Genomic DNA, 72,089 nt, shown 5'->3' with positions numbered 1-72,089 from the left:
GAATAATAAACCATACGTCAAAAGGAAACTTGAAGTAAACGATAGGGTTGGGATTAGACCCAATAAAATTTGAATTCCTTTGTAGTAGAAGCTGGTGGTCCTCAGAATTTGCCTTCTACAGAAAGATTGTAGAAACTACATTGAAAAATTTAGGAGGCTACGACTTGGTGTTGGATGCTTCTGCAATTCAAAAATTTTTTGAAAATGCAAAATGAGAATTCAAATTTCTTCTACATAATGGATTTAGATGAAGAGGGTTGATTAAAGAAGTTCTATGTGGGATGCAAGAAGTAGGGTTGCATTTAAAGAATTCGGTGACGTTGTGACATTCGACACTACATATTTGACCAATAAGTATGATATGCTATTTGCGCTTTTGTTGGTGTTGATCATCATGGATATTCAACATTGTTTGGTTGTGGGTTAATCTTTAACGAGGACACAAAGACATTTATGGCTTTTTTCAATCTTGGCTTGTATTTATGATGAATTGTGCTCCAAAGGCAATAATCACTGATCAAGATAAGACATGCAAATAAGATTGAGATTGTGTTCCTGAGTACACGACATAGGTGTATTTGTGGCATATAATGAAGAAATTGCCTGAAAAGTTAAAAGGTTATACCCATATGATTCTATCAAGTTTTCTTTAAAAAATCAGTGTATATTCATGACACATGAGGAGTTTGAAGAACGCTGGAATAGGTTCATTGAAGAACACAACCTTCAGGCCAATGAATGGTTACTTGGATTGTATAATGAAAGACGATGTTGGGTGCCAGCATTTGTAAAGATACTTTATGGGCAGTATGTCTACCACTCAATGGGTGAAGTATGCATGCATTCTTTGATGGATATGTTAATTCAAAAACCACCTTAAAACGTTTGTGGAACAGTATGAGAATGCATTGCGTGATAAGTGGAGAAAGAAACGGAGGCTAATTTAAATCTTTCAAATCATGGATCCCTTGCATAAGCAGTATAGTAGTGAGAAACAATTTCAAGATGCATATACCATTGCGAAATTCAAAGAGTTTCAACAAGAGCTTACTACAAGCTCTATTGTGAAATATCTTCTTTCAAAGAGAATGATTCCTATAGGAATTTATAATAAAGAATGTTAGGGTTGGAGAGACTCATCGCCATGTCCTTTTTGGTATATGTTTTAACGAAGCAACTTGTGATGTTCGTTGCGATTGTCAGTTGTTTGAGTTTAAAGGAATCTTATATCAACATGCAATTGTGGTGTTGATTCACAGGAAATTTCTCATGTACCAGAAAGTACATTTAGGCGATGTAGGAAAAATATAAACAGATGTCACACAGGGTTAAAATAAGTAATAATATGGTGCACAATCTTGAAGGACAACGATTTGATCACTTGTCTAATTTATTTTCTACTATAACTACTAGCATCAAACAGTGAGGATGATTGTAATATGGTGATAGAAGTGAACATGATCTTAAAAAATTGATGTCGAATGAAGGTGTTGGCAGGAATGGTAAAAGAGAAAACATGTCAACTAATAGTAGAATGAATTGTGAAAGTGTTGATGGTACTTCCAAAGAAGGGAATTGTAATATTCTTAGTCCACGGGCTGTCCGCAGCAAAGGCGTCCCTCCATTAAAGGAAGCAGTCAAAGGTTGAACAAATTCTTTGTAAAATAAAAAACAAGAAATTGCGAAAACAAGAAAGGATAAAAAAGTTGAAGGTAAAAATTTAGTAATTATCAATTTTGTTGATTATTTTCTTATTTTTATTCTATTTATTGATAGATAACATGGCTTTTGTATATAATTGCAACATTGTTGGATGCCAAAGCATGTGGGATTTCAATACGTGATTAGTGTCCTTTGATATCTATTTTGCTGCAACTTGAATACTGCACCTTTTTCTGATGTGCATGTTTTGTAAAGAAGTTTGGTTTTGGAGATTTGATGATTTATAGCTTGTAAGCTGCATTTTTTGTTCTGCTGTTATGAAGCTCGGGCCTGTTATATGTGGTTTAGTTGGCTCATTTCTGTACAGGTTTTCAGGGGAGGTTTTGGAACTGTTGCAACGTAGTAGCAATTGTAGCATACTGAAGGGGTCTAGATGCAACACCTCTGTGTTTTGTTTGTGTGTTACTGCAAGGATATTTGTACTAGTGATGAGGCTTTTCCAGAGGAGGTTGGTTTTTGGCAGTTTCTCTGTTATGCAGCTTGGTTGCTGCATTTTCTATAGTGTTTGCAGGTCTTTATGGTGTGATCAGTGCCACTTATCATAGTGGTGTCTTGCTAGTTGTGTAGAAGGATTTAAAGATAATATATTCACAAGTAGTCAGATTAATTATTTTTGACTGTCAGAATAGTTAGCATTAATTGTGACTCACATGATAATTTCCCACAGCAGTTACATATATCAGTTTAAGGCGCTTCTTTTGGAACTGCATATTAGGATTTCCTTTGGTCCTAAACTTGCATGTCATTGCTGACGATTTCATTCCTCTTCTTTCTAACAATTGGATTCTTTTGTATTACTATTCTGATTCAATTTTAACAAAACTCTAATGCTTAAGTTTCGGTTGTCTTCTTGTCTTACAGGTATATTGGCAGCCTGGTTGGTGACTTCCATCGGACCCTTCTCTATAGCGGCATTTACGGGTACCCTAGAGACAAGAAGAGCAAGAATGGGAAGCTGAGGCTCTTGTATGAGTGTGCACCGATGAGCTTCATTGTGGAACAAGCTGGAAGAAAATGATCAGACGGCCATCAAAGAGTACTTGACATTCAACCAACTGAGGTGAGAACATTCTTATGAGTTTATGCACTTTTCTTGCTAAACTTAGGTACTAAGATGCTTTGGTTGTTTCCTTTCAATAGATACATCAGCGTGTTCCGCTCTACATTGGAAGTCAGGAAGAAGTGGAGAAATTGGAGAAGTATTTAGCTTAACCGAAATGTAAAACAAGGAGTAATTTTGTTCATGAAGATAATTCTTTCATGGAAGTTTCTCAAGAAATATGCTAAATTGAAATTAAAAAAGAAGCAATTACTTTCCTTTACCTGTATGAATTACTTTTGTTTCGAGGCAAAAAATTGCCAGGTCTGCATGGGACTTCAGCTGTGTGTAAGATTCAATCTAGAAATTAGATCAAATTTTCAAAGGAAATAGATTATCAGAAATGGAAACGCATAATGATAAAGTAAAACATCTTTAGAGAGGTTAATTGTCTACTTTTCATGTCGGAGAGAAGTGAAATTTCTTAGGGATTCTTCATGGTGATCAATCACACAATTTATGAAACTTGTATCAAACCAATGCTATAATCAGAACCTGTGCCTCAAATAGCCGTGAGATATTTACTTTTTTGGTAGATATACCATAAACCAATTTTAATTGGAAGCCTGGATAAATAAATAACAAAGATTTTGTGCAAGAAGTTTCTACTTCATTATCAAATGTTATCAGTAACCTTCATCAGAAATTTACAATCACCACTAAATCAATATAGGCAAAATACAAGTGGACAAAGATAAGTATTTGATTAGCAAGCTGAAGGGTACTTTGCTTTGCCCAATCTTTCAACTAAAATTCTGTGGGAATACTAAAGAGATGTTAAGTAACATGTAACAAAGAAATAGTTAATAGGCGGATGCTTAAGAATTAAGATCACAGTCAAGCATCTTTGCTGTAAGTACTATACTGGTCCCGTGTCAGCATTAAGTCATCTTAATCTTAAAAAAGAATTAGTTTCTTGCTGAAAAAAATTTCTAATCCAAAGAACTCCTGCGACCTATTGCTGCATTTCATAATAAAAACATCAATTTTAGAACTCCGAACTAAATTTTGCTATACAGAACAATGAAAATACAAGTTTATCCCCAGTATAGAAAAGAGAGGAAAGCAAAACTTAAAAGTAAGAAGCAATAAATTACTAGGACTTAAAATTCTTATGCATTTTGTTATTGATTTTACTACAGTTAGGGTTTCAGAGCCTGCAAAATGAAAATTTACAAGATAAATACATAACTTGAAATGATTAAAATCAAATCAAATAGGTAAGTCTAAATCACCTTCAACATTCATGTCTTTTCCTGAAAAAACTTCTGTTAGTGTTGATGAATATTCTGCATTCTGAAAAAAGGAAACATAAAGACCAAAAAACAATGTAATAAATGAGCTAATGTTTCATGCTCATAGCAAGGCCCAAAATTCAAATTACATATCTGCATTTTTACTTCTTTATGTAGACACATAGTGAAATTCACTTTTAACTTTAACAATCACATTGAGATACAATAGATCTCACCAAACAACTAGAATACAACTGAAAGCAACTAATCTTGTACCTAAAGGTCTTCCAGGAATCTGTAATGAACCAAAATTGCAGAATCATGAAGGAAAATGGAGACCATTTCTTGGTTACACACCACTTTACTTGAATGCTCCTCAACTTTCCAATAGGACCCTGTAAACATAGAACCAGAGGCATAAATCCACTTATTGATCAAACAGTCATGGTAAATGATTCGAGTCATTAAGAGGTAAATAACATCATATTTCCCAATGCAGAAATCATTTTCGGACCACATTAATAGAATTCCTATTTCCTACCGCGGAGTGGGTACTCTAATCATTCAATTCTAAACCCTTTTCTTTTTTGTGGATTGAAATTCCACTACAAAAGTCTCTTTCTTGGCCTAGTTTGTGGGATTTGAACTCTTTCTCTTTTTCTTTTCTTACCTATCTAGTGTAATTAAAAAACCCCTTTGTTCATAGGAATTACAGAAAGTTTTTTAGGATTGTTCCTAGGATGTAGAATCCTCTTCTTTTTGTTTTCTCCTAGGTTTCCTTTTCTCTCCTCAAATCTATCAATCAGAAGTTGGAGAGGAGAGATGGCATATAAGAAATGGAACTCACTCGATTAGAGAGAGTGTAGGCTCACTCACAGGTCAGGGGCTAGTATAGCAAACAGGGGTTTCAATTCCCACAGAGCAAGTGGGAAATCAAAAAGACCTGCGAACTAAAAACTTTCCGTGAGCATCAAACTCCTATATGGTCTTTACCGCTTGGGAACCTCAACCTCACCTATCCCCTCGACTTACTTCAGGTATTACACTCGCTGGAGTTAAATCAAGCTTTAGAATATCTTGCACAACTACATTATTCCAAATAATGGCACAGCACTGCCTTAGGTCTAAATCAAATGTTATTTCAACCAAGGGCAAAAGACCACTTACCGTGCTCAATGCAACAAAGAATCTTTCTCCATATCAACGTCCAAGTTCCAACCTCTGAGTAGGTAGGATTAAGAAATAAGTTAGCTCCAAACCAAAAAATGTCCAAAACATTTTATTGTAGGAAAATGAAGATTACCTCTCAACAGCTTCTAGAGAACAAGGCGATGGAGAAGAGTGCGAAGATGAAGAGAGCAATAGAGATGGAGAAGAGCGCGAAGATGAAGTCAGCGATGGAGATGGAGAAGAGCAATGAAGATGAAGAGAGGAGATGGAGAAGAGCGCGAAGATGAAGACAACGATGAAGATGGAGAAGAGCGTGAAGATGAAGACAGCGATGGAGATGGAGAAGAACGATGAAGATGAAGAGAGTGATGGAGATGGAGATGGAGATGGAGATGGAGAAGAGCAGTTAGCAGAGCAGCCAAAAACAGTGATGGAGAAGAGCACGAAAGAGAAAGCGTGGAGAAGAAGATTGACATATTGAAATGGATGACATGGCAAGTGATGACGTGTCAGATGATGTGGCATTGCCACGTCACCTGCCGTGTCACTTTGTAAAATCTTCTTTGTATTGGCCTTTGTAAGAGTGGTGTTATTGCTTTTGATTTGCATTGATTTTCCCGGTAATTTTTGGGACCCTTCAACTCAACCAAAACGTCAGTGCTCAAATAATCAAAATATGCACAGAGGGACTTGCTATAACTGAAGATGATGGTTATGGCTGACATTACATTCGAAAGTAGGGCCACCTGATTCTGCCATAAAATTCATATTATTAATTTACTGATTTACATACAACACTTCCGCATAACCATCCACAAAAGAACATTTACATCGATGATGTTTTGAGAATTCTAATAGTCTTGAGTCTCTTGTGATTCATCATTTCCTTGAGAAAAATCAACACTTGTATAAGTCCGAATTCCAGGACCATGTCCTCCACAATCCCATTCCCTTCCCTGTTGTGCTCGTCTTACCTCCTTTTGATGTTCAGTGAGTGTCAACCTCTTTCTTTTTGGACTAGGGCACAGTTGACCCCTGTGGTCAGTTATATTTATCATTTCCTCTATTAATTCTACCCTTTTCGAGCTCCTGTTATGTGTTGCAGTCACCTTGTATTTCTGTGGAGTTGTAGTGTCTTCTATTCCAGAATGGCATCTCTTTAGCAATGGTTGGTTTCTTGTGTAGAGGTTTATTCTTCCACTTCTTGAGAGCTTGTCTAAGACGTGAAGCAAGTTTTGAGGGTAATCCAACTCCACTTGTTTACCATATGTGGAGTTCCAAAAGGAAACAGTGGGTTCTGAAATGGAATATCTTGGGTGATCAAGTGCTTTCTCAAGGAGGCATGCCTGGAGTTTGAGGAAGGCAGAATTGAAGATTATTGGTGGCCTACTCTTCTGTAAAGAATTCAAGGTTTCAGCCCATAGTCTTTGAAGTTGCTCATTGGTGGCTTGATCCTGTACTTCGATACCTGACAACCAGTGAAGCAGCGGACAGGAAATTATCTGCAGGACAATGAACTTCATTAAATAAAAGAGAGACAACAAACTTCTTGCAATGGGACACTGGAAAGGAAGAAAACAACCAAAATATAATTCCTCAGAAAGAAAATCCGAAATAATTATTGTTGGTCCTGTTCTCCAATAGATCAATGTCTAATGACCAATCAATTTTGTTTTTAGTTGCACATCTTTTCTTTTGCAGAATTTCTTCACCCTGTTTAAATCAATGGAGCCTATTCTTTTTCATATAACTCACAAATTGGGTTTTCAGTATCCTTGTTTTAGTAACTAGCACCATCTATAATTCTACAAATCATTATAAAAGGTTGGTATTACCTCCAAACTTAGTTGAATAGGATTCAATTACTAAAGAAATGCATAATCTAGACCTAAAAGCTTAACAGAAAAGATTCTTTCACAGAATTCTTCCAAACACACTCAAGTAACCTAGACCTAAAAGCTTAACAGAAAAGATTCTTTCACAGAATTCTTCCAAACACACTCAAGTTGGTTACATGGTATACCCAGTAAATACAATCGAGAAACAAACCTTGAAAAATGAAACAATATTTTCCTGGAACACTAGGCAATTAACGAAGCTTGCCAATGCGGAAAACACCCTGCAAAAGAGATGTGAGAAATAGAAATAAATTAAATAATTTAAATGGACAAAGACATAACTTAAAGCATAAGTGGATAGTTCTATAAGACATACCTTGAAGTCCGGGGACCATTTAACGATTTGGATCCTATCTTCATCCTCGACAACTTCAAGAACCTATAAAATTCCACATGAAACATGAGCAATAGCAGTTGGGGGAGTTAAGGAACAGCTGGGGAAAAGAACCATACCCTTGAAATAAAAAAATTTTAAGTAAACCTATATCTTTCTAATAACAACCAATGAGGTAATATTTGAGTTTAGAATGTTTGAAACAAGATCCTATTGAATATTCAATGAAAGCAATCTATTGCTAACATTAGTTGTCAATATATTGATGTCCCACTTCAAAATGCAATATGGATCCACCAAACTGTTTCATCTTTTATTAAAACAATCCTCATATGAAACAACTGCTTAAGCAAAGTGCACCCAAGTGAAGAACTGAAGATAACTGCATCAGGATAGGGTCACCAGGATCTGGTCTGATAAAAAAGTTAGGAGCCCCATGACTTTAGAACTTCTAAGATCATAAAACTTGCCCAAGTTCTCATATTCTTATTGATCAATCATATATTTGGGCCAAAAAAAAGGGGTTCTAGACTTCCCTTGTCCAAGACTCCACCGATCTCATCTTCATACTAATCAACTATGGGTTTAGCCAAAATTTTCAAAGTTTTGGCACTTAACAAACAATAGTTAAAAAATTGTCTGTTTCTAGGACCCCACCCAATTTAGGAAAAGATAGTAGCTAGGCCACTTTTGCCAGGCAGCTGCATTTATTATTATTATTATTATTATTTAAAAATATAAGAAAAATGAAAAAAAAAAAAAAAAACTAAAGGTGAACAGAAAAAATAACTCAAAAGGATGTCCAAAGATTCTAAAGGTAGCATCTCCCAACTGGCAACTCCAATCGATTGATGCTTTAACACCGTACCATTAATTCATGAGGCTTTGGCTAGATTATGATAAGCAGCCTCTGCATTTACCTGGCAGCAAGTCCCAAGATATTGTTGATTTCACCAGAGATTTTACAGCCACCATCAAGTTCAGTTTTGGCCGACCTTGAACTTATTTCCGAAGTCGTGATATGCTCCAGGATAAAGATCACAACATCACCAGATAAACATAAAAGATTAAGATCCAGATCCTCATTACTTGAATTGATCCCAGTACTAGACACAAGCATGCTAGTACTATCATCAAGACACCCATTTATTACTGAACACAGGTCCTCAGGGAAACTGCTCCTCGTGGAATATTCAATTTTTGAGGTACTAACAGAAGCATAAAGTGACTTCCACACTTCAATAACCAGTTCAAGCTCAAGACTTCTCTCTGATGAAACAGGAGTTTCTTCTAAGGAGCTTCTGACTTCGACTGGGGTTGAGGTCGGTAGAAGACAACGGTATATAAAAAATGGGTAGGACAAGAGATGGCAAATGGCAAGACAATATGTACTGTCAGATTCCTTATTTAAGAATGAGAGATCTTTCACACTATCTATCCACTCTTTTAGCTCTTCAGTTATTGCAACCCATATCTGCAAGCGGCCATATCTTGTGTGTTCATACAATAAACCATTAGTAGCTAGAAGAACTTCCAGAGGATCACAAGAAGAAAATAAAAATTTTAAGAACTTGTGAGATTTTTGCATAATAAACTCCATTTTGGGTTTATTCAAAGTTAAACCAACCAACTCATAGATGTAGATGACCATTAAGTAAACCAAGGGTGAAACCATATCCATGTAAGTGACAAAACTCATACCTAGAACTTTTGCATGTTTAATGTCATTACCAGATAATTGGTTTTCAATGCACTTGAGGTCTATTGCCACCTTGTATAAAGGGGATCCAAGGATTGAAGGTTCTAACTCCTCAATAACAGCCTCAATAAATGACAGAGAAGCATGATGCATGCCATTACTTCGTTTTCCTTCTGAAGATAAATCTTCACATATCTTAGCTGTGAACCTTAATATGGAGTTCAAACACAACATTATATCCTTGTAATCAATAGCCAAATTTTTTAACTCCATTTGGACTGCTTTTATAACAGATCTAAATATCTTCAAAACAGCACCACATGCTGAATTTCTGTCTTCACAGGAGACTTTTTCCATTGACAGGTGACAAGTGATAATACTAATCATATTTATAAAGAAGTCCACCTGACTAAGATCCCATGGCAACCATTTAATCGGATACAGCTTCCAGTAGTATTTACCTGATGTTGAAGGTCCAAGCACAGAGGTTCTAGCCGATAAATTATCAGTTATCAGGCCGTTTGTGCCACAGTTCACATCTTTGAACTTGGCAAGTATAAAATAATCAAGCAGTTCTAGGCAGAGATTCCATGACCAAATATTCTTACCATGAGGTCCATTTTGAAAAACTGCTTCCAGGAAAGGATCCAACACCAATTTTATCACTGATGGGCGGTTAATACAGGTATCGAGTTTATGTAGCAGATAACACCACGTATTCATGCAGGATGAGCTAACAGATACTTCGCATTTACTTGAAATGATGCCTATTAGAGGTGTCATTATTAGCTTTATGCTTTTGAGAACTGCATTTTCTTGGATGTCATGAATATTTCCTCTAGGTGTTCTCAAATTTTGATAGCCATTCTCGACATCTCTGTTTGTCGCACAAGGTAGTGTTGGCAGGTGAATAAGAGTATCAATAAGACCTTCCCAGGCAACCTGCAAAACCAAGCCACAATTTGTTTAATAGGCCAATTAATACCCAGCATATCAACATTCAATATTTCTGAAATATGTGATGTGAAGATATATCACGAGTTAATTATTAACACTACATTGTAGATCGGTCTCTGACTGACCCAAATCTGGGACAAGCTTTAAGAAGCCATGTTTTTGAGAACCAAATTGAACATAAAATTCTAGAGTTCGATGCAACAGGCACAAAATATGCCTAACAACTGAATCATAGATCAGCATTACAAGCACACATGTTATGACCACGCCCATGACTTTACACTTATGGTCCAAAAGGCACCACATGAAGTGCACAGCCAAAAGAGGATAGAGATTGAACATAAATTTCATCTAAGATTCTGTATTTTCGTTGGTAAGCATTCTAAAAAGATAACAGATATTGTGGAAGAAATTACAAATAGTGATTGATTACAGCAATCCATTTTCACAAACAAAAATGAAAAAACTCTTTTTAAGTAATACCAGTGAAGCAATCTGGACTTGTGGGTTGTGATCTGGAAATGTCAGCTCAGGAACTTTTAGCATGTCATTCATTAAATGTCTATTTTTCTTCATAGCATGAGACCCTAGTAGGCAGATGAACCATCCCCATGCTTGGATAGTTTGAATCTTCACGTCTTGGTTTATAAGATCTTTCATCCTACTCAGTAAATTTTGCTTCATCTCTTCAGCAAGTGCCTGTTTAAAACAGATGGAAATATTCCGTTAGAAATATGATCACCAATTGAAACAATTGACAAACAACCAGGCACTCAATTGAAAAAATAAAAAAATATAAGTAAAATTTAAACAATTTATCAAAATAATATGATACACCCAATTTCTGACATTTAATGGTAGTTGTTCGCATAAAGTATTTGAACATACATATTTCAAAACTCAATCATAATTATAAAAGTTACAATTGTCATAAAGGTGACAGTCCACTTTATGTACAAGAGCAAGCTTCCCAGAACATAATTGAGTTTATCCTGGACAAATTTTGCTAGAAAACAAAATTCATTTTAAATTTAGCTAAAAGAATAAAAGTCATTTGCAGATTTTAACAAGTACTGATGAAAATAAACTTGGTTACTTTAACTCTGGTGATGTTGTCCAAAGGATCTGCTATGCAAACAGAGACAACTAAAATGTTCTTGTAAAATACTACATGAGAGGGTTCTACCTCTTCCCACTGAGCAAAGGATGCCAAAAAAACAATATAACTATTCAGGTATTCATCTCTTCAATTAAAATAAGATGGTTAATAGCAGGACAGTTATATAGGTAGCACAATTATAGAGACTATCATTGAGTTACACATACACCAAACTGTGGATATTGCACCTTGTTGAGCATACGTGGTACAAGATGCAGAAAATAAATTTTAAGCTAGAGAGAGGGGGAAAAAAAAATTGTTAATAATGTACCTTAGACAGAGCCAGTGTAGGAGGAAACATTGTGGACTTAATCTTCAACAAACATCTTTCTGACATGTCCCTTTCTTTCTTATCACTGTTAAGAAGTCTTCTACATATTGGAAGAACCCAGATATGTGACAATTCTCTCATATTTTCACTTAATTGAGCAGCTAACTTCATCACAGCCTATTACATCAGAATCAGAGATTTAGTATGGAAGACAAAGCTGGCATTTTCTCACTGTAAACACAACTCAGATGTTAAAAACTCATCATCTTACAAGAATTACTGGAATAAATTACATATAAATATCATGCTTAAGATTTAATAAAAAATTGATGTCAAGAACTAATCTATGCATACCATGCATGTCTAAAGCGGGATTCACAGTTTGCTAATTTGAAAAAACTTGGAATTTTTTACTATTGTAAATAAGGTTCGGATCTGTTAGAGCATGTATGCATTTATTCACTGCCAAGATATGTGATTGCCAAATTTAGCAATAAAAGAACAAATTGGTGAAGTTTAACTCTGTTGGTATTGCTACATGCTTAAATTTAACACAATGATTCACATATTAAGATAGCAACATAATCATCTCATTCCATGTATAAGATTCCTTCATTTGCAGATATGCAAATGCTGAAACATGTGACATTTACGATCACTTATTGTTATTTTCTCCTATTTTCTGCACAAGGAAGAATCTGCAACAACTTGCTATAAAAATGTTTTCTAAACTTATGAAATGACTGGATTTGTCAATTCATACACATTTCATTTCCTACCAGAAGTAGTTTAAGCCATGAACCCCAAATCCTTTCCTGGGCCACCAGCAGAAAATACAGACTTAGACGATATCCTAAACCCCTTTTGACCCGCATGGGCACCAAACATTCCAAAAAAATTAGCACCTCACTTAAATCTATGGACAAATGGTCATACCTGTAAAGCCTCAAATGTTGTTGACAAAGAACCAATAGGATTGTCAAGGGCATAAACAACAGCTCGCAACAGTGAATGGAAATGGGCAGCAAGAAATGACGCATTCAATTGTTGGATAGATATACACCACACACCTAAATTACAAACTGACTGCAATTAAGAGGTGAACAAGTCAAATTTTTTTAATCAAAGTGGACCAAATGGAAAAAGTCAGCACCACTATTCGGTAATTTGAAGTTACCTTCAATTTCGTGGCCATTATAAGTTTGGTCAATGACTGTAAAACAAAACTGGCATCGTCCACTGCACAACAACAAAACGAAGAACATAACACTTTGTCAGTGACAGACAAGAAAAAGCAAGTAATAAAGACATACAAGAGTTTGCGGTTTAAGTCCTCACACAGTTGCAAAATGTATATTCAAGTACTAGAATTAGTCAAACTCACTACTCATAAAGAATTCAAGCAAAAGTAACAAGAAATCCAAAAAAAAAAAAAAAAAACTTAGCAATCAGTCATTACTGAAAGAATTTAAGCAACACTTACCCAAAACTGTGGCGACAAGAGATGGATGGTAAATCATAAATCCCAAGCACTTCAAAGCCTGTGCTGCACTGAAAATAAAATAAAATATCACCTAAGGATTCATTTCAATAAAAGACGAATCAATAGACGTATAGGGAAAAAAAATGAAAAAAAAAAAAAAAAAAAAAAAACTATATACAAATCACGTTCAAATTAAGATAAACATTGAAATTCAAAATACAGATTTGCCTACTCGTTTCTTACGTTTCTTCATTATCATCAGAGATATCGCAGACGATTGAAGCGATTAGAGAGCGGACATTTTGAGCAACAGCTTGAACTGCGGACGGAATACTAGTGGACTGTTCTTGAAAGTGCAAGAGAGAAGAGTAACCGAATGATTTGTTTTGCTTGGAGTTTGAAGATATCAGAGTTTTGATTTCTTCCAGCTGATCAAAGGCATTTGACATTGTTGACAGGAATTTTTAGAGTGAATTGATAGGAAAGTAAAACCCTAATTTGTGAGTACTGAGTTTGGGTGCAATTTTCGCGCCAAACGGTGGCGGGTGTTACTCAAGCGCTGTTTGACTAAGTGGATATACATGCTCTAGCCGGGAATAAAGTTTGACTCCATTTCTAAATAAACCTTTTAGAAAAATTTTACATTTAATTTTATTCTAATTTTTTGAAAATATTTCTTTCCATTTCAACATTGCTTTTGAAATTAAGAACAAAATAAAAACCAATTTGATTACAAAATAAATTTATGCTAATAAACTGTACCTTTTAAATAATATCATTGTTCTATTTCTATATCCTGATTAAGAAAAATGGTTATGNCTTGGAGTTTGAAGATATCAGAGTTTTGATTTCTTCCAGCTGATCAAAGGCATTTGACATTGTTGACAGGAATTTTTAGAGTGAATTGATAGGAAAGTAAAACCCTAATTTGTGAGTACTGAGTTTGGGTGCAATTTTCGCGCCAAACGGTGGCGGGTGTTACTCAAGCGCTGTTCGACAAAGTGGATATACATGCTCTAGCCGGGAATAAAATTTGACTCCATTTCTAAATAAACCATTTAGAAAAATTTTACATTTAATTTTATTCTAATTTTTTGAAAATATTTCTTTCCATTTCAACATTGCTTTTGAAATTAAGAACAAATAAAAACCAATTTGATTACAAAATAAATTTATGCTAATAAACTGTACCTTTTAAATAATATCATTGTTCTATTTCTATATCCTGATTAAGAAAAATGGTTATGAAATTCTTTGTTTGGTAACCTATAACGATTGAGAAATGGTCATTTTTCATTGTTAATTGACTTCTTTGCATCCTCAATATTATTTTATTACTTACCCTATTATTTTAAAAGCATTTAACAAAGGTATAACATAGGTTATGGATACAGCTAATTGATATCAAAAAATAAGAAGTTATAAATTAACCGCCAATTTTATAAAAAAAATTTTATACTTAAGTTTAGGAAAAAAAAAATGATATTTTTACTTTTAAAGAAGGTTATTATGGACATTTCATCTTTTCTATATAACAATAGAAGATTTTCTCGAGATCCATCAACTGCCTAGAAGCCGAATCTAGCCTTTGTTGACACTTGACACTAGTATTGAATCCAGCCCTTATCAATGCCAAGAGGCTGGATATAGCCTTTATATTGTCGTAAGGTTAGATCTCGTCTCTAAACACCATTCGAGGTCTCATCTGACCTTAATCGACGGCACTGCAAAACCTCCATGGCTTCTATAGTTGTCGCAAGGCCTTGGAGGTATCGATTTCAACATTTTTGGTGATGGAAGGTGTTCTAAAATTTCTCGACAAGGGCTATTACGGAAGCATCAACCAACAATTGAAGTGATTTTGGAAACAAATGAAGAAGTTGATGGAAGTACTTCAATGAGCTCAGATAAGTCCATTGATTTTCATATAAATGTGGCCTAGGAAAAGATTACAAAGTTAGTTTTAAAGCATAAACTAGCCTTGAAATTTGTTGAATATGAAGCATTTTGTGATATTGTGGATCCTAGTTTTACACAAGAAATGAAACGGTTTTAAAATTTATAAAAACAGAAAAGAGTTTTCAAAAATTAACACAATTAGAATTCGATATTGTGGTGGACTCAATATAGGGTGTTTCAATGGAACAAAAAAAAGTATGAATCGGGAAATTGCAGAATCCAAATTTATCGTGGTTATTCAAGAATTTTACCCTTTGAATTAAGGGTTCATTCATATTGTAAGACTCATTCGAACTTATCAATTGGTAAATTTGAATTATTTATGTATACAATATCCAAAAGTATCGATTATCTAAAGGAACTTAACACAGAGATTTGAATTGGATTGTTGTATGCATTTTGAATTGACAAAGCTATATATGACGGGTCTCAATTGCTCCTTGATGGCTTGAAATTCTCCTGCTCAAAAGTTTCTCTACATGTTGTTCATTCTCTAGTTAATAAAATTAAGTTCTTTGATTAGTTTAACTACCTTACTTTAGTGCACAAATCTATTAAAGTATTTGATTTAGTGGTATAAGAGATCATAACGATTATTAATTGCTAAAAGTTTTGATTAACTAAACTAAATCTACTACTGACCTAGTTGTAAATACATTTACATTCCAATGTTCACATAAAAGTTCATAATACAATCAATTGTAAACATCTAAAAACTCATGGAATATATGCAGAAGAAATTTACAAACCTCAAGCCATAGCAATTGTTGTTTAGTCTTGTTGTTTCTTCAGAATACAGAGTCTCCCACTGACTGCAATTTTTAGAGCGATGGTTTTAGGAATCAAAAATGAAAATTGCATCAAATGGGGACCTATAAAATCTCCTTTATAAATGCAGTTGTCTTTCCATCAAAGACATCTGCCCAAGAGACACAACCGTATACATTTCTTTTATTATAATCCACATCAGCATAAAAGTATAGGACCATAATATAATTATATTAAAAGTGTAGGACCATAACATAAAAAGTCTAACATTCTCCCACTTGATCCAAACTTTTATAATATAATCCAGAACATAGAAGATGTATATGTTGTATGTTTAATTAGAAAGAGAAAAATTACATGAATCATAGCGGTAAGTCCTTTTAAACAAGTATTGTCTTCCATGTATTACTATGCAATTTTTCTCTTTCTAAATAAACGCTTAAATGTGGAATATCACTTCNCGGAAGCATCAACCAACAATTGAAGTGATTTTGGAAACAAATGAAGAAGTTGATGGAAGTACTTCAATGAGCTCAGATAAGTCCATTGATTTTCATATAAATGTGGCCTAGGAAAAGATTACAAAGTTAGTTTTAAAGCATAAACTAGCCTTGAAATTTGTTGAATATGAAGCATTTTGTGATATTGTGGATCCTAGTTTTACACAAGAAATGAAACGGTTTTAAAATTTATAAAAACAGAAAAGAGTTTTCAAAAATTAACACAATTAGAATTCGATATTGTGGTGGACTCAATATAGGGTGTTTCAATGGAACAAAAAAAAGTATGAATCGGGAAATTGCAGAATCCAAATTTATCTTGGTTACTCAAGAATTTTACCTTTTGAATTGAGGGTTCATTCATATTGTAAGACTCATTCGAACTTATCAATTGGTAAATTTGAATTATTTATGTATACAATATGCAAAAGTATCGATTATGTAAAGTAAGGAACTTAACACACAGATTTGAATTGGATTGTTGTATGCATTTTGAATTGACAAAGCTATATATGACGTGTCTCAATTGCTCCTTGATGGCTTGAAATTCTCCTGCTCAAAAGTTTCTCTACATGTTGTTCATTCTCTAGTTAATAAAATTAAGTTCTTTGATTAGTTTAACTACCTTACTTTAGTGCACAAATCTATTAAAGTATTTGATTTAGTGGTATAAGAGATCATAACGATTATTAATTGCTAAAAGTTTTGATTAACTAAACTAAATCTACTACTGACCTAGTTGTAAATACATTTACATTCCAATGTTCACATAAAAGTTCATAATACAATCAATTGTAAACATCTAAAAACTCATGGAATATATGCAGAAGAAATTTACAAACCTCAAGCCATAGCAATTGTTGTTTAGTCTTGTTGTTTCTTCAGAATACAGAGTCTCCCACTGACTGCAATTTTTAGAGCGATGGTTTTAGGAATCAAAAATGAAAATTGCATCAAATGGGGACCTATAAAATCTCCTTTATAAATGCAGTTGTCTTTCCATCAAAGACATCTGCCCAAGAGACACAACCGTATACATTTCTTTTATTATAATCCACATCAGCATAAAAGTATAGGACCATAATATAATTATATTAAAAGTGTAGGACCATAACATAAAAAGTCTAACATTCTCCCACTTGATCCAAACTTTTATAATATAATCCAGAACATAGAAGATGTATATGTTGTATGTTTAATTAGAAAGAGAAAAATTACATGAATCATAGCGGTAAGTCCTTTTAAACAAGTATTGTCTTCCATGTATTACTATGCAATTTTTCTCTTTCTAAATAAACGCTTAAATGTGGAATATCACTTCATTATCAAACCTCAAATGTTTGTTCCAGATCTTCCATAATGTTTGTTTGTCTCCAACCAAAATGTATACAATTTAAAAGAGAAAACAAACTAAATTACAAAGTTTCAGAGAATGAACGTATTACCTCTCATAGTGACAAAGCGGGACAAAGTCCCATTTGAACAACATGATCCTTGAACGTCTTTGGTGGCATGTCTTTTTTTAGAGGATCAGCAATCATCTGCTTGGTATGTATGTGTTCAATGAGCACTTCTTTGGCTTTAACATGCTTCGTTATTGCTAAGTACTTAATGTCGATGTATTTACTTCGACTTCCACTCTTATAATTCTTAGCAAAGAATACAGCAGCTGAATTGTCACAATATAACTTTACTGGCTTAGAGATAGACTTAACAACTCCAAGCTCATAAATGAAACTTCTCAACCAAATACACTGTGTAGTGGCCTTAAAACAAGAAACAAACTCAGCTTCCATGGTAAAGGTGGCAACTAAAGATTGCTTGGCACTTCTCTAAGATACAACACCTCCGGCGAGCATAAAAACATATCCGGATGTTGATTTCCGAGAATCAACACAGCCAACGAAGTCTGAGTCTGAATATCCGACGACTTCTAAAATGTCAGACCGTCTATAAGTAAGCATGAAACCTTTAGTTCCTTGAAGATACCTCATGACCTTCTTTGCAGCTCTCCAATGATCCAAACCTGGATTACTTTGATATCTTCCTAACATGCCAACTACAAAAGTAATGTCAGGTCTAGTACAAACCTGAGCATACATTAGACTTCCAACAGCTGAAGCATAAGGAATAGTTTTCATTTGTTCTTTTTTAATCTTAAGTGTAGGACATTAGTTCAGATTGAACTTGTCACCCTTAACAATGGGTGCAACACTGGGTGAACAATCTTTCATCCAAAATCTCTCAAGAATTTTATTAATATAGGCTTCCTGAGATAGTCCCAAAACATGTTAAGACCTATCCCTATAAATCTTAATGTCAATGATATAAGACGCCTCACCCATATCCTTCATACTAAAATGTTGAGAGAGAAATTGTTTCACCTCATGTAGCAAACCCAAATCATTGGTTGCAAGTAGAATATCATCTACATATAACACAAGAAAGATGATTTTTCTCCCACTGACCTTGTGGTATATACACTGATCCATGACATTCTCTACAAAACCAAATGAAGAGATAACATTGTGAAATCTTAAATACCATTGTCGGGAGGCTTGTTTAAGTCCATAAATGGACTTCTTAAGCTTGAAAAACAAATGCTCACCATCGCTTGAAATGAACTCATCATGTTGTTTCATATGAACCTCTTCCTCTAAATCTCTATTGAGGAAAGCTGTTTTCACATCCATTTGATGTAAATCTAAATCGAAATAGGCAACTAATGCCATTATGATACGAAAGGAATCCTTTTTATAAACTGGAGAAAATGTTTCTTTATAATCTATCCCTTCCCTTTGCGTGAACCCTTTGGCAACAAGTCTAGCCTTGTATCTCTCAATGTTGCCTAATGAGCCCCTTTTGGTTTTAAATACCCATTTACGACCAATAGGTTTCTTTCTAGTAGGCAACTCAACAAGGTCCCAAACTTTATTATCTGTCATAGAATTCATCTCGTCAATCATGGCATTATACCACAAGTTAGATTTACTATTGTCCATAGCTTGTAAAAACATATCTGGATCATCCTCAATACCTATGTCACAGTCAAACTCTTGCATATACACTTCATAATCAGTAGGAATTGCTGATTTCTTTGTTCTAGTAGATCTCCTTAATGTTGTATCAATAGTCTCTTGTTGAGACTGTTGCACAACTGGTTGTTCCTCCTATAGCGGAGGTTGTTCAAAATAATCTTCTAAAACAATCTCATCAGAATATGGACTTTGACTGAATGGTTCCTCATTATTCACCCTGTTTGGATGAACAACTAGTCTTTTACTTGATGTAGGAGCATTGTTTGAAACATCAATTTTCTCAAGGACTAAGTCTCTGATTTGATCACTCCCACTGACCATATCGTTTTCAAGAAATTTGGCATTTCTTGATTCAACAATTCTACTGGAATGGTTCGGACAATAAAACTTATATCCCTTGGATTTTTCCACATATCCAATAAAATATGCACTAAACTCTAACTTCAATTGGGCAACCCCAGACGTGTAAATGACTTAAACTTGGTTTTCAACCTTTCCATAATTCGAATGGCGTTTTGGGAACTGCCTTAGTTGTAACTCGGTTTAATATACACGTTGCAGTTTTGAGAGCTTCAATCCACAAAGAGTGAGGAAGTTTGGAAATACTTAGCATACTCCGTACCATATCCATTAATGTTCTATTTCTCCGTTCTGCTACACCATTCAGAGATGGTGTGCCAGGCAAGGTGTATTGAGCCACAATACCTAGCTCTTGAAGAAATTTAGCAAATGGACCAAGTGCTTGTCCTGTACCAGTGTATCTACCATAATATTTACCACCTCTATCAAATCTCACAATCTTAATTTGTTTTCCACATTGTTTCTCTACTTCTACTTTATATATTTTGAAAGCATCCAACGCTTCATCCTTGTGATAAAGCAAATAGAGATACATATATCGTGAGTAATCATCAATAAAGGTGATGAAATATTTCTGACTACTAGAGCTCATGTCAGGGCAACAAATTTTTGTGTGTATGATTTCTAAAAGTTCAGAACTCTTCCTAGCACCCTTCTTGGATTTGTTAGTCTGCTTTCCCTTAATACAGTCTACACAAGTATCAAAGTCAGTAAAGTCAAGAGTTTCAAGAACTCCAACATTTACCAACCTTGTAATCCTATCAATGGAGATGTGCCCTAATCTCCTATGCCACAAAAAAGAAGAGTTTTCATACATAACAGTACGTTTCATACCAGTACTGGCATGTGAAGTCATAAGACTATAAGGAACAACATCATTTAAATGAATTTTAAACAAACCATCAACCAAAGTACCATTTCCAATAATAGATGAGTTCTTAATTAAATTAAAAGAACTACCATAAAAGTTGAAAGAGTATCCACAAGGTACAAGTTTAGAAACTGAAATTAAATTCCTAGAAAAACTAGGAATATAAAAGGTTTGTTCCAAATCCAAAACATAATTAGTGCTTAAAATAAGTCTAAATATTCTAACAGCTTCAACACGTGAAGGCATCATGTTTCCCGAATAGATGATGCATTCACTTCCCAATGGCTTCCTTTGATCCAGAAAACCCTGTATGGTATTAGAAATATGGATTGTAGAACCAGAATCAATCCATCAATCATTATATGAAACACAAATCATATTAGATTCATAACACATAAGAGATGTGAGGTTACCTTTCTTGTCAAGTCAGGCCTTCCTTTTAGGACAATCCTTCTTCATGTGTCCCTTCTTTTTACAGAAGAAACACTTGATATTGTCCTTATTTCCTTTGCTCGTAACCTTATGCAGCTTGCCTTTTTCCTTCCACTTTTTATTCTTGTTTGAAGTGTACTTGACATTTCCTGTCACCAGATGTGCAGTTTCATTCACTTCCTGAAGCAGTCTCGCCTCTTTCTGAACACACATGGTCAAAAGCTCATTGATTGACTATTTATCCTTTTGTGTGTTATAAGATATCTTGAAACGAGTATAATGAGACGAGAGAGAATTCAAGACATAATGCACTAAGAAATCATCATTAATCACCATATGAAGGGATCTTAACTGAGCAGCGATGTCCCTCATTTTCATAATATGCTCACGAACTCCTTTAATACCATTGAACTTCATGGATGTCAATCTACTCATTAGGGTGCTACCTAATGCCTTGTCTGGTGTTTCAAACTGTACATGAATTGCATCCATTAGATCCTTGACCTTTTTACACTCCGGTATCGACCCACAGATACTACTCGTAATGTGAGATTTGATAAACATCATGCTTAAACGGTTTGATCGCTCCCATTGTTCATACAAAGCAATCTCAGCTTGAGAACTAGTATTCGTAGGTATAGGTGGCTCTTCCTTATGAAGAGCATAGTCAAGATCAATGCACCCTTAATGAAGAAGGACAGCCTCTCTCCAGGATTTGTAGTTATCACCATTTAAATTAGGAACCCTTATCCTCAACCATCATCAAAGTTTGATCAACTGTAGGTATATCAATAGACATGCTTACTAAATAAATTATGAAGCACAAACCATCAATAACAATTATAAGTTTACCAATGTAAAACAAATAATAAATCATAAATGAATCGACATATCATAAAAATCTCCCTGTGGATAAAGACATTACATATTATGATTCATTATCCTTTAATGATGAAACTAGAAATGATTAATATTTCATAATACCTGTGGGCTAATTAAGAAATAAGAATAATTTCTGTTTCATCCCTAATTAATCATGAAAATATAACATTCCCTATGGGTAAAATGATTATATTAATATGATTAACTACAAAACGATGTTATTAACCTTAATATGATCACAACTAATATTACTTAATGCATATATTATCATAATTTAGATGTTGTGGCTACTCTAAATTAATCAAATATATACGATCATAAAACATCAAATAATTATAACATGAATTATTGCATATAATATAACATAACACAAATCAATACAAGAATAACACATTATTTATGCATAACAAAGTAATACATGACATAAAAATCATCATACGTGCTGTCACCGACTCCCACGCACCACCGTGACTAAATCACGCTCAGCCACGTACCCCCACGCGCCTTCACACGCCTCCAGAAGGCAACATATACTTCCACGCGCGTTCACGCGCCTCCATAGCCTACCACGCGCTTGTACGGGCCTAAACACACATCTCCACGTGCCGAACCGTGCCATAAGTCAACTCGGGTTAGTTTGACCCGTTCGTTGATCCTTTTACCCGCTTCGCTGACCCTATTTGGCCCATTTGATCCGGTCTGACCCGTTTGACTGGTTGACTTGTTGATCGGTTCATTGACCGGTCTAACTCGTTGATTGGGTAGGGTTGACCCGTTGTGTTTCGGGGCTGGTTTGACCAAGTTGTTTTGACCCGTTTTATCATTGACTTTGACCTGGTCGATTTGACCCGTTCACCCGATTGGATCGGTTCTTCTTGACCCATTTTCTGCAACTTTTGACCCATTTTTTTTGCAGATTTTAACAGCCCATTTCCGGCCATTTTTCCAGCGTTTTAGAGTGGAAACTTGAATGTGGACGTATGACTTATATCGGTGACATCCCAAATGAAAATTTCGTCCCAAATCGGTGTCGTAAATGGCTACCAAAGACACCCAAACGACAATTTCTAACCAAAACTTTAAACTAGCATAACTTTGCAACCATAACTCCATTTTTGACAAATAATATATCGTTGGAAAGCTTTTTCAACAAGGATTCTAATGACACCAAAATTGAAAATAGATTCTATTTATAATAAAAGTTATGCTTGATATATAGTACGAGTTTTAATCGAAAAAAATCTGAATTTTATGCAATATTCTCCAAATTTGCAACAAACAATTTCATGCTAGGCAGAGATTCAAACAATACTCTGATACCAAATGTAAATACATTTACATTCCAATGTTCGTATAAAAGTTCATAATACAATCAATTATAAACATTTAAAAACTCATGGAATATATGCGGAAGAAATTTACAAACCTCCAGCCATAGCAATTGTTGTTTAGTCTTCTTGCTTCTTCAGAATATAGAGTCTTCCACTGACTGTAATTTTTAGAGCGATGGTTTTGGGAATCAAAAATGAAAATTGCATCAAATGGGGACCTGTAAAATCTCCTTTATAAATGCAGTTGTCTTTTCATCAAAGACAACTGCCCAAGAGACACAACCGTATATATTTCTTTTATTATAATCCACATCAGCATAAAAGCATAGGACCATAATGTAATTACATTAAAAGTGTAGGACCATAACCATAAATAGTCTAACACTAGTTACTAAAAATAATTAAATAAATTAAATTTAATCTACAAAGTAAAATTAAAAAAACTAAAATAATTAGAAGCTAAAACACAAATCAAAGATTTGATTAAGCTACTAAATCCACATATATTTAACTCTAATTTTTTTAACTATCATTTAATTCTCAAATTTTATTAACGAACTATCAATAAGTCAATTCACTGTCTTGGTGTCTTGTATGGATTTTCAATCAACCACAATTTAATAAATCTAATTTAGTTTTTTTGTAGCCTAAAGTATAATTTATACGCATTCATCGTAAAAAAAAAATATATATATATATATATAAAAAAATATATATATATATATACAAATAAATTGAATTTAACATGCCTCAACAGAGCTCAATTAATTACTGTTGTTACAAAAATTCGCAACAACCAATGAGACTCGATTGATCTTGTTGGAATCGAATCAGATGGGTGTGTGGTTGTGATCAACCAGTAAAGTGAGATGAATAGGTCAAAAATGAAAGATGAACGGATAAAAAATAAGTAGAAACAAAAGAAGATTTAATGAAAGATGAACGGATAAAAAATAAGTAGAAACAAAAGAAGATTTTTAAGGAGGTTCAACATGTTAACTTCCAAGCCTACGTCCTCTATTATTTTATTGCTCAGTACTAGCTTTACATTCAAGACATTGTGTCGAGTATGATTGATGCCGTTTGAGTTGACTGAGTTGGAGAAGTTGACTCAACATGTTTTGTCAATCGAGGTGTAGGACCCTATCAAGTGGAGGATGTATGCACTCCACCTCGATGAATGTCGTGTTGAATTAAATGTTGGAGTTCCACTCAACATGTCATGTCGACTAGAGTGTGGAGACCAATGAGTTGCGATCTTAGCCTTGAAGCTTGTTAAACTCGTCTTGACACGATGTTGAGTTGATATGTCGTCCGAGGACTAGACCTCACTCAACTCTAAGTAGAGTGGAGTTGCTTGCAACTGAGATGTAGCAGCCCTACAACGTTGCCTGATGTAGTAATGTCTAAGTTGTTCATACCAAGTCGACTCAACTTTTCAACAAAGCGTTCATAGAGTTGAAGAAATTCTGAATTTTTCATCAACCATCCTAAAGCATTTTCCCCCATTGAATTTTGGAACCTCCAACCAGATTGATCTCATCTGAGGTTGGGTCTCCTATTGTACGTGAATTGAATTCTGAAATTGATGCTCTTGAGGACAAATTGGTGGTTCTTACGGTCTAAATCTCTCTTCCAATGTCATCGTTCTTCTAGAAACATCCTGAAGAGTTTCCAATAATGCTGAGATATGTTGAGTCTAATAGACAATCTATGTTATCCGTTGATCTTGAAATTCATTGTGAACTCCAAAATCATGACGTAAATTCGCAACTAAATCTTCCAATTTGGCGACACAAGCTGCTCTGGTTTCATCCGCAATTGAATCAACAAAAGCACCAAACAGGTTGACGAAAGATAGTGACTTGGTTCACGATAGTCAATCTCCAGAAAGATGAATAGAGAGAAATTGAGGAAGGAATTTATTTATTTTTTATTCGATGCCCTGTAATTACAATTACAATGAATCATATTCACTACATGAAACTAACTTTAGTTAGCTATAACTGAATTTTGGTAATCTATTTGAGCTATGACTAACAAACTAAATTCTAAGGTTTTCTTTATCTCGACTTGCATGTCGTATTCGTATGAGACTACACGTAGTCCTCCAATGCTTTGAGCTTCTTACTTAGCCTTCTAGGCTGACATTCCACAAGCCCCTTGACTCTACCATATATGGTTATTGTTGGTAAATGAAAAATCATTATTGATTAAGACATTTTTGTATTAAGATAAAAGCCAAATATTTTGGTTTTTTTACTTATATTTGATTATCAGATAAAAGCTAAATAACAAACAAACATAAATCATCTTAGTTTATTAAAATTGGTTGAAAACAAACCACACTAACTCCGAAATGTAATTGTTGAGCCCTTATATGTTTTGACGTGCCAAAACTAACCAAACAATTAATTGGTTATCTAACTAAAATGCTAAGGTATGACAAGAAGTTGTAACCAAAAGCCAAATGCCTTTTCCCAATTGGTATGACCATGCAAGACATAGGTTTGACTGTTCCTTACATTAAAAAGGTTCCCAAATGCATGTTCCTCTCAACACAACAACCCCATGTGATCGTGCATGCTTCTGTCCAAAATGGAGTTTAGTGGCTCACACCAGCACGACCAAGCAACACGCCTATTCCATCCATGTCAAAAGTCAAAGTCCTCATAGTTCAAACAGTTCGCGCCTTTGACAAATCTTGGAAGACAAACCTTGAAGATCAAGTTGAAGTTCAAGTATCAAAAGTGGAACGACCATTCTCCGTGGTGGAACGACCATTCACACTAAAAGATTGTTCTTGATTGAATGTCAATTTTCTAGGAAGTCGTGCATGCTTTTGAAATTTTTATGGATTTTAAGGAGCCAATGGACTAACCGTTCCTCATGGTGGAATGACCATTCACGGTGGTGGAATGACCATTCCTCATGGTGGTATGACCATTCTAGAAACTCTAAAGCTATACGAATTGACCATTGGTGTCAAGAACGATCGTTCGCTATGGTGGAATGCCCGTTCCTCTGTGTCTACAAGCTTTTGAGACATGCATTAAATGTAGCAATGACTCTTTGAATCCAAAGGAGAAGACAAGCAATAAATAGAGCATCTTATTACTTAGAAAAACAAAGAGAATATCATAGATTCAAAGTCATATAAAATCATTCTCACATAATCCCTTGAGCTAAAAATCCAAATCAAAGTATCACTCTCTTGCACTCATTTGTAAACATTTGAGAATATTGTTCTTATTGTGTGTTCAAGCCTAGGTTAAAAGGCAATCTTTCTCACACTTTTAATCAAACACTTTGTGGGCGAAATCCTATAAATCTAGAGGTGAAACCTGTCAAACTATTGTAAGGGGTGAAATCCTATCAAACTAGTGTATTTGGCGCAATCCAATTCTAGTGGAACTTCAAGGAAGTTGCCTTGAAGAAATGGATGTAGGAGGCTTGTGGATAGAGCTCTGAACCACCATAAATCTTTGATCATTTCTTATCTCTCAACTCATTTATTATTCATTGCATATATACTTGAAGCATCATTATCATTTGCACTTACTCATTGCTTCATTTTTAACTCTCTCATTTTTATTGCTTAATATTGTTCATCCTTACTGCTTACAATAATGCTACAGACACCGATTGTTGCCACCGAATTTTTGTACCGACGTATGTGGCATCTGAATCAGACGTAGCCACGTTGGACACTAACATGTCTTACGTGAATGAACGGTCATCCATCAAATATGGATGAGCATCCATGATTGTTGAACGGTCGTTCATTTCAAATGGACTCTCGTCTATCAATCTCATACGAAAATAACAATGAACTCCCATCTATATTATATGGACGGGAGTCCATTTACTATTGAGGTGGATGCCCATCCAAAATTTTTTGAAGGAACAAGAATGGATGCCCGTCTATATTATATGGACAGGCATCACATTTTTAAATATGAGGAAAGTTGTATATTATATTATTCAGCCAGCTTGCAATGTGATGTTCTTGCTGATTGTTTTCTGCCTTGTTTCTTTTACTATGTTTTCATTGACTGAAGTTATTAGGTGAAGTAATGATTAAGAACTCCGTTATTATACTGATTTGGTTGTTGGCTATATTGATTCATTTGGAGGCTAATTCTAGTTTTAATTAGAGAGTCAATTGCCAAAAGTTAGCTTCACAAAATTTTTGGACATCATCTTGTCCAAAAGTGAATATTAGAGTTTTTGTTTCCTTGGCTTACACCTTCAATAATGGTTGGATACTCCATATTTACCAAGAAAAAAACCAAGTACTTTGCCTTGGTCATCAAAGAAGGCCATGCCATTGGATATGAAGGTAGTTTAAATTAAGAGACCAAATCTTTTACAACAAAAATTATGGAAGACATGGACTTAAACCAACCAGCACTTATAGGACTAGAAGAAATCTAGTCTGAAATCTCAAATGTTAGTGAATCAGAGAAGGAAAAAAGAAGCATATTTTCTTTACTGGCATCTGAACTTGAGAAGAAATATCAAAATAGGCTCAAACATTTAAACATGGAAAACCTGAGTAGTACCAGTTATAAAGCAGTTTCTGTGGACGGGCGTTCATTATAACTTTTAAAAATTTGTGGTCCGGCATCCATTCGGTGGGACGCCCGTCATAATAAATGGATCTCGTCCATATATATGGACGGGAGTCCATTTGAAATGAACGACAGTCCACCAATCATGGACGCTTGTCCATATTTGATAGATGGTTGTTCATTCATGAAATACATGTTACTATCCACATGGCTGCGTCTGAATCGGATGCCACGTTGTTGGTACAAAAATTCAGTGGCAACAATCGGTGTCCATAGCATTAATGTATTGCTTAGCATCATTCTCATTATTATCAATCTCTGTTGGTGTTGTAGTTCATAACTTGTCCCATCCCCCCCCCCCACCCCCCCCCCCCCCCCCCCCCCCGCCCCCGGCCGGTAGTTTGCCCTCATTTAATATTATAATTTTGGAAATATTCCTTAACCTTTCGAGATTCACCCTCAATACAATTAAACCCCCTAGTTTTTTTTTTAAATCAATAACAATTAATGAAAATATAAATGTTTATAAATAAATAACACCCCACCCCCACCATGGTCTCACCATGCATTTCCCTAATCACCCTTCAAAAATTTCATCAAATCTTTTATGTGCTTTACCGTAAAAATATTGGATTTTAAATTACTTGAACTTATAAGTAGAATTTAAACATGGTTTAAAAGTACCAAGTTATAATGTCCACCTTACAAATTTGTTATGTAACTTCATAAATTGAAATTCTATAAATATTAATTAATATTATTACGGTCGCCGGCATCACCTGTTACGGCTTTCCCCTTCGTCGTCATCATTTCACCATTTTCGTTGGCCTCCAAGCTCTCTTCATCACCATTTGCTTCTCTTCCTACCCAAGATCTTGCCCGTTGACATGTCGTCCTTCTGGTCATCACAATAACTCCGTCAAGTATTTTTTTGGCCCATTTTCTTCTTTGTTTTCCCAATATAAATACTTGTATGGAAATTTGAATGACTGAAATGTGAAATGTGTGACGTTGAAAAATGAAAATGCGATTGACTGTGCTGTAACTGCTGTTGCGTTTGTGTTGATTGTTGAGGAAGTGTTTGTGTTGTGTAAGGTGTTTGTGCTATGAAGTGTGGACTGTGCTGTTTAGGATGGTATTCAGGTGTGTTGAGAATGATTGAATGAGGAGTAATGACTAATGAACTTTATATTAAATGCTACACGACTAGAAAAAAAAAAAAAAAAAACTTTATATTAAATGCAGGATTTGCTTTAAATAAATGTATGTATAATGTTGAAAAATGAAAAATGATTTGGGATATAGTTGTTGTATTTATGTTGACTGTTAAGGAAACGATTGAAATGTGTAACGTGTTTGTGTTATGGACTGTGGACTGTGCTGTTTAGGATGGTATTCAGGTGTGTTGAGAATAAGGAGTAATGAACTTTATATTAAATGTTGCATGGTTGGAATGAAGTTTATACTAAATGCAAGATTTGTTTTAAATAAATGTATGTGCAACAACCCTTCATTGCATCATTGTCACTTATAGTTCTAAATTTTTAAAGAGGCAGTCCACATATTTCCAACATTCCATCTAGTAACATTCTATGATTCAACTTTATCTCCACATATTTTAATTTATTGTTGAATTAATTCCATATTTGTAGTGGCCCCATATCATGTATTTTTGGATTGTTTTATTGTTGGATTTGTTTGATTTCATTATGAGTATTCCATCAATATCAATAAGAAAAGCTAACCCCTTTGTTTTTATTTTGTATTATAGGTTTGGAAATGGACAACAGTGCCTCCAGCAGCCCTACAGACCAAGATAGAATTACGATTATACCGGGCAATAAGTGTGCCTTGAATGAGACCTCTACAAATACAGAATACAATGTTAGTAGCCTGGGGGGTACATCATTTGTTTGGACATATTTTAAGGAGGTGGTTCTCCCGAGAGGTACAAAAAAAGAAGAGTGTATCCATTGCAAAGTCAAGCTGTCTATTAATGGCACTAGAAGCACCACCCAGTTTAATAGACATTTAAAATGGTGTTCAAAGAGAATACTTCCATGAGGCAACAACACATTACTTTTCCTGTTGTTAGTTCTGATGTTGGAACTTTTATTTTGCCTACTTTAAGTGGAAAGTTCGACATGATGAAGATGAGGGAACTTATAGCCTATTGGGTGCTTATGCATGAGCATCCATTTTCAGTTGTAGAGGAAGAGGGCTTGAACAATATGATGAAGTATGGGATTCCTGAATGGAGTCTAGTTTCCCTCCATACTTGTAAAAATGATTGTATGAAGGTATATGAGAGTGAGAAAGCAAAGTTCAAGACATTGTTGAAGAATGTGACCAAGATTAGTTTGACTACGGATTTGTGGAATTCCGACAATTAGAAGATGGAGTATATGGTGGTAATTGGAGGATGAATAGACGTGTCCTCAACTTTGTGCATTTATCTCCTCCTCGTACCAGTGTTACGATTGCTGACTCCATTTCCAAGTGTCTAATGGAATGGGGGATTGAAAATAAGATGTACACTATTTGAGTGGATAACGCTTTAAGTAATGACGTTGCAATCAAAATTATGAGGGAAAATTTTGAAGTTATGGGGAATTCGATTTGTAGAGGTAAATTTTTTTTTTTTTTTGGTTAGATGTTGTGCCCATATCTTGAATCTCATTGTTCAAGATGGACTTTATCATATTAGGCATATCATCAATGTGACAACCATTTTCTACTCAAATATTCATATGATTTATATAAGAAAATACATATAAAACAGTGTAAAGAATTGGGCCCAAATGTTTCTTTTAATTAAACATATGTATATGTACTTTACAACCATATATATTTTTACACAAAATTATAATATGTACAGAAGATATCAAAAACATGGTGGACAGTGTAACCGCTTCCCCTCGCGTGTCGACGTCCATCCGACCGCGTCCTCACTTGGATCCTGCAAACATAGGAAATAACGGGGTGAGCACTAAAACAATGCTCAGTAAGTAAATCCTCTACTCATCTATCCCCGTAACTCTCTCTCTCTAATTCTTTCCTTACAACTTCTCATTCAATTTCTCTTTGGTACTTCTCTCTCTCTCTCTCTCTCTCTCTCTCTCTTTCTTAGAACTCTTTTCTATTAACTCTCTTTAGTAAGTCATGGCCCCATCTTACCGAGGGCACGGCCAGGGCTCGCTCCCGCTCTACGTGACCTCTACTCGTTCTAGCCGATCGGACTCGGTTATGCATGGATTCGGAACCCTTGGCCATGTGAGTGTATAATCTCTCTCTCGGGTACTCGGGTATAGCCCTCATCCGCATGCACTCTCACCACTCTCACGGGCTACACCACTTCTCTATCTTATACTCATGCCGCTCTCTCAATGCGGCGTACATGCGGGGATACTTTAGCCATTACTCACGGGTTCCCCATCGCACAATCTACTCTATTCTCTTTCTCTTAGCTCTTAAAGTAAATAGTCATTCTGCATAGGTCATACTAAAAAGGGAATAATTTGTGTTATACACCTCAGATTGCTACAATTTTGGTCTCGTTTTAAAGCTTAGAGACAAGGCTACAACTTTGATGTTTTGGTCTAAACCCAGTTCAATCTGTAACATGCCCAAAAATCACTTTGATGTTTTGGTCTAAACCCAGTTCAATCCGTAACATGCCCAAAAATCACTTAGAAAGTTACGGCTGTGACAGGGTAGTTTAGTAACATGTTTTCACTTAGGCATTTTATCAAGCAACTCATGTGCATATAAACACTCTACTATAATTACTACTCTACTTCATTCTCTAGCCATCCAAAATGGGAGAAAACTCCCTCATATAATCATAATCCCTGTCAAGAAAAGCACTTCCAAATAGGTTTACACACAACATCTCTCAAACTTCATCTCAATTTCCATTTCTCAATACACATTAAAACACTTCTCATACATGAAGTGTATCCAACAACCACCAATTAGCTACTTATCTCAACTCAATTCCTCAACAAGCATAATACATATTTATACATGCATACATCTCTACTCAATCTCTAAATCTCTACTCAAAAGCTTATTCAAAACTCAAGTTGGTTGGATTTACTTACCTTGTGAAAGGTGACTTCTTTAGCACTTTTCCTTTCCTTTGTTGTCTTGTCTTCTCTCTTAGGATGCTTTAGATGAAATCTCTACTCAAAATTACTCAAAAGCTCTCTTAAACCCCTTAGAAATCTTGGAAGATTGGATGGAGAAATTGAGAGAAAGTAGGCAATGGAAGAGGCGGTGGAAATGGATGGACTAAAGGGTTTCTCTACACTTAACCTTTTTTAGCTCATATTATAATCATCATTTCCCATTTTGGCCTTGCCCTTGCCCTTGCCCTTCCTTAGAAATTCTATCTATATCTTTTGATTCTTTACCAATACACCCCCATCGAAACACAATCTCTACTAAATTTTCTTACATTTTACTCCCCACTTTTCCTGCTAATTAGGGGTAAAAAGTTCATTGTGCCCCAAAAGAAGAATTCTCTAGAAAACTCAAGAAACTTTTTATTAGGCTCTTCGCCGCGGCGAAGAACAATCTGTCACCCTGGGGAAGCTTGAATTTCCAAACTTCACCAAATTTCAACCAAACCAAGGCAAACACTTGACCAATACAACATACCATTTTAAATTAAAGACTCACCAACCAACCATGACAACAAACAAACTCAATTGAAACTGAAACAGTAAATCCTTTAAGTAATATAGAAAATCTTAAATACGTACCTCAAGTGGGGTGTTACAATCGACGACATCCATGAAGGCGTCTTATATACATCAATGCTTCAAAGAGTAGGATTATGGTTTTTACTGAGATTGTGCAACAACTTAAATTGTCGTTTCGAAAGCTTATTCTACATTGTAAAACAAGATGGAATTTGATGTATGAAATGTTGGACGACAATTAAGTTTAAAAAAGTATTTCCCAAGTTGAAATAAAGGGATTCAAGTTATCGTTTCTGTCCACAGGACGAGGATTGGGAGAAAGTGTGTGACATTTTAAAGGTTTTTAGTGGTACAACCAATCTAATTAGTGGGAGTGATTATCCGACATCTAATTTATTTCTAAAGGAGGTGTGTTTAGTGAAAATGATGTTGGATAGTAAGAGTGAAAATGAAGATGAGTTCATTAGAAACATAAAAAGGAATGTGAAGGAGAAGTTCGATAAATATTGGGGGGAATGTAATGTGCTGATGTCTGTGGCTGCTGTATTGGATCCTTGATTGAAAATGGGGGTAATTCAGTTGGCCTTCCCCAAGATGTATTCTGAGTTAGAAGCTCGTGCAAATACTGTAACTGTTCGAGATGCACTATATGAGCTACATAAAGAGTATGTTGAAGCTAATAAAGCTTCTACTATTTCTCGTGGGCCTCCAGTAGTAGGGGATGGAGTTGGAGCCATTGGTGAGGAGGAAACGGCTTCGAGAGTCGCGAGTTGGGATGATTTTAGTAGTTTTCTAAATGTGGTGGAGACTGTTGAGCCAAGTAAGTCTGAGCTGGACTGTTATTTGGGAGATGGGTGTCATAAGTGCATGGGGGATCGTGAGGCATTCGATGATTTACAATGGTGGAAGGCAAATTCAACCAAGTACCATATATTGTCTATGATGGCTCGTGAGATATTAGCCATCCTGATCACTATGGTTGCTTCAGAGTCTGCATTTAGTGCTGGGAGTAGAGTTATTGACAGTTATCGAGCTTCTTTATCTCTAGACACAGTGGAAATGCTCTTATGTGAATGTGATTGGTGTCGATCTTTGAACAGACTGAAGAAATGGTGCAAAGTAAGTTACATTGATTCTGTTTTTAGTGCAATTCAATATTTACAATTACTTTATGTTAATGTAAACTTAATTTTTATTTCTTATTTCATTTCAGAAAGAGCAAGACCACTTGTAGATTGTTCTTCCTATCCCTTCAGTTGACAAGAATCAGTAGATTATTTGATTCTTCCACATGTCATTGGTTGTGGTAGCAGGATTGTGCAGGTTTGACTTAATTGATTTTTTGTTTGGGTTCGCATATTCATCTTTATCTACTTATGTCCTTAAGTGATTTTTTATTTTTTTTCTGTTTGTAGGAGTGGGGTAAGAATGGTTTTGAGATATAGCTGCCCAACATACAGTCATTTTTTTTATGAAACATTATATTTTGATGTTTTGAGATTAAATTTGTATATAGTCCCCTTTTTGTTCAGATGAAAGATGAATTAAGTAAAGTAAACCAAACAAAAACTTTAGTTCACTTAATTTGTTGAAACATATCCACTGTGGTAAATGGTAAATAGTATGACGAAATGATCACATGTGGAGATTCAGTTGTTTGCCAAATACATGCAAGTTTAATTGTGTTTATCAGATAGTTTGTAGCATTAAAATGGAATATACTATACATGCATGTCCCCAACATTTTTTTTATGTTTAATTTGTAAAGAGATTTAGTTGTTTTAAAGTATGTGATAGAAAATGGATTGAATACCATGAAAAAACCAGGTCTGATCCGTCAAAAAAATTGGTTGTTTTAGTACCGACTCGCAAGCCAAGCTCAATTCCTCTATATCCCTTAATGAGTTCGAGCCGAGCCAGCTATCTGTGGCTCGGCTTGAACTTGTTTATCCCTTCCCCCTCACCAACCGAGCTCGTTTAGATGAATACTCGGCTCAGCTCGACTTGTTAACAGCTCTAATTACTAATAGTCTAATAGGGATTAAAACGTTAATAAAAATTTTTATAAGACTAAAGTAGTTTAAGCCAGATATTAGGGATAAAATTGTCATTTTCTTTCCCCCACATGATACCAACACTGCTCCTCTGTAGGACTATATCATTAGATATTTTTGACAATCCAAGAACTCACTTTATCAATAACCAATCATCATCACGATTGAACCCTCTGGGCGGGCCGCTGTCTCCACTGTGGGTCACATAGCAAATCTTTCCCCATTCACATCATGAATATTCACCACATTTATAGGATTATCTTTCATCATTTTTCCAGATTCATCTAAACCCTTCATCACACTCCACTCCATTGAAGTTTCACCCTTCGCGAACCACCCACTACTTGTCCCTACAAAATATCCCTTGCTTATTCCCCCTCAACTCACTTTCTGAAAACGCCACGTTTTATTTCAACAGATGTCACATTGAGAAAATGAGTATGGATTAGAATTAGATCCATCATTCCATCTCTTGCATTTCGTACGGCTGAAAACTCGTGGAGATAAAAAAGAGAAGGAGAGTGAGTCAATAAAGTTACGTAAGTTCATCTCGTCTTTGGTAGTATGTCTGATGGAAAAAACAAATTTGTCGGGGACACATCATATCACAAGAGATCTGTGTGTCTACAAGATAAGATATTTTTGTCCCAATAATTTTTTACTTAATTAACCCGAATAATTTTTACCCAATATTTTTCCTTGAGATTTGGGATTAAATGGGACAATATGGATAGCATTAGTTTTTTAATTATCATATACGAATGTCATAGAATTTAATTAAAAAATAGAGTAAAGTATATGAATTAAATCCTTAATAGTTGGGGGCGTGGCAGAATGAAATAATAGAGGCAAACATAGTATATAATATAAGGTGAGGATAATCCAAAAAGGCAGGCGTGATAAACATGTTTAAACTAATAAAACAAGTTTAGGCAGATTGCTTTGTCGTAATCCTAAACGTCTTGGTAATTGGCCAGAAAACAATGATTTTTAAAAAGAGATGACATGACGCAGATGGTGAGCTTTGAAGGAATCAACTCGATTATTGGAATTGATATGATAGGTCTATAATATAATAATTTGTTGTATTAGTAAAAATAGTTCTTTTGCAATCTACACATTTCGTGAAGTAAAGCACCATGCCACCATGTGATGAAAAGTTCGTGTCAAGTGCAACAGGGGACTTGGTCGGGATCAAAGATTTTTGTTGAATATTGTAAACGATTTAAATAGTAAATTCAATTATTTAACATCTTGAAATTACGCATAACCCCATTTTCTCCCAAGAAGAAGCCTAAAGGATTCAGAAAGTAGCAAACTAGATGTTGTTGAATAATGAACTATCACTTGAATGATCCAAATTTCATAAATGACACACCTGACATATTTCAGCACAGATTAAAAAAAAAAAAAAAAAAAATTTGACATGCATCATCATCAACTCCAATAATTGAATTATATATCCAAAAATATAGTTACGTGGCAGACGAGTCTTTAATAATTCACAATTTCACTGTACTTACTTTGAACAAGCAACTAAATAATTGAAGTGGTCGATCACGCATAATGCCTTCCACTTGCCCCAATTCGTGATCCCATTTGCTCAGTTGCATTATTAGGTCCCACAACTAACTAAAAAAAAATGGACCAATCAACCATATCATAAGAATTGCGGGCCCATATTATATCACCAAAATAGAATCAATGATTGATAATTGTGGGCCGTGTTTTACACTCTACCCAAATTTGACAAGCACAAGAAAGACAATGTGGACACTTGTTTCAACTATTTCAATGGCTCCGATTAATTAATACCAAGATAATATAAATTTTGACTTGGAAAATTTGTGCATGGTTAACCAAAACAAGACATCACCGGTCTGATCAATTCGTGCCACGTGGGATCATCGAAACGGGACGTTACGCGTTTCTTTTCTTATTTATCGGTGCGGGTGCGTGACAGACACTGAGTACGTGGATACGAGTCAGCACGTTTAATAATTAACACAGGGATAATAGCGCACATGGTAACCGTTGCGTACAAATTCCATGTACCCAAACCAATTGCTACGTGTACATTAATATGCATCAGCGTTGATTGTTTTAGCACACGTGTCGAGCGATAGCCTCAATTTGATGGAAAAATTTTCAAACCCGGTGTCATGCGAGATTAATCTTGATAAAGAAAGGGAACATGTGGTTTTTGTACAGCAGCGTGGCGGTCTAATCTTCCGTGAAAAACGGTTTTATTTTACTTTTCAAGAAGACAAGAAGCTCGAAGACGGGTGGAAACTTTAGAGAGACAAACAATGGTGTCAAATTCATGTTACAGTTCCAGATCTCCGACTATAAATACCAGTTCTTTTATTCATTCGCCATCATCAGCACATTCACTTGTTGCATCAATTGCTTCTCTTAACATTTCAAATTCAAGATTAAATTTTTTTACCAAGAAACTTTCTTCTGCTGGTATTCATCATTTTCCCCAGTCGTTTCATTTCTTTTTATTTCAAGAAACCTTCATATCTTAAAGTGCTAACAAGCTTTATTCATTGTTTCATATCTTGGAATTTGCAGATATTCCCGGAAGCCTACATTTCCGATTCTCTCTTTTAAGGTATATAGTCCTTTACTTGCGTTAATTTCTGCCCAAAAAAAAAAAAAAAAATTGTTTTTTTTTTTTTTTTTTATAGTGTGATACTCGGAAGTGCAGAAAACCGAGTTGACACGGAAGAAGAAACTTTACAAAGGAGAAGTTGAAGAGATGACGATTAAACCGGCGGTTAGGATCGCCGAGAGGAAAGTAATTGTAAAGGATCGTACGATTCTTACCGGAGTACCGGACAATGTAATCGCGACATCAGGTTCATCGTCCGGTCCGGTCCAGGGAGTGTTTCTGGGCGCGGCTTTCGATGCAGAAAAAAGCAGGCACGTGATCTCTCTAGGAACTCTGCGAGACGTCCGGTTCATGGCGTGCTTTAGGTTCAAATTATGGTGGATGGCTCAGAAAATGGGTGACCAAGGCAAAGATATTCCACTCGAGACTCAGTTTTTATTGGTCGAAACGAAGGACGGTTCCCACCTCGAATCTGTCGACGGAAACGAAGACAATCAGATTGTCTACACCGTCTTCCTCCCTCTGATCGAAGGCTCCTTCCGCGCGTGTTTACAAGGAAACGAAAACGACGAACTTGAGTTGTGTTTAGAAAGCGGTGACGCTGACACCAAAGCGTCGTCGTTTACTCACTCTTTGTTTCTCCACGCTGGCACCGATCCTTTCGTCACAATCACCGAAGCAATCCGGGCCGTTAAATTACATCTCAAAACTTTCCGTCTCCGGCACGAAAAGAAATTGCCAGGTATCGTCGACTATTTCGGTTGGTGCACGTGGGACGCATTTTACCAAGAGGTAACGCAAGAAGGCGTAGAGGCTGGGCTGGAGAGTCTCGCCGCCGGTGGAACCCCGCCGAAGTTCGTGATCATCGACGACGGTTGGCAATCGGTGGGTGGAGATTACAGCTCCAGTTCCGGCGAAAACGAGAAGAAACAACAGCCGTTGCTTAGGTTGACTGGAATTAAAGAAAATGAAAAATTCCAAAACAAGGAAGATCCAAAGGTGGGGATTAAAAATATCGTGAACATTGTGAAACAAAAGCACGGGTTGAAATACGTGTACGTGTGGCATGCGATCACGGGGTATTGGGGTGGAGTCCTTCCCGGAGTCAAGGAGATGGAGGAATACGAGTCGTTGATGAAGTACCCAATGGTGTCAAAAGGAGTGGTGGAGAATGAGCCCTCATGGAAGAGTGATGCATTGGCGATACAGGGATTGGGTTTGGTGAATCCAAAGAATGTGTACAAGTTTTACAACGAGCTGCATAGTTATCTGGCGTCTGCGGGTATAGACGGAGTTAAGGTGGATTCGCAGTGTATATTGGAGACGCTGGGAACGGGATTGGGTGGCAGGGTTGAGTTAACGAGACAGTATCATCAAGCGCTGGATGCGTCTGTAGCGAGGAACTTCCCGGATAATGGGTGCATTGCGTGCATGAGCCACAATACTGATGCGCTTTACTGGTGTGTAGCGTTCTGTATTTTTATTTTCAATTTTATTTTTAGGGATGAAATTGAGATGTTTTCTAATGTGGTGCGGTTACAGCTCGAAACAGACGGCGTTGGTGAGAGCATCAGATGATTTCTACCCGCGTGATCCAACGTCACACACAATTCATATAGCGGCAGTGGCATACAATAGTGTATTTCTGGCAGAAATTATGCAGCCGGATTGGGACATGTTCCATTCGCTTCATCCGGCCGCGGAATACCATGGTTCAGCTCGTGCTATAAGCGGTGGCCCCATCTACGTCAGGTAACAATTTTCATAAAGTCCTCGTCCTTTACTTCATTTTATTACTGATATATTTTATATTTCATGTGCAAACTAAAACAAATTAATGTATATAAATTCATGTGGTACAGTTGACTATGTATATATGTATTCATCCGGATTTCTAATAATACATTAGTTTTATAAAAGAGATTGTACTTTTATATTAACTTGGCTGAATTTTCGAGCAGTGATGCACCTGGGAAACACAACTTTGAGCTACTGAAGAAACTCGTGCTGCCTGATGGGTCCATTCTTCGATCCCGCTTGCCTGGCCGCCCCACTTGTGACTGCTTGTTCTCTGATCCTTCCCGTGACGGTGTTAGGTAATTAATGCATTTCATTTTGATAAGAAATTGTGTTGATGTTTCTGACATTCTTTGATAAATTTACTCACTAAATCTTGCCTGGTCTCAGCTTGTTGAAGATTTGGAACATGAACAAGTACACAGGAGTATTAGGGGTGTACAATTGCCAAGGTGCTGCATGGAACACAACTGCAAGAAAGAACACATTTCACCAAACCAAAAGCGAGGCCTTAACCGGACAAATAAGGGGCCGCGATGTCCACCTCATTGCAGAAGCTGCCACGGACCCTAACTGGACCGGTGACTGCGCCATCTATTCTCACCGAACTGGGGAACTCGTCACACTCCCTTACAATGCAGCATTGCCAGTGTCCCTCAAAGTCCTTGAACATGATATCTTCATTGTCACACCCATCAAGGTCTTGGCACCCGGATTCAGTTTTGCACCATTGGGGCTTATCAACATGTACAACTCTGGTGGTGCTATTGAGGGGCTGAGCTACGAACTAAAAGGCGGTGTTAAGCTATTGGAGGTTGAAGATGGAGGTGAAGGGGATGGTGTAAGAGTGGAGAATAATAGCAATGAGTTGGTGGCAAAAGTTTGTATGAAAGTTAAAGGCTGTGGCAGGTTTGGTGCTTATTCCTCAGCAAAGCCTAGAAGGTGCATTGTGGATTCAAATGAGGTTGAATTTCAGTATGATTCATCATCTGGGTTGGTGACATTTAGCTTGGATAAATTGCCTGAGGAGGATAAGAAAGTTCATTCTGTGGATGTTGAGTTATAAATATGTTTTAAGCATAGAGATTAGGAAGTAAGGTTCAATATAGATATAAGAATGTGGGGTTTGCTATGGAAGTCATTTACCATTTTTCCCCTAAAAATATATTGTTAGATTTATGTAACGAGTGAGAGGAAGAAATAGATCTCTTTTCTTGTCTAGAACCTTTTTGTATGCCAAATATTATTGTGCTTGCTTTGACTCATGTTCAAAGGTTCAAGAGTTGTATCTGAATTCATAATTTGATTGCTGTAATGCTTACTACTGTTTGTTATAATCCTGTTTGTGCCCTTGTCAACCATTAAACTCAAGTCCTCGAAGGGAGAAACCAGAGGATAAAATGCTGAAAAAATATGGAACTAACTGCATTTTCCGCCAATCAGCAATGTACTGTTTTACAAACACAATCATACATCAATTACGAAAGTACACAAGAAGCTAAAATTATAAAATCTCTTTTGTGATGATTAACAAGAAGCTACAATCCGACAGTTACTTAAGCTGTGAGAGAAAAATATACAGCCAAGAGAATTGCGATGTTGCCACCTCAGTCGCTATAACCATAAGTGAAATAGGGAGAAAACCATCCAAGTTCCGGGTTTCGGCTTTAATTCACTGGTTGACACACACACTCAACTTTATACACTAATTAAATGTAGTACAGAATTTGCCCACCATCATATATGATTTGTAATAAAATAATAGATAGCAGTGAGCACACTTGTCTTCTTAGCTTTCCCTGGATGTGGAGCTAAAAGATAGTGCATCTCCAGCAGCTAATTATTGTAACAAGATGAATGTCCAACCTTCAAAAAAGTGCATGTAATGACAACATCTACTCTAGAAATATCTTCACATGTCCAACTATCCAAACAATCCTTTAGAATGGTACAAATGGTAACCTAATGGAGAATTAAGAAACTACAACTAACATACCAACCTACCATAATCATACATGTGCTGCTGTGATTTAACCAAAACTTAATCTAAAATTCCATTTTCACAAGTGCGTTTGATACTTCAGATGATCCATACTGGAACCAGTCCTTCGCACATATAAGGGCTTCCACTGTCTCTGGTCGTAAAGAACTCCTGTACTGATCCATCTCTTTGCTTACCGTATCAAACACAGAGTCCGGCACCACACTGGATACTGGTATTGACAAGATATCACGAGCCATCTTCGAAAGGGTAGGATATTTCAACTTGTTCAGTTTCCACCAACCCAACACATCAAAATCATGCACACGAGGCAACAAAGATTCATCCAAATACTGGTCCAGCTCACACTTCATGTGTTGGCTAGTAGTCTCCATTATGTACATATCAAAATCTGTCAGTCCGTTGTCTGACATAAAACCTCCTCCCTGGGATTCCTCTGTCTTCACACTGACCCCGGCATTCCCTTCTTCTGTGTAGGTTGGAGTTAGAGGCAGGGGAAGTGCAACGTATTCCTGAAAGAGCTCATGAATCCCATCATCAACAATCTTGATATATGCGGGAGCATCTTCACCATAAAGTTTTGTGAAACTGAATTCAACAAGCTTCATCTTGAACCGAGGATCCATGACAACCGCAATTGCCAAAACCAGGCAACAATCCTTCCAGTATTTATCAATCTTCTCTAGCATTGCTTTGGTAACATCGCTGACAAACGGATCTTCATTCGTAACTGCACGAGTCAGGTCTGAGTGAATCTTCCATGCTTCATGAAAGAATGTAATTGCAGTTGGGTTGGTGGTAGTAGTCAAAATGTTGGCAGAATCAAAAAGAGGTTTCAAGAATGCACATAGAGTCTCAATCAGTTTCCAGTCTTCCATTAATGGGGCTTCCTTGTAATCAGGATCAGAAGTATCCAAACAAGAAAAGACTTCCTTCAACTCTGAAGCAGCCACCAACATCTGATATGTTGTGTCCCATTTAGTTTGGTCATCAATAGATAGGCTTTTTTCGCTGGGGACTTGAAGCTGTTGCTTGAGCTCAAGAAACTTTTCTTCGTGAGACTCTGAAGTCTTCACATACTTGACACTGTCACGAATTTTCTTGACAATTCCTTGTCCTGCCTCCAACACGACTTTTGCCATGCTGCTAAAAGTACGAGCAATGCAATTCCCAACCAACAATTGTCCATTAAGAATAAGGGGATTCTTGATGCATAGTAAAGGCCTAAGCTGTTCAAGCCCTGCTTCACTTAGTGGATGACTGAAAGTGAGAGAAAACAGCTTGCCATCCAAACTCCAATCAGCAAGGCAAGCAGCAACAGCGTGGCTAAAAGCACTGTCTGAATCAGGATAAGGTTCCATCACCACATTGAGAGTCCGCTTTTGCAACCTCCACTCACTATCAATGAAGTGTCCAGTTATAAACACATAACCTAAGCTTTGGCTAGAAGTCCACAAGTCCAATGTAAGGCAAAAACGTCCAGGTATGCCCTCAATGAACTTCATGAGGCTTTGCTTTTCTCTCAGGTAAGTAGCAACACAATCCCCTTGGACAGTGTTGAAGCTCACCTTGTCAAACCGGGGCTGAAGATTCTGGACAAAGGTTATAAATCCAGGATGTTCAACCATATGAAGAGGATAGTTGTGCATGATGATCATCCTAGCAATTTCATGACGGCAACGGTCTTGATCAAATGAAATGTAAGGCACACTAGGAGATCGGTAGCGTCGCTTTGGAGGTTCACTTCCACCCATCCTTGGGGTATATGGGGTTAACTGGTTGTTACCCTGATTACGTAAGAGTGCTGGGCAGGTTCCCTTCGCAATGTGGCGTTTGAGGTGACTTGTACCTGCAACTTTTGAACCTGTGCTGTATGCAAAACTTTGCTTGCACTGCTTACAGCACGCTCTTCTACATCCAGCGCTAACAGTTTCTATGGTGAAGTGCTCCCAGACTATGGACTTCTTTTTCCTCCGCTTGTTAGGCTGAGTTTCTGGACTGGTCACCTCATTGTTAGGCTGTGTATCTTGAATGGCCAGCATATTATCAGGCTGTGTATCTTGAATGGCCAGCATATTATCAGGTTGTGTCTCTGGAATTGGTAGCTCGTTGTGAGGATGGGTCTCTTGAACTGCTAGCTCATTGTTAGGATGGGTCTCTTGAACTGCTAGCTCATTGTTAGGATGCGTCTCTTCAATTGGTAGCTCATTGTTAGGATGTGTCGCCTGAATTGGCAGCTCATTGTTAGGATGAGTCTCTTGAATTGCTAGCTCATTGTTAGGATGTGTCTCTGAAATTGCTGGCTCATTGTTAAGCTGTGTGTCTGCAATAGCCAGCTCATTGTTTGGATGTGACTCCGTAACGTCTAGCTCATTGTTTAACTGTGTTTCTGGAGTCATCAGCACATTGTTAGACTGTGTTTCTGGAGTCATCAGCACATTGTTGGGCTGTGTTTCTGGAGTTATCAGCACATCATTAGCCTGTGTTTCCGAAGTCATCAGCACTTCATTAGGCTGCGTTTCTGGAGTTATCATCCCATCGTTTGGCTGTGTTTCTGATGTCATCATCACATCATTAGGCTGTGTTTCTTGTGTCATCATCACATCATCAGGATGTGCTTCATGTGTAATCATCACATCATTAGGCTGCGTGTCTGGGGTCATCATCACGTCATTAGTCTGCGTTTCTGGAGTCATCAACACATCATTAGGCTGTGTTTCTGGAGTCATCAGCACATTGTTATCAAGCTGTGTTTCTTCAGTGGTTGCCATCGTGTCTCAATAAGCAATATCCTGGATTGGATAGCATAAACACAAAGATAACCAACATAAGTTGAATGCTGAAGAATACAGGAAACTGATAAGATTCAATTAAGTAAGCATACCAGTCATTACGGTAAACTCATCATGAAAACATACCACAAGGATTCCAGGCAAATAAGGTAACAGAAAGATTTCATTTTTTGAGATGCATCATGACATGATACATTGCTGCTTAACTGGGAATAAATATAAGGCACAGGTAGTGACTGAATTCTAAACAAAAAGCTTTAAAATGTTTATTATGCACCATCATACGTAACATAGCTGCTTAAATAAATATTAAGAGGAAAGCATAGCAAACCACAAGACATCACGCATTAGGAACCTTCCCAACAACCATATGTTTTACAGTGGATGAACATTGATCCACATATATAAATCCCATAAAGCCATGCATATAGCACAAGAAGATTTGGTAGGTGAAAACCATGTCTCAGCTTATTCAAACTTTAAGTTGCAAAAAAAAAAAATTAAGTTGTGCTGTTTGATACTGCCTTCATCACTAGGACTGATTAAAATTTTGTTTCATGAGATGTACAGCATAGACAGCCAATCTTCTAGAAGATGAATTTCAATTAGTTTGTATAAATTGGGATATGCAATCATGTACTTCCATGGGCTCCCTATTCTAAGGAGAACCTAACAGTTTCTAGGTTAACCAATATGTAATGTTCAAATTTGATTAAATATGAAAATGAAAATCAATGAGTCCAAGAATTGTATCACCTTTCAGCACCTCCCATTTGGACAAGCAACAAAATGTTACTTGGGCAGTTGAAGGGATTATGTTAAGAGTTAAGACAACAAATTTTTGCATGTACGTCTTTAATTAGACTGAAGAAGTGCCAAAATAGAGCTTTATATTTTCTTCTTTAATTCCTCAGATAGCTCAAGGGAAATCCAATCCCCAGTACTCAAGAAAATGTGGTACAGGATTTGACTATTAAGTGTGTTTTCAAAGCATTTATTTCTATTTTAGGATGGTTGACGAACTCCAAATAATCGGTTTTCAAGTAGTTGCAAATATATCCTTATATTTCTCCAATTTCCTTATAGTTTAATTCAGAAACTACACAATCCATTAAACTTATATCCCTACATGTTATCTCTCAAGCTTCCAACACCAACATGCCTGGCACCATGTTATTCGGTTGAATACCAATAGTTGTATACTAAGTGATGCATGGATGAAGAATCACATTCCCAATTACTTATTACAGACATTGCAGAGAATCTAAATTGTTGAAAGACAAGTAGCATGCAAGCCTACATGTAGGGACCATGAAATAAATGGTTATAATTTCACAATTACGAAGAATAAAGATTTCCCAGCTGTAAGAAACATACTCACTGTTCCTGACATGATTTTTTTTTGTTTTTTTGTTTCTTTTTACAAATTAACCTGCCTACCAATTTAAAATTTTAAAATGTCCACCACATGTTACGTATCAAAACGACACATGCAAACAAGAATTTTACATTTTGTTTAACTGGTGTCACTCACAGTTAAAAATATAATAACTGCCATTTGATAACTTCCATCAGCAATCCACTACATGACAAGCAAAATTCAAAGAAAGAATGTTAAACCACTGGGCCCAGAACTGGACTATGCTTGGGCTACTAGCTCAAGTGGGCCCAAAACATCCTAACTCATACGATGAGGTCCATCTAGGATCTTCTTTCCACAATTTCAGGCGCACTTACGAACCGGTATGGGCTAGGGTTAAAATAGGAACTTAAAATTTAAAGGACTAAAAGGGTAAAAAAAAAAAAAAAATCCAGATCTAGGGTTTGATCATGCTTGGGCTTTCCTCAAAGTAAAGAAAACAAGCCCAGATCAGGAAAATACCCAATCAATCACGAAGAACAAACACATCTTACCCAGATCAACATAACCCAATTAACCTTTGATAACCGGAAACAAAACAAATGTTCGTGAACACATACTTAACTAAACGGACATCCGTGAACACATAATTAAGTAAACGGAAATGAAATTAGCAGATAATCATCATAACAATCACTTATTCCACTTATTCAAACTCTAAATAACACAAACAAGCGAACAATTCTCGAATCAAACAATGAATTCATAAAATTCCAGCACAAAATAAAAATCGAAACAAACAAAGAGTCGAAGAAAAACAACAGAACTCAAAGCTCAAACACGAGACAAAAAAACCAAAATTAGGGTTAGGGTTAGGGTTATTACCGGTGGTGGAGCCAAAACGACGCGATTTACGGGCGCATAAGAAGTTCGGAGACCGATAATCGGAGGTCCCAACCGGCGAGGAAGAAAGAGATCTAGGGTTTTGCAGGGCGAGGAGAGAGAGATTTGGGCTTGGGGAATTGGGACAAAACCCGAGAAGCTAATTGGACCTAAAGAGATGGAGTAGTTGGCTTAAGTTAAAGAGATAAAAACCAGTCAAAATAAGAGATATAATTTGGGCATGGACTATGTGAATGAATCGCTACTTTTTGTGAAGGTCCATTATTATTATTAAATAATATTTTTTATTATTCTTATCGTTATTTCTGATGGTTAAGTCTAGCATGCGAAACGGACCACAAAAGCCCATCTTAACTTTTGGTATTTGAATTTTTAGAGTTACGTGTTGTGTAGTGTAGCCCACCGAATATTTATGGGTGAGGACCCACTTCCACTTACTTGCTTAGCCCAATCAAATTTTATGATCATCATGATTGATCCGATATCACTCAGTCTCATCATGCTGTTTCGCGGGCTCCAACTCTTATCGCACCAAACCCACCCATTCCATTTTTAAGAATACCATTCATAATGTAAAGTTTATATTTCAATTTAATGTTCTAATATTTTACGCTATCTATTGATATATATTACTTTCATTAATATATTGCACCATATATTAGGTAAACATAATCTATTGTTTGATTTTAGAAATTGTTTGAAGGATCATTAAGTAAAAGATTCCATATATCAAATTAATATGCTATTATCCCACTGAGCTAAATAATAATTTTCTCCCTTAAGGGTGTGTTTGGTTCAAAGAATATTGTATTATTGAAAATGTTATATTAATGGAGAGATTGATTAACTTGAAGATTATAAAAAATGTTTAGGAAAATAAGTTTGGTTGGTTGAAATAAATTGATGGGTATATTATATAATTTACTAAATTGCCCTCATTTTTAAATATTAATATAATAATAATAATAATATTATTATTATTATTAATTCTTGTAATCCCGTTTGAGATATTGCTAAAACACATTAGGCACATAAAAGTTTAATTTCTAACAAAATCACTTCTATCCACTCCAAACCACTACTGGCCGCATGCCACCGCCGGTGGCAATGGCGACAGTGGTCGTGATGGCCTATGATCGGTTGAATCTAGCTAAAAATAGCCAACTATGGTCATAAATGGCTATCGTTAATGGCCAAAGTTATGCCATTGACAACCATAATCTAGCTATAAGTGACGACCAGATTAAATTTAATGGATTAAGTGTGAAATGTATTGGTTAGATGATGGAAACATTAACAAAATAGTGACTATAACAGGTAAATTGTTTTTTCAGATAATTAAGGCGAAGAAAAATTGATTACGAATTAGAGAATTAATCAGTCCAATGATTAATAAACATGTGGTGTAGGATAAAAAATCATATTTAAACAATGAAAGGAACTTCCCAGCAAATAATTAAAGTTGACTTTCTTTCTTTAATAATTCAAACTATTTTAGCATTAGACGCTCCATCTTGCTTGGATACTAGTAGAAAAAGATTTAATAGTACTTAGCAGTTAGCACATAGGGAAAGGATAAAAAATAATTAAAACAAGAACGAATGGGCCTGGTGTAGGGTGGGCAAAAGTATGGGCTGAAATCATGGTTAAGTAGTAGGGAGTATGGGCTTTGTGGTTTGTTCTGACGAATTATTGAAATCTACCAATTTACTTTTGTTAGCGCCTTCAAATATCATTCATTCAATAATTAAAAAAAAATTATATATATACATATGGTAGCCATGAGGTTATGTTCTGAATTATTGGCCAACAATTTATATACTGTTCAAAAATATGACTACGGGACTGTCCTTGTGTTTTGGAGTTCAACCATAACTGTTCTCCAAAAAGAATACCTCTTACTTTATTAGAATAATGTTCAAATAAAATTCGGAGGTTTCTCTCCAATTAATTAAACTTATTTACGATGATTCTTAAAAGTTTTAATATTCTACATACACAACAACTATCTAAACATATTTATATCATATAATTTCTATTATGCGAATTTTAAATTGCAGTTGATTAAGTACTCGAGATGAGCTTTGTTCCGATCTTCAACATCGGATAAAACCAATGCCATTCCCTAGCAGCTTGAACCTTGAGCCTCAAAGCAAGGGATTAAGGAAATAGATTAGGAGTGGGCATCCTACCAGCTCTATGCCGGCCGAGTAAGGAAGGGATGCAATCATAGTAAAGAAAATTTGTTTTTTTTTTTTTTTTTAACANGATATTCAAGAAAGACTACTCTTTCAAATCACAAGATAAGATGATGCTTTTTTTTTTTTCTTTTACTTAAAATTGTTTTCTTTTAGCTTTCTTAATTGATGAAGAATCATGAGTTATAAGTTTTTGTTGAGTTTAATAAATGAGTTTGAAATTGGAATATTAAATTCTCAGATTTTGATATGAGTTTTGATTTAATCTTTATTTATATTGAGGTATGAGTTAATTAGTTGTTGTTTTAAGTTGGGTTAGATAAATTTCAGTTAGTTATTAAGTTAATTTTGAATGATTTAAAGAATCAACAAAACCCTGAGATGTAGAAAATTAGGGCTTCGTTTGGTTCAAGATTGGGAATACTACTCTTAGTATTCCCAAAAAAGTTAAACAGTAAAATACCCAAAAACTCTCATTTTTGGGAATACTATTTTCAATATTATTCAATTTTTTTTAAACCCTCTAAATTTGTTAATTTAATTAAATACCCCTAAGTATTTTTTTTAAAATTACAAAAACACCCCAACAATCCATATTTACCAGATTCCGGCCACCACCGCCGGAATCTGGTAGGATGGCGCACTACCGGTTGACTCTGGCCGGTAGTGTGTCGATCTAGCCTTTTCCGGCCAGATCCACGGTGGATCTGGCCTGAAAAGGCCAGATCTAAGGCCAAAGATCTGGCCGTTGACGACCAGATCTTTGGCTGAAACAGTCAGTCACGACGGCCAACAAACGGTCGTCGTTGACCATCAACGACGACTGTTTGTTGGCCGTCGTTGAGAGCAAATACGGCCAGATCTGGCGGTTGACGGCCAGATCTACGGCCAGATCCACCGTGGATCTAGTCGAAAAAGGCCATATCGGCGCATGACAGGCAAAATCTAGCCGGTCATGCGCCCATAAGGCGACTTCGGCCACCTCCGATGGTGGTGGTTGACTGGGGGTGTTTGAGGGTGGGTTAGGGGTATTTTTGTTAACTTTTAATGTTTTATTATAGGGGGTATTTTGTAAAAAAACAAATATATGGGGTATTTTATTAATTTATAAATCCTACATCGTAATACCCGCCCAATTCAACTTTTTTTTTAACTTTTTTCAAAAAACTTTTCCCAAAACCCCCAAATTTTGAACCAAACGGAACCATTTGTATCAGATAATTTCTATTATGCGAATTTTAAATTGCAGTTGATTCAGTATTCGAGATGAGCTTTGTTCTGGTCTTCAACATCGGATAAAACCAATACCATTCCCTAGCAGCTTGAACCTCGAAGCAAGGGATTAAGGAAATAGATTAGCAGTGGGCATGCTACCAGCTCTATGCCAGCCGAGTAAGGAGGGGATGCAATCATAGTAAATAGTTCATTTGAATGTATGGAAGAAATTCAACTATTAATAGACATTTTTTCAAGCAAATGATTGGAAGTTTAGATCAAACAATTTGTTTTTTTTTTTTTTTTTTAACAAAATGTTTAACCATTTGAAATAAACACGAATTTTAGAATTATTATATTATTTACATATGAAAAAAGATCAACAGTTTATTTATAATATTTTTTCTATGGCAAAATCTTCATTTAATTTGAGTGATAATCCTAATAATAACAAAACAAAATATTGTTATTTAATTAAAGATTGAAAATCATTAAAGAGTTGAAATTCTTGCAAACAAACCCAAAGACCTTCTTCTTCCTCTCGCGATATTAACGCATTCCTCCGCCATTGACATCTTCTCCAACACAGATCGTCGTTGTCGTCATCCTTTTCCTCCTCCTCGTGACATTTCGTCCAGGTATGTGTATCTCCCCTTTCGATTTTATATTTTGATTTACAAAGATTTAATGATGGATTGGGTTTGGCTTATGATTTTGATTTAGTTGTTTAGGTTGTGTTTGATGTAATGGAAGTTGAAAGGAGTGAAATTTGTTGAAAAATGTCTTGCATTGTGGGTAGTTGGGGGTGGTAGCACCGATTGTAGGCGGAGAGACTGAAAATATGCTCTAAATATGATGGATAGCTTAAGCGATCCGGTACATTGGTAATACAATAGATAGATCGCTTAAGCGATCAGGTATGTGACATAAGATCGCTCACATACCTGATCGCTTAAGCGATCTGCTAAAAGTCTGGTGTATAGCAGCAGATCGCTTAAGTGATCAGTAATCAGTAAATGACATAAGATCACTTAAGCGATCATGCTTATTTATACTGGATCGCTTAAGTGATCCATGATATCGCTTAAGCGATTTAGTATGAGGATATACCAGATCGCTTAAGCGATACACCAGATCTGTCAAGCGACTGTGCAGATGTTTTTTAAAATATTTCAACCCTTAGTACATCAGTTAAGAATAGTGTTTTTCTTACAATATAGGTAGTTGGCTATTACAAGACATGGGACAAGTTGTTTTAGGTGTTGAATATTTTGGTGAGTGGGTGAAAGAAGAAAGTAGCTAGAAGTGGATTGGGAGGAGCAAAGAAGTTATACCAATTGCTGTGAGCACAGAGGTTAGTTTTGATGAGTTGATTGATGAAATAATTAGAAGAGGTGAATTGAGTTGCTCACGTAGTGATATAGTTGTGAAGTATGTTTTAAGCAGAGTTCCTCAACATTATAAGGTACCTCCTGCTATATTAAAGTCGGATGAAAGTATGAAGTTATATATGATTGATGTGGCCAATAATGGTTCAAGGCCGATTTTAAGGGTTTCTTTTATAGAAAAACCGTTGGAAGTTGGTTCAAAGGAAGGGGATAACAAGGAAGTTGGCGGAGATTTGCCTGGTTTTAATTTGAACTACAAGGGCGACAATGATTTGTTAGTTGAAAAATCAAGAGTAGATGGTGAATTGGGTGGTGAGGAGGACACTATAAAAGAGGTTGGTCATAGGGGCCAGAATGAAAATTTTGAGGAGGAGGACCCCGTACATGTTCTCGCGGATGTAGAGATTCCTTTAAATACAGATTATGCAGAAGGTGTAGTTTGTGAGGAAGGGAACACATTGGCTATTTATGCAGGTTCAGAGGGGGCAATTGCAGGTAGTAGTGAATCAACTCATATTTTTATGGATGGATCGGAGTTGCGCATAGGGTATTTATTTGACAACAAAGATGAAGTGGTGAGGAAGCTAAAACTTGTTGCCGTGAGAGGTAATTTTGAGTTCATCACCAAAAAGTCAAATTCATTGGCTGTGACGGTTGCATGTTGTGACCGACAGTGCAAGTGACGGGTTTATTATATGGCTATTCAAAAAAATTCGATATCTGATCAGGATCCGCTCTACTCTGACCTGAAAAAACTGGATATCCGAAAATTCGGATCGGATACAGATCATAATTTAGAAAATTCAAATATCCGGATCGGATACCAGATCGGGATTGCTAAAAAAGCAGATATCCGTATCCGATCCGGATTTTACTAAAACTACGCCGTTTTGATTTTTATGCAAACCCCTTTCAAATTTCAAATAACCCTACAATTTTAATTTAACTCTAACTCTAACTCTGTCTCTCGACAGTCACAAACTCACGACTCACCATCGCCAACTTCATTCTTCAGTCTTCACTTACAGTCACCAACTCACCATCGCCATCCCTCTCAGTCACTCCTTCCACCATCAAAGCCAAGATCATCATCAACATTGGAATCAAGGAGCCCCAAATCATCAGTTCCTTTCCTAAATCCCTAATTGAAGCCCCAAATCGATTGTAAGTACAAATAATCATATTCATATTCATCTCCATATCTCATCTTTTCTTTTACCTTCCATCTCCATATCGTAAGTACAAATAATCCCTAATTTTTTGTAGTGGTTGGTTTCTTTTTTCTGGTAAATACCGAGAAATGGGTTTTTAAATTTCTTTAGATTTGCTGAATTTTCTTTTTCCCTTTTGAAATTATAGTGTTTTCCATTATAAAGTCAAAATTTTGGTAATGGAGAACCCCGCTCGCAATTCAGTCCAGGAAGGAAATGAAGTGAAGTCGGTGTGATGAAGTTGGCATGAAGATAAAAAAATGTATTAGTATTAAGTTGGTTGTTTTGTTTGTCTTTTTATTAAATTTGTAATTGTAATCTGTGTAATAGATTCTATGTTAAGTTGGCATTAAACAACTTGTGGATTAATTTGTTGATAATCATGCATTATAATTTCAATTTTATTAGAAGAATTATTTGATTTTTAATTTTTAATAAGAATTTTCTAAAATTCGGATAGATTTCAGATATCCAGTTATCCGATCTAGAAAATCGGATATCCGAAAAAAGCAGATATCCACATATTTCGGATCAGGATATATCCTAATCCGAAAATCCGGATCGGATCAGAAATAAGGCCATTCAGATCAGATATCTAGATTTGAACAGCCCTAGTTTATTATAGAAGGTTGACAGAGTCAGAAAAATTTATTCTTAGCACATATACCCATGAGCACACATGTGGTTTTGGACATATTTCAGTTGAGCATCGACAAGCCTCCGTTGATGTTATTGGACAATTTGTCAAAAGTCAGTTCATTGAAGGGAAAGGTCCATCTCCTAAAGAGATTCAGAGACTAGTGCGCACAGAGTTGGGATGCGCTGTTAGTTACTGGAAATGCTGGAAAGGAGACAACATGCACAAGATTTTGTGAGGGGCACGCTAGAGCACGGGTATGCAGTATTAGAAGCGTACCGTTATATGCTTGAGTTGACAAATCAAGGTAGCAAGATGACTTTGAAGTGGGACAAGAATATGATGTTTAAATATTTTTTTTGTTGCTTACGGTTCTGCTATAAGGGGTTTTGTAAACATGAGAAATGTGTTGGCTATTGATGATTGCTTTTTGACAGGAAAGTATGGAGGTACATTGTTGGTGGCCACTGCACAGGACAGCGAGAATCGCACATATCCTGTTGCATGGTGTGTGGTTGACTCTGAGAATGATAAGTCGTGGACTTGACTTTTTCAGCAATTACGTATGATAGTACCTGACAGTGACGAGTTGTGCATAATATCCGATAGGGACAACTCTATAAAGAAGGGGATTGCCACTATTTACCGTCAAGCACATCATGAATTTTGTATAAGGCACCTTGGTGAAAACCTAAAACAAAAGTTTAAGTGTACTGGCCTCCTTCAGACATACTACATGGTAGTAAAAGCTTATTGGGTTGATGAGTTCGAGGAGCACTTCCAGCAAATCCGAATCAAGGATGATAGAGTTGCTAAGTATCTTGAGCATGATGTTGGTTTCGAGCGATGAAGTAGAGCTTACTTTCTTGGAAGAAGGTTTGATGTCATGACCATGAACATAATCGAGTCCATAAATTCAAAGTTGTTAATAGAAAGAGAGTTTTCGATAGTTGCACTTTTTGATGCAATACAGAGGACATTGTCACGGTGGTTCTATGAGCGTCGTACGAAGTCAGATAATTTTACTACAACCCTTGTTCCGTCAGCTAAAAAATTATTGCGAGAACGTATGGAACTGTCAAATGCACTGTTTGCCTATCCTCTTAATGCTCAAGAGTTTACTGTGCATGACTATGGTCCGGATGCCCTAGTTAACCTTGTTAGTAAAACTTGCAGCTATAAAGTGCTTGACATTCAATGTTTACCTTGTCCTCATGCACTAACAGCACTGAAACACCAACGGAAGCCGGATTTTGGTTCAAGAATTTACATGGAACTGTGCTCTCCTCTCTATATGGCAAATCACTACATGCTAGCTTATTCAGAAATGATATATCCAGTGCCTCCAAAAGAGCAGTGGGTAGTGCTGCCAGAGTTGGCTGACATTATCATCCATCTGTCATTCAAGAAGACAACAAAGGGGAGAAAAAGAGTTAAAGCGTATTCCATCAACCTCTGAGGTTCCCCGGAAGATGAATAAGTGCTCAATTTACAAGCAACTTGACCACAAGAGAAACAGTTGCCAAAAGTAATCACATGCAAATCCAGAAATTTAGGTTCGAAGAAGGATGAAATTCAGGAAGTTGTCAAGGCCAACCGTTGATGAGTTATTATTTTCAACTATTGATGTTTTAAATTTTATTGTTACCTTGAATAAATCATTCTTTATATTTAGTATTCTTGTTACATGGCCTAAATATTTGTTGGTGATTTTAGGTTGGAATTAGGTTGTCAAATTGAAGAGAAAGTATGAAATTAATATGTGTTGGTAATTTTAATTTGTCAAAATTCAGGAGAAAAGATGGAAAAGTATGTATTGCCCATGATTGCTTAAGCGACAAAGGGTTTTTCATACAGGATCACTTAAGTGATATCAAGGATCGCTTAAGCGATCATGCACCTGGGTAGATATTGATTCTGCCCATCACATGATCGCTACGATCGCTTAATCGACCAAGTGAAAAAGAGAAGAATCACTTAAGCGATCATGCACCTGGGCAGATATTGATTCTGCCCATCACATGATTGCTTAAGCGACCGTGTAAACGAAACACCCCCACTCACCCATACTTCCCCAGATTCCGACAACCACTGTCGGTGGTAGCCGGAATGTGTCACAACGGCCTACAAACGACCATCGGTGGTAATTCACCGCTATGGCCTTTTTCGGCCAGATCCATAGTGGATCTCGCCGGAAAAAGCCAAATGTGGCGGTCATAGACGACCAAAGAAATGGCCGTCGTTGACCAATAACGACATCCATATATTTGGTGATTTAGACTTTTTCGACTGTCGACGGCCAGATCTGGCCGTAGATCTGGTATTTTCCAGCAAGATCCGTGGTCGATGTGGCCAGAAAAGGCCATATCGACTTCGTACCCTCCAGATCCAATCGGTCTGCGTCGTAACCGTGCATAAAACTAAGTAGGCTAAGGTTATTCTATTAATCTATTATTTTTGTTAGTCCCTTTCATTTTTCCATGATCCATTTATTTAATACTTAGGATTATTAATTATTTTTCTCATTTCAATATCCTAACCCCCCATAAATGGGGCATTTTATTAAAAGGCCATATGAAGTTCAAATTTAATTAAAAGGCCATGTAGTTTGAAAGTGTTAAGTAAATAGCCTTGTTTTTTTTTTTTTATTAAGGTTTACATATAGGGTTTATAATTCGTTCAGTGGACCATGATCGATTAAGCGATATCATAGACCAAGTGTTATTTTCACATTCTATTGGACCTATCGAAATTTCAACACCAAAAGAAAAGTGTAATTAATTCACTTTTTGACTGTACCAAATAACAAAATAAAAAATATAAATGAAAGACAGTTGTAACTCTGCAAAACCATCTGCACAAGCAATCATTCAAATTTTAAACTTAGTTTACTCTTTTCTTTTATAATCAGACTGAGAAGAATTTCAAAATAGTATAATATTTATTAAACGCCCTGAAAAATTCATTGTCTTCTTCTTCATCCATATCTCAACTCTCAAGTCATTTTCTTGCTCGAACTCTTAACATCTTTATATTCCGTGAAAAGAAGAAGAATATATGTTCACTAAGCTTGCATGGTTACCTAATTCTCTTCAACCCTTCAAACTTCATGAGGTACTTCTCGCTCTTTCTTTGTTTATGCAAAACAAAAAGAACTATATGTTTAATATAAATAGAATAACGGTCATGGTCCACTGAACGAATCGTAAACCCTATATGTTTAGCATAGACATAAACATTCTACACTTTATATGTTTCATACTGACGTAAAAGAACTATATGTTTAATATAAATATAATAACGGTCATAGTCCACTGAACGAATCGTAAACCCTATATGTTTAGCATAGACATAAACATTCTACACCTTATGTGTTTCATATTGACGTAAAAGAACTATATGTTTAATTAAAATATAATAACGGTCATGTTCTACTGAGAATGAATCGTACATCTTATACGTTTAAGATTGCGTTAATTGCTTAACCGATCTTCTGAAATACAATAAATAAAATCCGAATACACAGGATCGCTAAAGCGATTTATTATATCGCTTAAGCGATCCTGTGTATTTAGACTTAGTCGCTTAAGAGATCCGGTGTTATTTATGATATCACTTAACCGATCCTAACCTTTTACACTTGGTCGCTTAAGCGATTTACGATCGCTTAAGCGATCATGAGCAAAGAATACATAAGTGCCCACACAGACGATCGCTTAAGAGATCACTTAAGAGATTGCTTAAGCGATGTCCGCGGACATGATCGCTTAAGCGATCATTACCGAGGCAGAATCATCTGCCCAGATCTATAATCCCTTAAGCGATCCGTTAGTATCGCTTAAACGATTCCTTACTTTTACTCTTGGTCGCTTAAGCGATTTCAGATCGCTTAAGCGATTCTTATGTATCGCTTAAGCGATTCTTGGCTTTTACTCTTGGCCGCTTAAGCGATTGGACTATCGCTTAAGCAATCTTGTCTACGGCAAAATCATCTGCCTAGATCTATGATCGCTTAAACGATCCTTACTTATCACTTAAGCGATTCCTGGCTTAAGCGACCTTGTTCTATGCAGGATCTTCTGCCCAGATCTATGATCGCTTAAGCGATCCGTTTGCATCACTTAAGCGATTCTTCGTAAAAGACTCTTGGTCGCTTAAGCAATCTTTACCGAGGTAGAATCAACATCTGCCCAGATGTATGATCGCTTAAGCAATCTTATGAATCGCTAAAGCAATTGTTCGTAAAAGAACTCTTGGTCGTTTAAGCGATTTTAGATCGCTTAAGCGATCATTTGTGGAATACTCTTGGTCGTTTAAGAGATATATGTGGTCGCTCATATACGTAATTGCTTGGTACCATGCCTATCTTTAAGTTAATTAATTTCGAAATGATTGTGATTTGGATACATTTCTACCTCACTCATTTCCCTCCCAAATCCGAAAAGAATTTGTATCGCAAAATTAAGTAATTTATATCAATCTAATTCATCACAAATCAAAATATAAGAGACATCAATGTAATTGAAAGTTTAAACTTAAAATCATTCATAATAGTGCTGAAACACAGTAATTCCTAAGACATTTAACTCTAGTTCTGATTGTAATAAAATTTCCTCCACCCAAACAATTGCAAAGAAGAACCCAATTCCAAGTATCATTTTTCATCTCATTTCCCTTCCATACATTCTCATTTCCCTCCTGTGACCTGCCAACAAGCCTTTGAGAAGTTTTCGAATTCTGTATAATCACTGTTTGAGATCATTGTTTGGTACCATGCCTTGCCAGCAGCCTTGATTGCAGATGCCTTCTCCTGCCAACCAGCCTTTGAGAAGTTTTCAAATTCTGTTTGCCAGGAACCTGTCTGAGATTATTGTTTGGTACCATGCCTTGCCAATAGCCTTGATTGCAGATGCCTCCCCCTGCCAACCAACCTTAAAGAAGTTTTCGAATTTTGTTTGCTAGGAACCTGTCTGAGATGATTGTTTGGTACCATGCCTTGCCAGCACCCTTGATTGCAGATGCCTCCTCTTGCCAACCAGCCATTGAGAAGTTTCCTCTCATTGTTTGCCAGGAACCTGCAAAATTATCTGGCACACACTTGCAGCCACGTTAGCTTTTGTAAATTAAAAAAAAAAAAATCCAAAAAGTTATAGAGTGCAAGATTGAGAAGTTCACTTAGTCCATCTCTTTCGGTAAAGGTCTGTATAAGCATGACACATGCAGCATCAGCACCACAACCCAAGTATTAACATCAACATCACATAAACTACAATATTCAAAGTCTGACTTCCATACCTTTTGATTGGGTTCTGGTCACTCAAAACAAATCCATATGCCCCTGGAAGCACTCAACAGTCCAGCGCTCCCGACAATTGCTCATTGTTTCGTCATTCAAGCCGTCCATCGGGGTGTTGGTCATGTTGAACTGAATAAATTTCAGGGCATATGCCCCACAATCAGCACTACAATAGGAAAAGACATTAGCATTAGAATCAACTTATAGAACAATTGTATTATGTAAGTTAGTTTTATACAAAACTTACCTTGACTCATTCTTTGGGACGGTAGAGCGCTTAACTGGCCACTTTCCGGTCAGTACTTGATCACCGAAGTGCTCAAACATCCTGTTGTCACGCAACAGTCGCGGGAACAACAATGGCAGTGGCTCCAACTCGATCTCCAACAACTTGTCTCGACAAATAGTTGGGTTGCAGTCAACGATCTTCAGCAACACCTCCTCTAGATGCGCAACGACTGCTATCCAGTGCATATCTCTAACGTTGATGATACAGTAGACTCTTTTAACCTTTGCCCAACTGTGGCCATATTTGGGCCTTTCCCCCCGTACATACTGCATAATCCTATCATCAAACTTAAAATCATCAGGGATGCAGTCCAAGTCTTTTGGGCCCAATCTTTTTTGCTTGGCTCCTTTTGCTGCACCTCTACCAACGGTCTTTTTTATTAAATTGCTATATATCAAAACAAGTGTTTGGCCAAACGCTACATCAGTGATGGCACAATCGGGATACAATAGATCACCATTACTGGTCAGTCGTTGCCTTATCAGTGCCAATACCTTATCAATGTGCTGCATCAAATAAAAACAACATGATAAGTATGGAAAACATAAGAAAAAATAAAGAAAATTAAGCGAAAATAACTCACCGAGTCCTCAAGCCACCTGCCCATCGTCAACAACTATTCAAACCATTCTCGATGATAATCCCTTATCTTACACTCTACATGGGCATCACTTCCTGATTCATTGTAATAGGCATAGAAGAGTTTTTTCCTTTCCTCCTCTATTAGCCTATACAAATCGACCTTTGAGTCTATTTTTACCTGCCCGCTTCCTCCCCCTTCCTCTATTTGTACATCCCCGCCTCCTTTGCCTCCCACCTTACCCTCCTCCATATCACTGCCCCACTTCCTTCACCAACCCCCTTAACCTCCTCCATTTTTGCTTTTTCCTCCGTTTGTTTCTTAATTTTCTTCTTCTTTCCATGTGTTACTACCGTGTAAGGTGATTTGACAAACTTGCTCTTTCAGCTCTCTCTTTTCAGCCCAGGTTGCACTTCAACCGCCTTTAATACTCCCCCAACTTCCTCCTCCACCGTACCAACTTTCTCTGCCACCTTATCCACTTTCTCCTCCACCATTTTCATCCGCTTTTCCATCTTGTCAAACATGTCATAAACGGCTGTTGTAAAACTCCCAAACAAGCCGTTTATGAGGTCAACCACCTCATTCTCCCGACGCCGACGTCTCGGCAAAGTGGTACTTGTTGTACCTGTTTACTGAGGCATACGAACATCTTCCTCCCTCTCCTCCTCCTCCCTCTCGCCGATTGGAGCTTCATCATCCTCGGCGTCAACCACGTTCTCAAATAGTGGCCCTGCAACTACCGTCACATGCGTGACCTCTACTAGGTCCCGTATCAAGCGGTCTATCCGTTCATCCCTTTCATCCTCCACTGGTTCGAAAGATGTGACATACTCCTTTTCCGCTTCACCCCCAGTAGAAGTGAGAAAGGGACGGACGACTCCCTGCAATAAGAAACAAAATCAATCACATTGAAGCAACATTTTAAAGCAACTGCATATTCAAAAGCTTAATCCTTTAATCTTACCCTTCAATGTCAATGTCTATTTGGTCGTAATCCCAATGGGTACACTTCTCGACATGCCACCGCAACATCCTAGGAAATTGTTGTAGCACATCCGAACTCTTCCCCCTCCCCCTCGCCTTAGCGAAGACAGGGACAGCCTCATACATTCAAGCCTACATTGTAAAAAAACAATCCATATCATAATTCAAACACATATATTAAAAAAAATATAACAAAAAACTATTAATATTTACTTGCATTGCCCATGGGAACCCAAACAAATTGTACGTGCTCGGTTTATCCTTCCCGACCGATTGGGACTGCTTTAACACCATGTTTTTCCCTTGTAGGGAGTCCATGGTTCGCTTAAATGATACCCGTCCCCACGGATAAGAATTAAAGAAGTCTAAGTTGCTTGCAAACCTCACCCAATCCATATCAACGGCTTTTGTTGAGTCACTAGCCATTAGGATCAAATGTAAGAACAATATCAAGCACAGTTTGAACTTTTTTGGATTGGTAAACCAAACTCTTCCTATAATCTGCTCTAAATCGCGTCCTGTAATAGACGCTTTCCCCTGCAAAACCTTGTTAGCCAATCTTACGGCTGCCCCACTCTCCTTTATTGCCTTTGCCTTATCCTCATCTGGCATTTTCCCACATCCTAAGCTGGTCACCAAGGCATATTCCATCATCTCAAAAGTAGTGACTTTCCATCCACCACGAACCACATTTCTTGCTTTTTTTGGCATTTTACTGAGTGTAGCAACATATAATGTCCCCCAGAAAGCCTTTTTCCAATTTGTTTCGATTTTCAAAAACTGACCGAAACAAGTCTCTTTGAATCGTCGTTGACCATTCCTCAATCCATCTAAAATCCCCTTTATTCTCTCAAAAACATCCCAACTCGACCTGACCGTCACCCTTACAGGGAAGTACGGTATATTCTTGCTTACAATGTCCAACCCATAGTCTTTATAGTTTACGATCCACACAATCTGCACAATCGATATAAACAAAATATCAGTAACAAAAATAAACCAAAACAACTAATAAACAATATATCAGCAACAAAAAATTACCTCTGTGGTCGCTTAATCACAGCGATTTTGGATCGCTTAAGAGATCTTGATTCTACCTCGTGCAAGTCGCTAAAGCGACCAAGAGTAAATTGAACGAATCGCTTAAGCGATATGGAAGATCGCTTAAGCGATCTTAGATCTGGGCAGATGATTTTGCCTCGCACAAGATTGCTTAATCGATCAACAGTAAAGATGAATCACTTAAGCGATCTGGAATCGCTTAAGCAACCAAGAGTAAAGATGAATCGCTTAAGCAATACAAAAGATCTCTTAAGCGATCTTAGATCTGGGCAGATGATTCTCTCTCGGACAAGATCGCTTAAGCGATCTGGAATCGTTTAAGCGACTATGAGTAAAAGAGATGAATCGCTTAAGCGATACAAATGATCGCTTAAGCGACAGTACAGAGCAATACTCCCAAAACAAATATGTACCCTTTCTTCGCTGGCCTCCTCGTCGCCTACATTTTCTCCGGCCTCCTCCTCCTCGCCGGACTCCTTCTTCTCGCCTGAATTCTCCTGGCCTCCTCCTCTTCAGAACCATTTTGCGATTTTTCTCTCTGTTGTTGTGCCGTCGTCGTCTCCTTTGCCTGTGGACCACCTTCATTGATCGGATGATCCATCGGAGCAGCCATTGAACTACTTACGCCACCAGACTCTAGGATTCCAAGTGGTATTGGGTTTTCGTCCTCATTGTGAATGTCAGCCATGGTTTAGGATTGAATTTGGTGTGAAAATTTACAGTTTCCATTGGAAATTGCGGCTGTATCACTGGAAATCGCAGAGATTCTGTTTAGGGTTCAAGAAATTGATTTGAGGATTGAATTTGGTGTGAAAATTTGCAGTTTCGATCAGAAATCGCGACTGTATTGCCAGAAATCATGACTGTATCATCGGAAATTGCGACTGTATTCCGTTTAGGGTTCAAAAAATTGATTTTAGGATTGAATATGGTGTAAAAATTTGGAGTTTGGATCAAAAATCGCACAGTCTCCGTTTAGGGTTCAAGAAATCAATTTTTACCCTAATCAGTTTCGATTAAGCGATTTGAATGGGTGGGGCGAACTTTTAAATTTCAAATTTTAAAAAACTTTCATTAATTATGATTTTTCTCACATATGTTTTAATCTTTTCATTTTAACCAATTTTACATGTTTATTGAATCATAATTGTGCCACGTCAGCTTCTCTAAATTAAAAAAACAATGAAAAACATTTTCAAGGTCATTTTATTAAATTGAAACTTGGAATGGCCGAGGAGTTAAAATTTTCTGGTAATCTAACAGGCGACAGCATTTTAGATCTAGAAAGTAAAATGAGCCCTTATATATTAGAAGAAGCTCGGCCACTTTCTAGTCTTCGGTCTTTAATTAATTAATAAACACGTGTATATGAAACTCTGTAGGACATACATCACTAAGTACAACTAATTGAATTTAAAAAAAAATAAAAAGAATAAATTTGGTGGATTGTAGATGTAATAAAAACAAAAAAGAAGGAAATAAATAAATAAAAAGAGTAGTGGAAGAGAAAAGCAACAACAGGAAGGAGTAGTAATTGGGACAAAGTTGTGGGTTTAATCAAACGGACAAACTCCTTCAATCGTGTCGGGCATGTGTGTCTGTACACTACATAGTGTCAGAGTGATATCTTGACAATCGAGTGCATTCTTTTCCATGCAATTGTCGCTTATTTCCCACACGTGTATAACGGGTGACTGTTATTATCATGCAATAAATATGTAAAGAAACGTAAAATCAAATCAAATCAAATCAAAGAGAAAAAGAAGAGAGGTTAGTGAAATAATTAAAGAAAAGAAAAGGTGAATGAATGCCAGCCAAGTGAGTGAAAATCAAAGGGAACAAATAGAAACGTCGGTGAGGCCGACAAAGCGACCTCCGTCCCGGGATGAACGGGGTGCACTCACAGTGGGGTCTCCTTCACATGCCTCCATGTGATTGTCAACTTCTAATCTATTTCATTTTTCTCTTAATTTCCTCCTTTTTAATTAATTTCCCACTTCCCCCATCCTTCGCTGTGCATCTCACTTCCTCTATTTCAATCATAAATACTATATAATATAATTTTACAATAAAGTTTTTTATTTAAGTAAAACTAATGTATATGGATTTGATTTTAGAGTTTAATAAAATAAGATGGAATGGAATGGCACATGCGAAGCACTAGTGAAGTATAACTCACTTGCATACGGCTTCTACTTGTATTCATAAATACTTAATTGGCTGCATTATGAAAGCTAAGCTATTAGTTTTACTTTGGAAGAAAGCTGTGTCATGCTTTAAATGACGTCAGTCTCGTTTACTATGAATTATGAAAGCATTAACGTTTTCTATTTATTACTGTCAAGATAGTTAACATACGTTGTCGTTTTAGTATCAGCAAATTAGGGAACATTAGAATTAGAACAGATGTTCCTTCCAAGGGCTAGACGACAATCAAGTCATTAACAATGCAATCTGTAAAGCTGGAAAATAATAATAAAAATGGAGGGGCTCAGGTCAATTTCTAGAAATAGTTTGGGTACCTAATGAAGAAAAACGTTGAGCCAAGGAGGTTTACTCTATGATAACTCTTAATTTTTCGTCTTTTATAATATCAATTTCTTCATTGAATTTACAAATATATAACAGATAGATAAACTATGGTAATTTATATCATAATTGATATGAATAATTAAGTCAATTTGTGGGTTCAACATACTTATCTTGCTCAATAAAATAATTTTTTAAAAGCTGAATTTTAGACGTTTTCCCAATACATTACCTGAACTCGAATATATATATATAAAATGAAATAAAAACAGCTGTAATTGCAAAAAAGGAAGGAAGACTAAGCAAATAATTTTGATATAATAAGTAAAACTCTTTAACCTCCTTCAAAGTTTGATTCAATTACAGGTGGACCCATTCATGAATTCACTAGTAAGGGGCCTTCCTTAGCGATGCTTTTGATAAAATTTTGAAACATCAACTATGGGTGGTAAAACATATTGAGCATATGTAAATATATAAATTTATTCATGCAATTTCATTTCTTAAAATTAATTTTTATGTTTAGTCCCCTCATTTGTTGAAATTTACTTTCACTCCCCCAGTTCAATTTCGTGGCTTTGTCCTTAAATGAGGGGAATAAGATTTGGTCAACCTAGGCACGATGTATTTAATTAACTTGTTAATAGTTCATACCTTAACACAACTTCTATAACCGATCCATCTAACTGTCAACTGACTCAACTCATTTACGTTATTTATACACTAATTATTAATAAACATATAGTTTATAAAGATTAAGTTAAAATGAAAAACCATAGAGTTTTATTCCTTGATTTTCTAAAATAATTAATTAATTGAATGAAACAGTGGTTTAAAACCTAACTTAACATGTTTATTAAATAAATTATATGACTTAAACCTAAATACTAATTCTTTGCCTTATTCATGTTGTGGTAATAGTGAAGGTCTCCTTCCATGACAATTCTATTAGAGATTTACAACAATTTTCAGAAATTAATCAAAATAATATGTTACCTAATGTATGATATTTATCTTAGTCTAAGACTCTAAGTTAAGGAAGATCATCTCTATACAATTAATTAACACCATGTGTATGTGTAACTAAGTAAGCTATATGCTTCTTTACATCAAAATCACTTCAAATTTTGTTTGTAAAGGCTATAGCTATGGAATAACTAGTATATCCTAGAACCAATATATTTTATGAACATATATAGTTGGAAAAAAAAAAAAAGATTAATAAAAAATATTGAAGTAATAGAAAAGTAAGAATATTATTAGCCAACCCTAATTTGTTATATAGATCTGCGGTTGGTTTATGTGGTTTCGGAAAGGAAACTTTTGTTTACTCCATTGAGGTTTGGCTTATTATAGGAAGCCCTCTTTATATTTTTTTTACCTTGCTGAACTAATAGTATTACAAGCTATTATCTCTATTTTTTTTTATTTATTTTTTTTTTAAATTCATCCTTTTAATTAGCATAGACTTTATATTCATAGGAGGATTTTTGGGCTAGAGGTGTTTGACCATTTTTATTTTTCATAATTTTAGGGGGAAACTTTAATTAGGTTTTATAATTAGTGAGGTTAATTACGTTTATATTACCATCTTCTAAATCACATGGTCGTCTACTTGTGTTTGAAATCAATTTGAGGGTACGTATAGTAAAAGCAATCTTCCTTAATATCTCCAAATTAATTCTTCATAGGCCCTCCTTTCACCGAATAAATACACAAAATATTTATTATTTTTCATATTCTATATAATAAATTATTAATGCAACACATAATATATTTCACTGACATGAAATGTAAATGATGAATTGAATGAATAAATGCTATGGTGAAACAAACATTAATTATAGGCTTCAAATATTTTTAACTTTTGAATTATTTGTTCACGAACATAGAAGTGATGAAATAAGATAGATATAATTACTATTTAACTCAATTATTGGATTATAATCCTGTAATGTATCAATGATTTTAAATTAAATTCGGTAATTTAAGTCAAAAGTTTATCTCTTTGAATAGAGTTTATCATTTATGGGTTGGAGTAAATAATATGTTATAACTAAGAGCATCTCCAATGGTACTCTTTATTTTAAAGAGTATTTTTATTAATTTCTAAATATAAAGAATAAAATTTGTATTCAAATCTAATGAACTCTTTAAATTAGACTTAATAAATAAGAGATGAACTTAATATGAGAAAGAATTAATAAAAAAATTACATAAAACTTGTAATTTATTAAATAAAATTAGGATAAAGAGTGAAATTTGACTATCTGTATATAAAAAGTCAAACTTACTTTTTAATTTATATTTAAAGAATAAAAAAATTATTAAACTTTTATTTTTATAGATAAACTGTTTATAATAAAGAGATTATATCATATAAAAGGTTATTTAAAGATATTTGATTGATTATTAAAACTCATTATTTATAAGACCTTACAATTAAAATCTCACACTGTTTTAAAAAAAAAAAAAAACCCTAAGGGAGGAGTGAAGTCCAAATGTCTAAAGCGAGTGAAGGAAGACTTTTCTTCTGGACAGATCTGAGGTGGGACCCATTGCGCCCCTACTAGGGTAACCCACCGTCAGATCCGGCAGGTGCATCCCCGCCGCACGATATTGATGACCGTGGAACAAAATAATATATTAATATAAATTACGAAATTTCATTTTGTAGGGTTAATGTAGGATCAACGAAACGTAGTCAGCTTTTTTAACAGAGGTAGGATAGGAAAAAAAAAATAAAAGTTAGGGTTCGTAATCTTAGGCCAATATCTTCTTGGGATGGTGGTTCTTAAAAGGGACCCCGTTCCTATAAATACACCACTCTTCTCCTCTAAACCTACACCTTTCTTCCTATTTCCTTTCTTTATATCTCTTTTTTTTTTTTTTTTTTTTTTTTTTTTTTTGCAGATTTAATTTTCTAGGGTTTCAACCTTCCTCGCATGGCGTTAATTTCCTCCAAATGACCCTCTTTGTACTTTTCCACAGCTTTCTTGAACTGCATCTATCAGATGAATTGCTTGGCGTTGCATGTGGCGGCGTGGCACTTGCTGCGGTTCAATAAAGCTGTGGGAAGATACAGATAGGTTCAATATATTTCAAGATCAGAATTCTCAATTCTCCCTTTCATCGTCGCCTTGTTGGTTCGACTCTTCGTGTGGTGATGATCTGTTTTCTTTTTGGTTATTAATTCGGAATTTTCTTTTTTTCTTAATTGTTAACCCTTAAACCTTTGTTTTTTTGTTGGATCCATCGACTTCTTGAAGGTATTTGCCTTCGCATCATTGTTGTATGGTTATTGCATGACTGAAATGGTTTTCTTTGTCTTCGAAAAGACAGGAAAATTGAGAAACTTAGTATAAGCAATTAGATTTTTAACAGTTTCTGGGAAATTTACAAACTTTCTCTGGAAAATTGTTAGCTTTCTGTAAACTACAACTACTGGAGGAGAGAAGTTTAAGCTTAGAGAGTGTATGATGGATCTGTGGTGTGCTTCTCTTTTGTCTTTGAATGAAAAGAGATTCGTTGGACAGTAAAATTTGAAAGAAGACCGTTATCAGTTTAACTACTTGTCTCTGTTAAATACCCCTTTGGATTTGATTATTTTTATCCGCATTAACTTGCTTTGAAAGTAGTACAATATGTGTGGGTTACATCCATTGCAGGGAAGATCGAAAGCAATGACACTTGGTATTTGTAATAGAAAATGATATGATGTAGACCCACTGCCCTGACTGATAAAAGTATCAGTAAGTTCTGTCACTTTTGTGTTCATTCATTCCATTCCATTCCATTACATCCAATCTGAAAATTCCATCATTACTCATAATTTATGTATGTGTTACTGTTATCTATTTTGCTTTAGGTATTTTGGGGTTTTGGTATTCTGGTAGTTCATCTAAATTAGGGTTACAGGACCATTATGAGTGTTCTTGGTACAGGCAGTTAATTAGATTAAAGAAAAAACTCCTTTCATTCAATGCTTTGATGGATGGACCACAATGCCTATATATAATTCTTTTTTATACACAACTAGATTGGTTTATACATGCTTTTAGGCCTAATGGAAAGGGGAATAAACCGTAAGGAACTAAAAAAAAAAATTCACAAAGTAATGTTAGCTTCACATTTGATTCCACCTTTAGAAAGAAAAACCTGGACTAGCGGGAGAATGCACATACAAGAATCTTGGAAGAGGAAATTAGGGTTTCTTTATCTCTTTTCCAACTAAAGTAAAGACAACTAAGTGGCAAGAAAAAGATCTTCTAGATTATCACCTTCAAATAAAACACGTTGTCTTGTCTTGTTAGTGCTCAAATTTTCTCAAGATCAGATCTTATTACCATTTGTTTCCTACTTCCATAGATGGTTGAAACAACAAAGCATTTTTCTCATTTGTCATAGAGATGAACCATTTTTCCAGACCTCATAGTCACGATGGAGCCGCTGATATTAATCATTTAATATCCTATACAAAAGTACAAGTGTACAGTGCAACAATTGTGTAAACTTAGCTGGATTTAGAGACATTCACGAGGAGCTGAATTCCAATTAATTGGCCTCCACTTTTGTTCTTTTATAGATGTTGCGCAGATCGTATGATCTATAAATCTACTTTAATTATATGTGCCAACTAATCTTTAATTAATTTTTTGTTAGTTGTAGGATATGTTTTAAAATAATACCCCATGGAGCATTTCTTCTTTATCATAGTAGATTTATTAGGGTTTATTCAGTAATCTTGATTTGATTATTATTATTAACTTTACTTAATGGTGTCAAGCTCATTATTATTGCACTGGTGATGTAGACTTAAAGGAAAACAACTAGGATGAATGTGTAATTAAACTATGTGATTAATTTTAAAGTGTAAATTTGTGGGATCTGTTGGGCTGACTGACTTTATATTGCCTTCCCTTTTGGGGAGAAAGATATTGGAAAAGCTAAATTTCCTTGTGCTTTGTGAATGTGAGAAGAGATAAACAAAAGGTGTTAAAAATCAAAAGTTAATTAATTAATTGAAGAAGCAAAAGCTCTTAATGCACAATCCACTAGATCTGGTTGTCTTAGTACTTTAGCTTTTGTCTTATTGCTTAAACTATTTGATGCATTGATTCAAATTATTAATTTCTTTATCCTCTGAACTTCATCACCTACCTTATCTCTTTAGCCATGGGAGAAGAAGGAGAACAAAGAATAAATAAATAAATAAATAACTATTATATTATATAATATATATATATATATTATATATATATATATATATATAATATATATATATATATATATATAATATAATATATATATAATATATAAGTACTTAGGTTTTATCAAGTCTAATCAATTTTATATTGCTCTCATCAGTAATATGCAAATTGATTGGAGGAATTTAAATCTGTGTTTCTCAAATCCTTGCATACACATGCTCGCACCCACTAACAATCTTATTATATAAATATATGATGCATGCATGCAGGCATGAATGACTACACTCCATGTATGCTTTATTTTTGTTAATTTTTGTATTTTTATATAATGGATGTTTGAAAAATAAATGTTACGTTTCATTTTGGGGTCAAAAGGTTTTCCAATTTTATTGATGGTGCGCACTTTCACATCAATTAAAAAGGCTGGCCGGCCATTGCTGGGAGTTTGATATTATTCATATAAGATGTCCTATTGTTCGAATGGTTGAGCATTAATAGTCATATTTCAATAGCGACATGACTGCAACATTTCTCCAACACATGGGGGCGCCATTATTGCTTTGCTCTGCCATTTCTCTTTCAGTTGTCCATAACTTCTCCTCTCTATCAGTAAATATCACCCTTTGTTCTTCATCACAATAAGCTTAATCTTAATTTATAAGAACCCAATTCTCATTTTGAGTGCAATGACATTCTTTTGGAGACTTAAATGAATAAATCTCTCAATGTCAAATCAAGCCTTGCATATCACTAATGAAAATTACTCACATAGTTCAATGGATTGTAAAGTCTGATGAAATGAGTTTCTTTTTCAGAAATGACACCGTTTAATTCCAATTAGTAGTAAACAAAAGTTTAACAAATTGCCTCAACGTGATTGCATTATTGGATAGTACAGAATTACAAGTTGGAGAAAGAAAGATGTCTTTGACTCTGTGTGCTACAATATATTATTTTCTATGTTAAAATTTAAGTATACTTAATGATATTCTCATAAGTGAACCTGTAGTTCCTTCATTTTGCTTTCAGTAATTTGAACTCGGGTTTTTGAATTTATAGTTATGTTTATAATTTTGTAATATCTATATATATGAAAAGTATAACGCCATGCATTCCAAGTATTGTTGTAATAAATTATTGTGAAAAAATCTTGGAAGATATAAAAAAGTTAGGTGAGAAATGTGGCATTTCAGAAGCATAAGGGGCCTGCAGGTTCTGTATCAAAGTTTGAAGAATTGCATGAAATTTGAAAACATAGATGATTAAATGTTGAATTAATAGCATTACCTCTTCATAAATAATGGAGAATGAATAGTTAATTAAGATTATGTAAGTGTAATATGGTGTACAGAAAAGCCATGCCCAATTGTCTGGCCTAATTATAATCTCCTTTTTGGTGGACCTGCTTTCCATCACTTTCTCATTTCAAACAGATAATTGCCTTGTATTAGGTATAGATTCCCTTTGACACATCATTAACTTGTTTAATTAATTGTAATCATTGTTTCTATCCCCCACTTTAAATATCTTGTTAATTACGGCTGACTTTTACAAAAACTATTAACCCTTCTGCATGTATTCTCACTTCTCATCATCACAACTTTGCCAAAACTCATACAACCAACTATTCCCATTCAAATCTCTAACACAAAACCCAATCAATTTCAAAAAAACACAATCTGCAATCGAATTTAATTAAAATTGTCAGCCATAGCTACAAAATTCAGTTGAATACAACCCATAATTGGCAACAATGAGTTAAACTGAAAGCATACAAACAACAATTCTAAAGTGGAATCTACAGTTGCCAACAAGTTTTAATTTTTTACTGCGAGCCGAACCCTGTAGAAAAAAATACATGTAATGCCTGAAACTGAAACGGTAATAAACAAGAAATAATTAAATAAAAAAGAATGGAATGCGGACAATAATTTAAAAAAAAAAAAAAATTAAGATGAGGGTTGAAGAATAATTGAGGGAGGTTGGAGAGATGAGGTAGACAGGTTGGCTGTGTACAGTGACAATCCAATTATGTGATGTATATTGTGCAAATATCCTCAACTACCACTATGACTCTGGTAAAGAAATTTAAAAAACATATATAAGTGATGTCAGACGTGGAGAGATTGGTTAAAAACAAATGATGTCACAAAGAGACAAAGAGTAACCTTTTTCACAGAAATGTAGGAGGAGATCATGTTCATGTATGTAGAGGTAAAACCAGAAACCAAAAGGCCCAACACCAACAATCATCATTCAAGATATAAAAAAAATCAAAAGAATCTTCTCTGCAATTACTTGACTTCAACTCCTTTTTCACCATTTTGATTCAATCAACACAAACAGAATGTCAATTATCTCTACCCAAAACTTTCTTAAATCTTACTCACAACTAGGTTAATTTATGTTCTTCTTTTCTTCTCCTTCATGCATACCTCAAACCGTTAAGTAAAACGAAAATACACATTCTACTTGAAAGATAATGCAAGAATTATAGAGATGTCAAATGGGTCCATGAGAATTTTGAGAAATATATACCATATCTTTCTGGATGATGAGAACACAGCTTGGATTCAGCAGCAAGGTCTGAAAAGAAAGAAGAAAATCCTGAGAATTCGCCATGTTCTCCCACAGCTTTCTTGAGCTTTCCTTTCCATGGTTCAGTAAATGAAAGTTCAAGAAAGCTGTGGAAAAGCATGACCAGGACTTGATAACAATAATAAAAATGAAAAACTCTCAGATCTCAAATCCCATGAGGATGAGGGTTTGGTTGGAGAGTGACAGAAGATCAACTATTATGTGTGTGGTGAAAGAGAAGAGAGAAGAAGGGAACGGAATGGGAATGGGAATGGGAATGGGGAATGTATACAATATATACAAAGGAAGGGGTGTGTTGTATTTGCTGTGTTGATGGATGGACCACCCTAAGCATATGCGTATATATAAACAGAAACAGCTTTATAGAGAAGAGAGGAGAGAGTAGTAGGGTTCAATTCACTCTCACTACTTTACTTGTGAGTGCGCAGTGGGGTACATTTCCAACCAGTCAGATGGGTAAACCAAACCACCGTATAATTATAACCCCGCCTTTTCTTTTCTTTTTTTTTATTTAAAAAAAAAAAGTTATTTTATTTTATCATTTTACACTTGTAATTATTACATCATACAATAAATTTTCTCGACGAAAATTTCGTATACAATAAATTTTCTTGCATAGACTGAAGTAAATTTCGTATAAATGTTATATACAGTACATATAATGTTATTAAAATAATACTAATTAAGTAAGCGAAAATGTCATTGAATATCATTTAGTTTGAACAAACACGCGTAATTGATATCATAATTGTCCCACTTAAATCTTTTCCTTTTGGTTTGTTCAATTTGTTTTTTGTTTTTCACTCTTTTATCATCTTCAAATTGTAGTAGTAGTACTTGGTAAGAGTAATATTACAAGTATCATTTATCGACAATATTTGTCGTTTGTTTCAAAAATAAGCAAAGCCCTGGTTTT

The 72,089-nt window shown here is 35.8% G+C and overlaps 3 protein-coding genes and 1 long non-coding RNA gene across 6 annotated transcripts; 2 read left to right on the top strand and 2 right to left on the bottom strand.

Annotated features, from left to right (window-relative positions):
• The first annotated feature begins 2,636 nt into the window (after nucleotides 1-2,636).
• Nucleotides 2,637-3,003, top strand: LOC116141451. Its single transcript, XR_004129809.1, has 2 exons — nucleotides 2,637-2,782; nucleotides 2,863-3,003. It is a non-coding gene; the product is annotated as an uncharacterized LOC116141451 (long non-coding RNA).
• A 2,922-nt stretch (nucleotides 3,004-5,925) lies between these two features.
• Nucleotides 5,926-13,566, bottom strand: LOC116141450. Of its 2 annotated transcripts, none has more exons than XM_031426947.1 (10): nucleotides 13,271-13,566; nucleotides 13,028-13,095; nucleotides 12,722-12,783; nucleotides 12,481-12,630; nucleotides 11,545-11,721; nucleotides 10,598-10,813; nucleotides 8,379-10,099; nucleotides 7,441-7,503; nucleotides 7,276-7,345; nucleotides 5,926-6,728 (listed from the first exon to the last, which is right to left on the bottom strand). In XM_031426947.1, the coding sequence occupies exons 1-10, from the start codon at nucleotides 13,474-13,476 to the stop codon at nucleotides 6,078-6,080; spliced, it is 3,384 nt and encodes a 1,127-aa protein (XP_031282807.1). In that variant the 5' UTR covers nucleotides 13,477-13,566; the 3' UTR covers nucleotides 5,926-6,077. The 2 variants fall into 2 exon arrangements, with proteins under 2 accessions (XP_031282807.1, XP_031282808.1); XM_031426948.1 differs by having other exon boundaries at nucleotides 6,493-6,694.
• A 23,220-nt stretch (nucleotides 13,567-36,786) lies between these two features.
• On the top strand, nucleotides 36,787-40,253 carry LOC116141454 (probable galactinol--sucrose galactosyltransferase 6). 2 transcript variants are annotated; one of them, XM_031426952.1, is made up of 6 exons: nucleotides 36,787-36,971; nucleotides 37,064-37,119; nucleotides 37,216-38,579; nucleotides 38,662-38,871; nucleotides 39,081-39,215; nucleotides 39,307-40,253. In XM_031426952.1, the coding sequence occupies exons 1-6, from the start codon at nucleotides 36,812-36,814 to the stop codon at nucleotides 39,980-39,982; spliced, it is 2,601 nt and encodes an 866-aa protein (XP_031282812.1). In that variant the 5' UTR covers nucleotides 36,787-36,811; the 3' UTR covers nucleotides 39,983-40,253. The 2 variants fall into 2 exon arrangements, with proteins under 2 accessions (XP_031282812.1, XP_031282813.1); XM_031426953.1 differs by having other exon boundaries at nucleotides 36,838-36,971; nucleotides 37,080-37,119.
• Nucleotides 40,254-40,576: 323 nt separating this feature from the next.
• Nucleotides 40,577-46,216, bottom strand: LOC116141455 (zinc finger BED domain-containing protein DAYSLEEPER-like). The gene is made up of 2 exons (XM_031426954.1): nucleotides 45,956-46,216; nucleotides 40,577-43,710 (listed from the first exon to the last, which is right to left on the bottom strand). Exon 2 carries the CDS (start codon nucleotides 43,687-43,689, stop codon nucleotides 40,963-40,965), a length of 2,727 nt encoding a protein of 908 aa, XP_031282814.1. The 5' UTR covers nucleotides 43,690-43,710; nucleotides 45,956-46,216; the 3' UTR covers nucleotides 40,577-40,962.
• Between the last annotated feature and the right edge of the window lie 25,873 nt (nucleotides 46,217-72,089).

Source organism: Pistacia vera, unplaced genomic scaffold, assembly GCF_008641045.1.
Source record: "Pistacia vera cultivar Batoury unplaced genomic scaffold, PisVer_v2 Contig4, whole genome shotgun sequence".
NCBI lineage: Eukaryota > Viridiplantae > Streptophyta > Magnoliopsida > Sapindales > Anacardiaceae > Pistacia > Pistacia vera.
This window is presented reverse-complemented; position numbering and strand designations above follow the sequence as displayed.

Coding starts and splice junctions, on each gene's coding strand:
- LOC116141450 (XM_031426947.1), bottom strand. CDS start 13,476: ATGTCAAATGCCTTTGATCAGCTGGAAGAAATCAAAACTCTGATATCT. Junction 13,096..13,270: donor TCTGATGATAATGAAGAAAC/GTAAGAAACGAG, acceptor TTTTATTTTCAG/TGCAGCACAGGCTTTGAAGT. Junction 7,504..8,378: donor ATCTTGGGACTTGCTGCCAG/GTAAATGCAGAG, acceptor GGAATTTTATAG/GTTCTTGAAGTTGTCGAGGA.
- LOC116141455 (XM_031426954.1), bottom strand. CDS start 43,689: ATGGCAACCACTGAAGAAACACAGCTTGATAACAATGTGCTGATGACT.
- LOC116141454 (XM_031426952.1), top strand. CDS start 36,812: ATGGTGTCAAATTCATGTTACAGTTCCAGATCTCCGACTATAAATACC. Junction 38,872..39,080: donor GGTGGCCCCATCTACGTCAG/GTAACAATTTTC, acceptor ATTTTCGAGCAG/TGATGCACCTGGGAAACACA. Junction 39,216..39,306: donor CCTTCCCGTGACGGTGTTAG/GTAATTAATGCA, acceptor GCCTGGTCTCAG/CTTGTTGAAGATTTGGAACA.